This window comes from Trachypithecus francoisi, unplaced genomic scaffold, assembly GCF_009764315.1.
Source record: "Trachypithecus francoisi isolate TF-2019V2 unplaced genomic scaffold, Tfra_2.0 Lachesis_group1, whole genome shotgun sequence".
In the NCBI taxonomy this organism is placed as follows: Eukaryota; Metazoa; Chordata; class Mammalia; order Primates; family Cercopithecidae; genus Trachypithecus; species Trachypithecus francoisi.
The window spans coordinates 141,544,478-141,616,566 of NW_022681454.1; the positions used below are offsets into that span (position 1 = coordinate 141,544,478).

Here is a 72,089-nt window from a genome sequence, read left to right on the forward strand (position 1 = left end):
ACTTTAGAGTGTGTTGAGCATAAGCTAATGTTTTCTGAATGATTCAGAACCAACATTAAGAATACGAGCAGCCATGCCATAGGATCTATATTTGTCTGCTTTTCCTCACATCCAGGTTTCCCAACCTTGGCATTATTGATATTTTGGGTCAGATAATCCTTTATCATGGGAGTATGGCCTATACAATGTAGGATGTTTAGCAGCATCCCTGATTGTACCTACTAGGTGCCAGTAGCACCATCCCTTCAGCTGTGACAACCAATAACATTTTAAGGGTGAGAATGTATACCATCACATGTTCTGAACATTGTACTGGAGGCCCTAGTCAGTGCAATAAGAAAAAAAAAAGGGGGGGGGGAAGTATAAGCATTGAAAAATAGGGAAAAAATTATCTTTATTTGCAAATAACATGACTATATACATGGAAAATTCAAAATAATCTCCAAACTGTTGGAATTAATAAAAGTGAATTTAGAGGATAATCAGTAACAAAATTGACATACAAAAACAAATTCTGTTTGGGAGGATGAGGCAGGGAGATCACCTGAGGTCAGGAGTTTGAGACCACCCTGCCCAACAGGGTGAAACCCCATCACTACTAAAAATACAAAAATTAGCCAGGCATGGTGGTGCACACCTGTAGTCCCAGCTATTGTGGAGGCTGTGATGGCAGAGGATTGATTGAAACTGGGAGGTGGAGGTTGCAGTGAGCCAAGATCGCACCACTGCACTCCAGCCTAGGCAACAGAGTGAGACCCTATGTCTTTAAAAAAATAATAAATTGTGTTTCTATGACTTTAAAAATATTGGAAAATAAAAATTTTTAAAAAACTACAATCTCATCAAGAAAATCAAGTAATTAGAAATGAATCTAATGAAAGATGCATATGAGCAAAAACTACAAAATATCAAAGAGAAATTACCTAAATAAATCAAGAGACACAACACATACTCAAGATTACTAAGGTTTCTTGCCAGCAGTGGTGGTTCACACTTATAATCCCAGCCCGTTGGGAGGCCAAGGTGGAAGAATTACTTGAGGCCAGAAGTTTGAGACCAGCCTGGGTAACACAGTGAGACACCATCTCTACTGAGTGTGGTGGTGCATGTCTGCAGTCCCAGCTGGTTGAGAGGCTAAGGCAGAAGGAAAAAAAAAGAAAAAAAAAATATTTCAATTATCTCAAAATTTATCTGTAGATTCAATGAAATCCAAAACCAAATCCCAGCAAAGATTTTTTTAATTAAAACATAAATCTAAAATGTATATGAAAATTAAAAGGACTTCAAAAGACAATCTTGGCCAAGCATAGTGGCTCACGCCTATAATCCCAGCACTTTGGGAGTCCGAGGTGGGCAGATCACCTGAGGTCAGGAGTTTGAGACCAGCCTGGCCAACATAGTGAAACCCCGTCTCTATTAAAAATGCAAAACTTAGCTGGGCATGGTGGCGCACATCTGTAATTCCAGCTACTTGGGACACTGAGACAGGAGAATCACCTAAACCCAGGAGGTGGAGGTTGCAGTGAGCCAAGATTGCACCACTGCACTCCAACCTGGGTAACAGAGTGAGGCTGTCTCAAAAGAAAAAAAAAAACTTGAAGTACAATAAATTTGTAGGAATAATACTGTGAGTTTGCAAGACCTATTATAAAGCTACAGTAATTAAGACAGTGTGATGCTGGACAAATGGAATAGAAAAATAGTATTTTTTTTTAACTTTTAGATTCAGCGGTACATGTGCAGGTTTGTTATATGGGTAAATTGCATGTCACAGGGGTTTGGTGTACAGATGATTTCATCACCCAGGTGATAAGCATAGTACCTGACAGGTAGTTTTGCGATCCTCACCCTCCTCTCACTCTCCACCCTCAAGTAGGCTTTGATGCCTATTGTTTCCTTCTTTGTGTCCATGTGTACTCAATGTTTAGCTCCTACTTATACGTAAGAATATGTGGTATTTGGTTTTCTGTTCCTGTGTTAGTTTGCTTATGGTAATGGCTTCCAGCTCCATCCATACTGCTGCAAAAGACATAATCTCATTCTTTTTATGGTTGCATAGTATTCCATGGTGTATATGTACAACATGTTCTTTATCTAGTCTACCATTGATGGGCATTTAGGCTGATTTCATGTCTTTGCTATTGTGAATAGTGCTACAATGAACATACACATACATGTGTCTTTATGGCAGAACAATTTATATTCCTTTTAGTATATATCCAATAATGAAATTGCTGAATTGAATAGTTCTTTTTTAAGTTCTTTGAGAAATCACCAGACTGCTTTCCACCATGACTGAAATAATTTACATCCCCACCAGCAGTGCGTAAGCATTCCCTTTTTCTCACAATCTCACCACTATCTGTTATTTTTTGACTTTTTAATGATAGTCATTCTGATTGCTGTAAGATGGTATCTCATTGTGGTTCTGATTTGTATTTCTCTAATGATTAGTGATGTTGAACATTTCTTCATATGCTTGTTGGCTGCATGGATGTCTTCTTTTGAAAAGTGTTTGTTTATGTCCTTTGTCCACCTTTTAATGGGTTGTTTGTTTTCTGTTGGTTAATTTGTTCTTTATAAAATTCTTTATAGATTCTGAATATTAAACCTTTGTCAGATGAGTATCATATTTAGATGCATTCTTACATTGTCAAATGATTGAAAGAAAAGTTGCTACTAAAATTCTGTGGGGAGAAAAGATCATTTTAGTAAATGATGCTGTAACAATTAGATTTCTATATGGAAAAAAATGAATCTTGATGCCTACATCATCCTATACATAAAAATCTAATTTGAGCTTATCATACACATAAATATAAATGGTAAAACCATAAAAAATCTTTTGAAAAAGTATAGAATATCTTCATGACTAATGTGAAAAGTACTAAATGTAAATTTTTAAATGTTAAATTGATTTAATTAATCTTAAGAATTTCTCTTCATCACCATGAGATACATAAAGAGAGTCAAAAAAGAGGCCACAGAGTGGGAGAAGATACCGGCAACATAATATTCAGCAAAGGAATATATACAGAATATATTTTTAAAAAACAATTTTTAAGTTGGATAAAAGACATGCACAGAATTATTATAAAAGAAGATATAAATGAGAAGGAATAAATAAATAAATAAGAAGGAATGCAAAATCATTACTCCTCAGGGATAGCAAATTTAAACCACAGATATCATCACACACCCAAAAGAATGGCTAACATGGAAATGGTTGGCAATATCAAGTGTTAACAAGAATGTGGAGCAACAGGATTGCTGGTGAAAGTACAAATTGGTACAACCTGTTTGGAAAACTATTTGGCAGTACCTCATAAAGCTAAATATCTACCCACGTCATTGCCCAGCAACTACACTTCTAAGTACATATTTAAGAGAAATAAATACATATCTACTTTAAAAAGACATAAGAACATGAACAAGAATGATCACACACCAGTTCTATTCATGATAACAAAAGACTCGAAATAACTACATCAAAAAGATTGTGAATAAATAACAGTGGAAAATTTATAGTGTATTGCTGTGTGGGGAATACTCACACAGTTACATAAAAATTCATCAAGCTGTAAAGACAAAATTAGTGTGCTGTGTATGCTTCACTGTATATATGTAATATGTGATTTTTTAAATTTTCAAGTAGGATAATGTTGAGTAAATGTAGCTAATTAAGCACAGATTGTTTTGGTTCATTTTGAAATCTGATTAAAGGAACAGAACTTTTTTAAAGCAAAGACCCATCAGAATGGGGCAAATAGGAGAGGAGACCACAAAATATTTGAAGCTAGAGAAACACTGGACAAGAGAAAATTACTAGTCTGAGAAAACTAAATCCTAAGCTACCATTGGAGAGGGCCAATACCAACATAGTTTACACCACAGATTCTACAAGAAATTCACAAATCAATGCAGAAGTTATCATTAAAAACAAAAACAGGGGAATGGTGCTAAAACAAGGAAGTTTGGTTGACAGCTTCCAGATGTGAAAAAAACAAGTCAAATATTACAATTCAGTAATTAGAATGCCCTCCTAGTTTTCATAAGCAACACTGGAATCTAGAAGACAGTAGAGAAATATTTTTTCAAAATTATTAAGAAGATTTACAACCTGGACATATATATCCAAAGAAGTTATCAATCAAGTGTGAAAATAGAATAAAGAAAATTTTAGACATGCAAGAACTCATAAATTTTTCTCTCACAAATCCTTTCTCTGGAAGTTATTAGAAATTATATTCTACCAAACTGAAAGAGGAAACTCAGATGGAGGATTCTGGCAACAGGAAATCCAGAGTCAAAGGGAATCCTAAACCGATGGTAGCAGTGATCCTAGAATGATCTCTCTTAATAGTAATAGGGAGTAACCTGCCCATATGAGAAACTGTAAAAGGCTTAGAGAAATTTCTTCACAAGGATGAAATTGATCGAGTACCTAATATGTCTGAACATCTGAAGATGTTCAGTTAGCAATGTTTGAAGCCGGTCATGTTATTCCTAGAAAGTCAAGCAAATGACACCCTCTGCCCCTTCCCCACCCAAAAGAAAGATATTAACTTCAGGGAACATGAATATTTGTCATAGGTTGCTTCATAGCATTCTTAAAAATTACAATAACAAAAGCAATAAATAACTATAAAACTATGCTGAGAAATTATATTGAGAATAGAAAGTGTGTGCATATGCATTTGGCATAGGAAGAGAAAAGTTAATCAAACCCTCATCCTCCATGAAGGAAGTTGAATAGATAATGCCTAAACTGAGAATCGAGAAGTAGCAATACAGCATGCTATTCAGATATATAAAAACTGAATGAAAGAAGTAGCTAAAAAAATTAGTTTTTTGTGAATAGTAGAAATGTGAGACTGGAGGCAGGATCCAGCTATTATTTTCCTATAACAAGCTTTGGAGAATCATTTGATTCTTTATACTACATAAATGTATAATTTTGATATACATGGTTTTTAAAAAGTAGAAAAGTTTGAAAAAGTAATGCTCAGATGAAGACTATAAGAGGCAGATATTGGCAGGGTGCAGTGGCTCATGCCTGTAATCCCAGCATTTTGGGACGCCGAGGCAGGCGAATCACCTGAGGTCAGGAATTCAAGACCAGTCTGGCCAACATGGTCAATCCCCATCTCCACAAAAAGACAAAAATTAGTCAGGCATGATGGCAGGTGCCTGTAATCCCAGCTACTCCGGAGGCTGAGGCAGGAGAATTGCTTGAACCCGGGAGGCAGAGGTTGCAGTAAGCTGAGATCGTGCCGTTGCACTCCAGCCTGGGTGACAGAGCGAGACTCCATCTCAAAAAAATAATAATAAAATAAAATTAAAAAGAGGCAGATGTTTAAAAATTAGAGATCTTGGAAATTAAATATATAATTATTGACATTTTGAAAAACTCTATAAATGCCCACGCATAGACAATTGGTTTTCAACAAACATATAAAGGTGATTGAAAGGACAAAAGACAGTTTTTCTGACAAATCATGGTGGGCCAAGTCAATGTTCATATTTACAAAAAATGAATTTTTGATCTATACCTTTCACCATATGCAAAAATTAAGTCAGTCACAATGGATCACAGATCTAAAGGAAAAACCTAAAAGAAAGACAGTCTACATGACTTTGGATCAAGTAAATATTTTGTATATATGACACCTCATGCACGATTCATAAATAAATTGATAAATTGGGCCGGGCGCGGTGGCTCAAGCCTGTAATCCCAGCACTTTGGGAGGCCGAGACGGGCGGATCACGAGGTCAGGAGATCGAGACCATCCTGGCTAACACGGTGAAACCCCGTCTCTACTAAAAAAATACAAAAAAATTAGCCGGGCGAGATGGTGGGCGCCTGTAGTCCCAGCTACTCGGGAGGCTGAGGCGAGAGAATGGCGTAAACCCGGGAGGCGGAGCTTGCAGTGAGCTGAGAACTGGCCACTGCACTCCAGCCTGGGCGACAGAGCGAGACTCCGTCTCAAAAAAAAAAAAAAAAAAAAAAAAAAAAAAAAAAAAAAAAAATTGATAAATTGGGTTTCATCATAATTTAAAATTTCTACTCTCTGAACAATACTGTGAAGAGTATAAAAAAAACAAGCCAGAGTCTGGAAGAAAATATTTACAAAACATAGGGCTAAGAATGTACTTGAATCCAGAATAGATAAAGAACTCCCAAAACTCAGTTATAGGAAAACAAATGACACAACAACAAAAAAGGGGTAAAATATTTGAACAAACAACCCAAGAAATACAGGTGATAAATAAGTACATTTTAAAATGCTCAATATCTCTAGTCATCAGGGAAATGTAAATTTAAACTACAATAGCATCTCCCTATATGCTTATTTAAAGGGTTAAAATGTAAAAGATTGACCCCACCAAGTGTTGGCAAGGATGTGGAGAAACAGGAAATCTCATAAACTACTGGAGAAAATGTAAAATAGTACAACCACTTTAGAAAACAGTTTAGCAGTTTTCTTAAATATTTAAATACGTATCTATCAGATGATCTAAACATTCCACTTCTATGTATTTATTTAAGAGAAAGGAAAGTATATGTCCATAGAAAGACTTGTGCAGGAATGTCCGTGGCAACTTATTTATTTATTGAGACAGAGTCTCGCTCTGTTGCCCAGGCTGGAGTGCAATGGTGTGATCTTGGCTCACTGCAATCTCTGCCTCCTGGGCTCAGGTGATCACCCTGCTTCAGCCCCCCGAGTAGCTGGGACTACAGGTGCAAGCCACCATGCCTGACTAATTTTTGTACTTTTTGTAGAGATGGGGTTTTGCCATGTTGCCCAGGCTGGTCTCGAACTCTCGGGCTCAAGCAATCTGCCTCCTTTCGCCCCCCGAAGTGCTGGGACTACAGGTGTGAACTGAGTTGAGGCTCAGCCTCAACTTTAATTTTAATGACCAAACACTAGGACCAACCCCAATGTCCATTAACAGATGAATATATATTCACAAACTAATGATGTATCTGTACAAAAAAAAAAAATTCAGCAATAAAAAGGAATGAAATATTGATACAAACTGCAACATGAATGAACCTCAATATAATTATGCTGAGAGAAAGAAGCTAGACAAAAAGAAGCACTTGCTGTATAATTCCACTTCCATAAATTTCTAGAAAATTAAAGCAAATATAAAATGACAACCAGCATGGTGGCTCATGTCTATAATCCCAGCTACTCAGGGGGCTGAGGCAGATGGGTCACTTGAGGCCAGGAGGTCAAGACAAGCCTGGGCAACATAGTGAGACTTCAGCTCTAAAAGAAATAAAAAATAAAATCATAATCATTTTTTAAATTGACAAAAAGCTGATCAGTGGTTGCCAGGGGATATGAGGTGGAGAGAACAACAGGAAGAAATTCCAAAAAGCACAAGAAACCTTTGAAGAGAAATAGATATGTTCATTATCTTGACTGTAGTGATAGTTTCACAGATGCATATACATTTGCCAAAACGTATCAAATTATCCATTTTAAATACGTACAACATTAAATTATTGTATGTTAATTATACTCCAGCAATGCTATTTTTAAAATATCAAGGCCATAAGAGACAAGGAAAGATTGAAGAATGGTCATAGTTTGGAGGACAATAAGGAGACATGACAACTAAACGGAATGTGAGATCTTGGACCAAATAAAGTCTGTATTTTAGAGTAATTGGGTTGTACCAGTGCTAATTTCCTAGTTTGTAATTGTATTATATTTTGTACCAGTGCTAATTTCTTGGTTTATAATTGTACTGTATTATGTAAGATGTTAACATTAAGAAAAGTTAGTGAAAGTGTGTGGGAACCATTTTCAAAACACTACACATCTTTAATGATTTCAAAATAAAATATATTTTCTAAAAAATCTATAGAAGGGATAACTCCCAATAGGACAAAGTTAAAGAACAATCAAATTAGAAAGTATAACTGAAGAATTCTAGCACATGGAAAAATAAATATTTTTTAATAAAAAAAATTTGAATGACGTGGAGAATAGATGCAGAAGTGCTAACATTAGTAGTACATTCAAAAGTCTATAGAAACTGTCGGAGAAGCAAGAACTTAAGTAACAACAGAAAAAAAAAAAAAAAAATTCCCAGAACTTAAGGTTAGCATGAGTCTTCAAATAGAACAAGCCATCATATTGCCAAGCAGGAAAAGATGCTTTTAAAAGCTATATTTCAAGTCCTGGCACCAAAATTTTAGAACATCAAAAATAAATAGTAAATCTTAAAAGCTACCAGAAAGACAGATGACCTGGAATGGAAGGAGAATCAGAATCAAATTTATGTCAGATATCCCAAAAGTAATATTGGTAACTATACAACAAATGGAGTGATATCTTTAAAGGTCTAAGTGGAAATTTATGTTTCAAATCTAACTTGAAACATAAAGTTATCTATCCAGACAAACTATCATTCAACGTAAGAAAAATATAAAAATATAATCAGATATATAAAAATCCTAATGTATACCAGCTCCAATGTTGCACAACTCCAAGTACATGTACATAGTTCGCCCTAGAGTTGTGCAGCGCACAGCCTAGTGTAGTGTGTGCAGTAAACCAAATTCATAGATCCTTCTTGAAAGAATTAAATTCAAGGGCAATCACTAGAATAATAGGATATATTTCAAACAAATATAATAAAAGTATGGAACCAAGAAAATTTTAATGCTGAAAAAGAAGAGAAGAAAAAACATGTACGAATAAAAAGTATGGTAATAGAAAACAAAAATATCATAAAAAGGCTATGAGAATTACCCTCCCACTGTAAATAATCACAAAACTGAACAAAATATGAAACGCTTCTAAGATATTCAACAATAGGCTCGTGACACTTGAGAAGCAGGAAGCGCACAAGATGAAACCTATGATTTTCCTGGCTTTCTGCCAGGTGGTAGTTTCACACAGCTCAAGAGGGGGATTATACATTCTCTTTATTTTCTCCTGAGGTGAGAAGAGATTGGAATTGAGGGAGGTCAAAATGACTAGAATTTATGGAGCAGAATTCCAAAGATGGGGAAACTGTAAAACAACAGCTCTACATTCTGCAAAGGAATCTTCTGGAGTGTTTGGAAGAGTATACTAACCTACACATCCATGAAATAAAACTCCTTGAGACTGACAGCAGGAAATCAGTAGGCTGAACTATTCCCAGAATGAGTCTAGGAATAGTTGACAAATCAGAGTACAGAAACTCCATAATATGCAGAACATTTGGAAGAAACCTCGGAAAGGTTAGACATCAGTAGTGGGACTAACCTAGGACTAAAGACTGCTCTAAATCCACTTGAGCAAAATTTAAAAGAACCGAAAGGGCTTAGCAAAACAAACTATAACACTCTTTAAAGGAGTAAAATGAAATCAGGTACTCAACAATATAAAATTTACTGTTCTAATTTAAAAATGACCAAGGGTGCAAAGAAGCTGTTATGAACTGAAAGTTTATTCCTCCCCCAAATTCACATGTTGAAACCCACTTATGTGATAGTATTAGGAGGTGGGACCTTTGGGAGGTAATTAGGTTTAGAAGAGGTCATGAGAGTAGAGTCTTCATGATGAGATTAGTGTCCTTGCAAGAAGAGAAACAGACCAGTGCTCACTCAGTCTCTCCACCATGTGAAGATGCAGCAAGAAGGCAGCCATCTGTAAACCAAAAAGACACCATGCACCCTAATCTTGAACTTTACAGCCCCCAGAACTGTAAGAAATAAATGTTTATTATTTAGGCTACCCAGTCTATGAGGTATTTTGTTATAGCAACCTGAGCAGACTACAAAACAAACATAAAAATGTTATAGATAAGCAAAAGAAAAATCAATAGATAGAAAAACAAATGATACAGATGATGAAATTATTGAAGACTTTAAATCAAAATGTATTAATATTATACTGAAAAATTTGAAGAAAAATATCAACATAATGAGAATGAAAGACAAAAATGATACAAGTGGAACTTTCAGAGATGAAAAAAATACACAGAATAGGATTAACAGAAGAAAAGATTAGTGAACACAAAGCTATAGCAAGAGAAACTATCCAAAATAATACACAAAAGAGATAATTTTTAAAACATTGAATAAGGCCCTAGTGACCTGTGGGGCATTATCAAGCACACCAACATACACATAATCATACTGTCAGTAGGAGGGAATGTAAGGGGATGGAAATACAGAAAAAATATTTGAATAACTACTGGATGAAAACTTTCCAAATTTGATCCAAATTATAAACACAAAAGTCCAAGAAGCTTAACAAACCTAAAGCAAAATAACACAAAGATTATTCCTACCAAAGCACATTATAACAATGTTCGAAAACAGTGATAAAGAAAATCTTAAGGCCATAAAAAGAGACATATTACACACAAAAGTACAATGATAGAGGTTGTATCATTTCTGATAAGGCACTTTTTGTCAGAAACTATACAAACTAGAAAACTGAAAAAAAATCCATCTAAAATTCTATACCCAGTAAAATATGTTACAAAATGAAGGCAAAATCAAAACTTTTCAGGCAAACAATGGCTTAGGAAATATATCACCAGCAGAACTGCACTGGAAGAAAAGATGTTCTTCAAACAGAAAGAAAGTGATACCTGATATAAATTTGGAACTACCCAATGGAGTAATCAGCATCAGAAATGGTAAATATGTAGGTAAATATGAAAGAAATTTTTGCTGAGTTTTAATTAAAAGATCATTGGCTCCAACCAGGCACAGTGGCTCACTGGGGGAGACCGAGGCGGGTGGATTGCTTGAGGTCAGGAGTTCAAAACCAACCTGACCAACATGGTAAAACCCGGTCTCCACTAAAAATACAAAATTTGCCAGGAGTGGTGCTGCATTCCTGTAATCCCAGTTACTTGGGAAGCTGAGGCAGGAGAATCGCTTGAACCCAGGAGGCAGAGGTTGCAGTGAACTAAGATTACACCATTGCACTCCAGCCTGGGCAACAAGAGTGAAACTTCATCTCAAAAAAAAAAAAAAAAACCATTGACTTCTTACAGCAAAATAATAACATGTACTAGACACTACTATCTCCACCTTATAGATGAGAAACTGAAGCACACCTTGGTTAAGTAACTTTCCCAAGGCCACACAAAGTGATAGAGCTTCTATTTGAACCTAGATGGTCTGAACATTTGGCCCCTACATTATAACATTACACAATTAAAAAAAATTATTTTTTCTCTATAGACAGGGTCTCTCTGTCACCTAGACTGGAGTACAGTAGTATGATCTTAGCTCACTGCAACCTTGAACTCTTGGGCTCAAGCAATCCTCCTGCATCAGTCTCCCAAGTAGCAGGGACTACAGGTGCACACCACCATACCTGGCTAATTTTTTTTTTAGTTTTTATAGAGACAGGGTCTTGCTGTGTTTCCCAGCTGGTCTTGAACTCAGAGATCTTCCCACCTCAGCCTCCCAAAGTGTTAGGCTTATAGGTGTGAGCCACCATGCCTGGCAAAACATCAAATATTTATAAAATAAAATATTATAGACCCAATTAAATAAGTATGAACTTTATGTATTAAAATAGATGGGTCTCAAAATACTGTTAGGCAAAATTAGCAAGTTGCAGAAAGATACATATTATATGAAACCATTTATGATAAAAACAAAGGCAAACATAAAAACATTGTGAATTTCACAAGGGCATATATATCTATGAAAAATATTTTTCAAAATATGAAAATATTCATGCCAAATACAATAATAGTCATTAGTTAGGAGAAGGAAAAGGACCTGAATTTGAGAGTGTTGATCAAAGAAAACTTTAGTTTTATCTGCAATGTCTTAATTTTTGAAAAGTAGAATATATTCATATAATACAGTTATCAAGCTAGAAGTTTGTTATTGATTCTACTGGACCAGTAATATCAATATGATTAATAATAATCAGTGTCAGTAGTATCAATGACAATATCAGCAGTATCAATGACAGTATCAGCAGTATCAATAACAAACTCTTAGCTTGATAGCCCCAAAAGTGGATGATTTAGTCTATTTTAAGTACACAAAGTCATATGCAAATAATGAGAGTTTTATGCATGTTTCTTGGAAGAGCATTTTAAAAGAGACCACTATTTTTATGAATAAACCTAAAACACAGAAGAGGTTATTGTAACTAGCATTTATATAATCACTTCAGAGATAATTATCAATTTGTGAATATATTCTATCATTTTTCCAGATTTATTGATATAACTGACAAATAAAAATTGTATCTATTATAATGTAAATTGATGTTTTGATATACGTATGCACTGTGAAATGATTAGCACAGCCAAGCTAATATATTCATCAACTCACAGCTATCATGTGTGTGTGAAGAACATTTAAGATCTACTCTCTTAGCAATTTTCAAGTATACAATACATTATTAATAACTATACTTATCATGCTATATAATAGATCTCCAGAGTTTATCCTATAAAACTGAAACTTTTAACCTTTAAACCATATCTCCCTATCCCCCCTCCCACCCAGCCCCTGATAACCACCATTCTACTCTCTGCTTCTATGAGTTTGACCTTTTTAGATTCCACATATAAATGAGATAATGTGTCATTTGTTCCTTCATGCCTGGCTTACTTCACTTAGCCTAATGTCCTCCAGGTTCATTTGTGTTGCTGCAAATGACAGAATTTCCTTCTTTTTTGAGACTGAATAGCATTTCATTTTGTATATATACCAGCTTTTCTTTATCAATTAATCTGTTGATTCTATATCATGGCTATTGCTGCAAGGAACACGAAAGTGTGGTCATCTCTTCAACATACTGATTTTATTTCCTCTGGATACACACCCAGAAGATTGCTGGATTTTATGATAGCCCTATTTTAAATTTTTTGAGGAATCTCCATACTGTTTTCCATCATGGCTCCAATAATTTATATTCCTACCCTCAGTGCACACAGATTCCCTTTTCTCTACATTACCACAAACACTTGTTGTCTCTTGTCTTTTTGATAGTAGCCATCCTAACATGTGTGAGGTGATATCTCGTCGTGGTTTCAATTTGCATTTCCCTGCTGATGAGCTTTTTTTATATATATCTGTTGTCCATTTGTATGCCTTCTTTTGAGAAATGTCTATTCAGGTTCTATGACCATTTTAAATTGGGTTATTTGCTTTCTTGCTATTGCATTCTTTAAGACCCTTATATATTTTTAATATTTATCCCTTTTCAGATGTGTGGTTTTGAAATATTTTCTTTCATTTTGTAGATTGTAGCTTCACTCTTGTTTGATGTGTGTGTGCACATGTGTATGTCTATTTGTCTCTTTATTTTGCTGTGCAAAACTTTTTTAGTATGACGGAATTCCATTCTTCTATTTTTGTTTTGTGTCCTGTGCTTTGGGGGTCATATTCAGAAAGCTATTGCTCAGATCAGTTTCAAGAAGCTTTTTCCACAAAACTGTTAAAAAATAACTATGACTACAGAAGTTCTTTCCAAGATGGCCGAATAGGAACAGCTCCAGTCTGCACCTCCCAGTGTGATTGATGCAGAAGACGGTGATTTCTGCATTTCCAACTGAGGTATCCCCGTTCATCTCATTGCAACTGGTTGGACAGTGGGTGCAGCCCATGGAGGGCGAGCTGAAGAAGGGCAGGGCATAGCCTCACCCAGAATGTGCAAGGGGTCAGGGGATTTCCCTTTCCCAGCCAAGGGAAGCCGTCACAGACTGTACCTGGAAAATCAGGACACTCCCACCCAAATACTGCGCTTTTCCAATGGTCTTACCAAATGGTACACCAGGAGATTATATCCCACGCCTGGCTCAGCGGGTCGCATGCCCACGGAGCCTTCGTAACTGCTAATGCAGCAGTCTGAGATCGACCTGCGAGACAGCAGCCTGGCAGAGGGAAGGGCATCCACCATTGCTGAGGTTTAAGTAGGTAAACAAAGCAGCCGGGAAGCTCGAACTGGGCAGAACCCGCTGCATCTCTGCAAGACCTGCTACCTCTGTAAACCCCACCTCTGGGGGCAGGGCATAGCTGAAGAGAAGGCAGCAGAAACTTCTGCAGACTTAAACATCCCTGTCTGACAGCTCTAAAGAGAGCAGTGGTTCTCCCAGCATGGTGTTTGAGCTCTGAGAACGAAAAGACTGCCTCCTCAAGTGGGTCCCTGGCTCCCATGTAACCTAACTGGGATACACCACCCAGTAGGGACTGACTGAGACCTCATACAGGTGGGTACCCCTATGGGACAAAGCTTCCAGGGGAAGGACCAGGCAGCAATATTTGCTGTTCTGCAATATTTGCTGTTCTGCAGCCTCTACCATGATACCCAGGCAAACAGGATCTGGAGTGGACCCCTAGCAAACTCCAAAGGACCCACAGCTAAGGGACCTGGCTCTTAGAAGGAAAACTAACAAACAGAAAGGAATAGCATCAACATCAACAAAAAGGACATCCACACCAAAACACCATCAGTAGGTTACCAACATCAAAGACCAAAGGTAGATAAAACCATAAAGATGGGGAGAAACCAGAGCAGAAAACTGAAAATTCTAGAAACCAGAGTGCCTTTTCTCCTCCAAAGGATCACAGCTCCTTGTCAGCAATGGAACAAAGATGAACAGAGAATGACTTTGACAAGCTGACAGAAGTAGGCTTCAGAAGGTCAGTAATAACAAATTTCTCCAAGCTAAAGAAGGATGTTTGAATCCATCGCAAGGAAGCTAAAAACCTTGAAAAAAGATTAGATGAATGACTAACTAGAATAAACAGCGTAGAGAAGACCTTACATGACCTGTTGGAGCTGAAAACCATGGTACGAGAACTTCATGATGCATGCACAAGCTTCAATAGCTGATTAGACCATGTGGAAAAAAGAGTATCAGTGATTGAAGATCAAATTAATGAAATAAAGCAAGAAAACAAGATTAGAGACAAAAGAGTAAAAAGAAATAAACAAAGCCTCCAAGAAATATGGGACTATGTGAAAAGACGAAATCTATGTTTGATTGGTATACTTGAAAGTGATGAGAAGAATGGAACCAAGTTGGAAAACACTCTTCAGGATATTATCCAGGAGAATTTCCCCAACCTAGCAAGACAGGCCAACATTCAAATCAGGACATACGGAGAACACCACAAAGATACTCCTCAAGAAGAGCAACCCCAAGACACATAACTGTCAGATTCTCCAAGGCTGAAATGAGGAAAAAATGTTAAGGACAGTCAGAGAGAAAGGTTGGGTTACCCACAAAGGGAAGCCCATTAGATTAACAGCAGATCTCTTGGCAGAAACTCTACAGGCCAGAAGAAAGTGAGGGCCAATATTCAACATTCGTAAAGAAAAGAATTTTCAACCCAGAATTTCATATCCAGCCAAACTAAACTTCATAAGTGAAGGAGAAATAAAATCCTTTACAGACAAGCCAATGCTGAGAGATTTTGTCACCACCAGGCCTGTCTTATAAGAGCTCCTGAAGGAAGCACTAAACATAGAAAGGAAAACTGGTACCAGCCACTGCAAAAACATGCCAAATAGTAAAGACCACTGATGCTAGGAAGAAATTCCATCAAAGAACGGGCAAAATAACCACCTAACATCATAATAACAGGACCAAACTCACACATAACAATATTAACCTTAAATGTAAATGGACTGAATGCCCCAATTAAAAGACACAGACTGGCAAATTGGATCAAGAGTCAAGACCCATCAGTGTCTGTATTCAGGAGACCCAGCTCACATGCAGAGACACATATAGGCTCAAAATAAAGGGATGGAGGAAGATCTACCAAGCAAATGGAAAGCAAAAAAAAAAAAAAAAAAAAAAACAGGGGTTGCAATCCTAGTCTCTGATAAAACAGACTTTAACCCAACAAAGATCAAGAGATATAGAGAAGGCTATTATATAATGTGAAAGGGATCAATTCAACAAGAAGAGCTAACTATCCTAAATATATATGCACCCAATACAGGAGCACCCAGATTCATAAAGCAAGTCCTTAGAGACCTACAAAGAGACTTAGACTCCCACACAATAATAATGGGAGACTTTAACACCCCAATGTCAATATTAGACAGATCAATGAGACAGAAGGTTAACAAGCATATCCAGGACTTGAACTCAGCTCTGCATCAAGCTGACCTAATAGATATCTACAGAACTCTCCACCCCAAACCAACAGAATATACATTCTTCTCAGCACCACACACACTTATTCCAAAACTGACTACATAGTTGGAAGTAAAGTACTCCTCAGCAAATGTAAAATAACAGACACCACAACAAACTGTCTCTCAGACCACAGTGCAATCAAGTTAGAACTCAGGATTAAGACACTCACTCAAAACCACACAATCACATGGAAACTGAACAACCTGCTTCTGAATGACTACTGGGTAAATAACGAAATGAAGGTGCAAATAAAGATGTTCATTGAAACCAATGAGAACAAAGACACAATATACCAGAATCTCCGGGACACATTTAAAGCAATGTGTAGAGAGAAATTTAGAGCACTAAATGCCCACAAGAGAAAGCAGGAAAGATCTAAAATGGACATCCTAATATCACAATTAAAAGAACTAGAGAAGCAAGAGCAAACAAATTCAAAATCTAGCAAAAGACAAGAAATAACCAAGATCAGAGCACAACCGAAGGAGATAGAGACCCAAAAAAACCCTTCAAAAAATCAATGAATCCAGGGGCTGGTTTTTTGAAAAGATCACCCAAACTGATAGACCGCTAGCAAGACTAATAAAGAAGAAAAGAGACAAGAATCAAATAGATGCAACAAAAAATGATAAAGGGGATGATATCACCACTGATCCCACAGAAATACAAACTACAAAAAGACAATACTATAAACACCTCTATGCAAATAAACTAGAAAATCTAGAAGAAAGGGATAAATTCCTGGACACATGCATCTTTCCAAGACAAAAGCAGGAAGAAGGTGAATCTCTGAATAGACCAATAACAGGCTCTGAAATTGAGGCAATAATTAATAGCCTACTAACCAAAAAAAGTCCAGGACCAGACAGATTCACAGCTGAATTCTACCAGAGGTACAAAGCGGAGCTGGTAGCATTCCTTCTGAAACTATTCCCATCAATAGAAAAAGAGGGAATCCTCCCTAACTCATTTTATGAGGCCAGCATCATCCTGATACCAAAGCCTGGCAGAGACACAACAAAAAAGAAAACTTTAGACCAATATTCCTGACGAACATCGATGCAAAAATCCTCAATGAAATACTGGCAAACTGAGTCCAGAAGCACATCAAAAAGCTTATCCACCACAATCAAGTCAGCTTCATCCCTGGGAGGCAAGACTGAGTCAACATACACAAATCAATAAACAGAATCTATCTGGTAAACAGAACCAACGACAAAAACCACATGATTATCTCAATAGATGCAGAAAAGGCTGACAAAATTCAACAGCCCTTCATGCTAAAAACTCTCAATAAACTACATATTGATGGAACATATCTCAAAATAATAAGAGCTATTTATGACAAACTGACAGCCAATATCACACTGAATGGGCAAAAACTGGAAACATTCCCTTTGAAAACTGGTACAAGACAGGTTGCCCTCTCTCACCACTCCTATTCAACATATTGTTGAAAGTTCTGGCCAGGGCAATCAGGCAAGAGAAAGAAATAAAGGGTGTTCAATTAGGAAAAGAGGAAGTCCAACTGTCCCTGTTTGCAGATGACATGATTATATATTTAGAAAACCCCATCATCTCAGCCCAAAATCTCCTTAAGCTGATAAGCAACTACAACAAAGCCTCAGGATACAAAATCAATGTGCAAAAATCACAAGCATTCTTATACACCAATAACGGACAGAGAGCCAAATCATGAGTCAATTCCCATTCACAATTTCAACAAAGAGATAAAATACCTAGGAATTGAACTTACAAGGGATGTGAAGGACCTCTTCAATAAGAACTACAAACCAGTGCTCAACCAAATAAGGGGACATAAACAAATGGAAGAACATTCCATGCTCATGGATAGGAAGAACCAATATAATGAAAATGGCCATATGGTCCAAGGTAATTTATAGATTCAATGCCATTCCCATCAAGCTACCAATGACTTTCTTCACAGTATTGGAAAAAACTACTTTAAAGTTCATATGGAACCAAAAAAGAGCCTGAATTACCAAGACAATCCTAAGCAAAAAGAACAAAGCTGGAGGCATCACGCTACCTGAATTCAAACTATACTACAAGGTGACAGTAGCCAAAACAGCATGGTACTGGTACTAAAACAGAGATATAGACCAATAGAACAGAAAAGAGGCCTTGGAAATAACACCACACATCTACAATCATTTGACCTTTGACAAACCTGACAAAAACAAGAAATGGGGAAAGGATTCCCTATTTAATAAATGCTGCTGGGAAAACTGGCTAGCCATATGTAGAAAGCTGAAACTGGATCCCTTCCTTACACCTTATGCAAAAATGAATTCAAAATGGAATAAAGACTTAAATGTTAGACCTAAAACCTAGGTCTAACATTTTATGCAATGTTAGACATAAAATTCCTAGGAGAAAACCTAGGCAACACGTTTCAGGACATAGGCATGGGCAAAGACTTCATGACTAAAACACAAAAAGCAATGGCAACAAAAGCCAAAATTGACAAATGGGATCTAATTAAACTGAGGAGCTTCTGCACAGCAAAAGAAACTACCATCAGAGTGAATAGGCAACCTACAGAATGGGAGAAAATTTTTGCAATCTACTCATCTGACAAAGGGCTAATATCAAGAATCTACAAAGAACTTAAACAAATTTACAAGAAAATAAACAAACAACCCCATCAAAAAGTGGGCAAAGGATATGAACAGACACTTCTCAAAAGAAGACATTAATGCAGCCAACAGACACATGAAAAAATGCTCTTCATCACTGGTCATCAGAGAAATGCAAATCAAAACCACAATGAGATACCATTTCATACCAGTTTGAATGGCGATCATTAAAAAGTCAGGAAACAACATGTGCTGGAGAGGATGTGGAGAAATAGGAACACTTTTACACTGTAGGTGGGAGTGTACACTAGTTCAACCATTTTGGAAGACTGTATGGTGATTCCTCCAGGATCTGGAACCAGAAATACCATTTGACCCAGCCATCCCACTACTGGGTATACACCCAAAGGATTACAAATCATGCTACTGTAAAGACACATGCACACATATGTTTATTCCGGCACTATTCACAATAGCAAAGACTTGGAACCAATCCAAATGTCCATCAATGATAGACTGCAGTAAGAAAATGTGGCACATATACACCATGGAATACAATGCAGCCATAAAAAATGATGAGTTCATGTCCTTTGCAGGGACATGGATGAAGCCGGAAACCATCATTCTGAGCAAACTATCACAAGGACAGAAAACTAAACACCACATGTTCTCACTCATGGGTGGAAATTGAACAATGAGAACACTTGCACAGGGTAGGTAACATCACACATGGGGGCCTGTCATGTGGTGGGGAGCAGGGGGATGGGTACATTTGGAAAAATATCTAATGTAAATGATGACTTAATGGGTGCAGCAAACCAACAAGGCACATGTATACCTATGTAATAAACCTGCACGTTGTGCACATGTACCCTAGAACTTAAAGTAAAATTAAAAAATAAATAACTATAGCTACAATCATTTGTTAAGAGATACAGTTTACAAAAGGATGTAAATTATGACATCAGATACATTAAGTATAAGTGGGGGAAGTAAAAATGTAGAGTTTTTGTAGGCAAAGTTAACCGGTTATCAGCTTAAAATCATCTGTTATAACTATAAGATGTTTCATGCAAGTCCAGCGGTAACTACAAAGCAAAAACCTACAGTAGATACACAAAATATAAAGATGAATATTCAAAACACACCACCATAGAAACTCACCACCATCAAACCATGAAGAAAAACAGCAAGAAAGGAAAAAAATGAACAAAAGATCTATAAAGCAACCAAAAAAAGAGTAACAAAATGGCAGTAGTATATCATTACCTATAAATAATTACTTTAAATGTAAATGGATTATATTCTTCAATCAGAAGCTGTAGAGTGGCTGAATAGATTTTTTAGAGACCAGGGCACAACTACATGCTGCCTACAAGAAACTCACTCCACCTTCATGGACACAAATAGACTGAAAGTGAAGAGATGGAAAAGGATATTCTACTAAATGGAAACCAAAAGAGATCAGGAGTAGCTATACTTAGACAAAATATTATTTAAGTCAAAAACTATAATAAGAGGCAAAGAAGGTTATTATGTAATGATAAAGGGGTCAGTTCATCAAAAGGACATAAGAATTATAATATATACACCCAGTATCAGCACACCTACATATATAAAGCAAATATTAAATGATCTGAGGGGAGAGAGAGACTACAATACAATAATAGTAGGGTACATCAATACTTTACTTTCACTATAGACAGATCATTCAGACAGTAATCAATAAGAAAACTATGGACTTGAACTACACTTTAAACCAAATAAACCTAACAGACATATGTAGAACATTCCATCTGAAAGCAACATAATACACATTCTTCTCACATGCACATAAAACATTCTTCAGGATAATTTGTTAGGTCATAAAACAAATCTTAACAAATGTAATAAGATTCAAATTGTAGGAAGTATCTTTTTTCACCACAATGGTATAAAACTAGAGATCAATAAATAGCATAAACAATCTCAAAAATGTATAAATATGTAGAAATTTAAAAACATGATCATGAATAACCAATAGGTCAAAGGAGAAATTAAAAGGTAAATTTTAAAATATCCTCATACAAACAAAAATAAAAACACAACATCCCAAAACTTCTGGGATGCAGCCAAAACAGTTTAAAAGGTAAGTTTATAGCAAAAAACACCTACATCAAAAAAGAAGAAAGATCTCAAATAAACAACCTCACATTATACATCATGGAACTAGGGAAAAAAACACTAAGTGCAAAGTCAGCAGAAGAAAGGAAATAATAAAAGTCAGAACAGAAATAAATGACATAAAGACTAAAAAAGAATCAATAAAACTACAAAAATTTTTTTTAAAACTTTGTTACACTAAAAGAAAGAAAGAAAGAAAGACTCAAATAAATAAAATCAGAAATGAAAGAGGCAACACTACAACTCATACCACAGAAATACAAAGGATCATAAGAAACTATTATGAATAATTCTGTGTCAACACATTAACTAACCTAGAAGAAATGGATAAATTCCTAGAAATATATAATCTACCAAGACTGAACCATAAAGAAACAGAAGATCTGAATAGACCAATAACAAGTAGAAAGCTTGAATCACTAACAAAAAAGCCCAGAACCAGATAGCCTCATGGCAAATTCTTTCAAACATTTAAAGAAAAACTAATAAAGTTTCTTCTTAAACTCCCTTTAAAACTTGAAAAGGTGGGAACACTTCCAAATACATTTTATGAGACCAGTTTCACCCTGATGCCAAAGCCAGAAAAGGGCATTGCAAGAAAAGAAAATTACAGACCAAATATCCCTGATAAACACAGATGCAAAAATCCTCAAAAGAATACTAGCAAACCAAGTTCAATAGCACATTTAAAAAATAATATTTCACGATCAAGTAGGATTTATCCCCATCCTAACAAGGATGATTGAACATACTCAAGTCAATAAATGTGATACACTGCATTAACAGAATAAAACACAAAAATTATATGATTATCTCAGCACATGCAGAGAAAGCATTTGACAAAAATTCATAATCCTTTTATGTTAAAAACTGTCAGTAAGTTATGTGTAGAAGGAAGGTACCTCAATATAATAAAAGACATATAGGACAAGCCCACAGCTAACATCACCCTCAATGGTGAAAAGCTGAAAGCTTTTCCAGTAAGATCAGAAAAAGACAAAGTTGCCAACTTTCAGCACTTCTATTCAATATTTTATCATTTAAACTGTTTATGAAAGAATGCTATTAATTCAATGTTCAGCAAACTGTAGTAAGTCCTAACCAAGGTGTAAGGCACTATTATAATAAATAAGAATACAGTAATAATAAGAAATACATGCCGCTCCAGCCTTTATAAAACATGTAGTTCAAAGTAGAAGAAAGGACTTTTAATTAGTTATTAGGCAAATAGGACAATGAAACAAAAGACATAGCTCAGAAACAAATATATACTTCCCTCACTGACCGCCGACCACCTGCCTCACCAAACGCACCGCCTTGTTGCCGCCCAGCAGAAATGCTTCGTTTACCTACAGTCTTTCGCCAGATGAGACCAGTGTCCAGGGTACTGGCTCCTCATCTCACTTGGGCTTATGCCAAAGATAATTTTGGTGCAGATGCCTGAGTCTTAATGCTTCAAGGTATAGACCTTTTAGCCAATGCTGTAGCTGTTACAATGGGGCCAAAGGGAAGAACAGTGATTATTGAGCAGAGCTGGGGAAGTCTTAAAGTAACAAAAGATGGTGTGACTGCTGCAAAGCAGTCACAAAAGATAGTGTGCCTTAAAGGATAAATATAAAAATACTGGAGCTAAACTTGTTCAAGATGTTGCCAATAGCACAAATAAAGAAGCTGTGGATGGCACTACCACTGTTACTGCACTGGCACACTCTATTGCCAAGGAAGGCTTAGAGAAGATTAGCAAAGGTGCTAATCCAGTGGAAATCAGGAGAGGTGTGATGTTAGCTGTTGATGCTATAAGAGCTGAACTTAAAAACCAGTCTAAACCTGCACGGATTGCTACAGTTTCTACGAATGGAGACAAAGAAATTGGCAATATCATCTCTGATGCAATGAAAAAGGTTGGAAGAAAGGGTATCATCACAGTAAAGAATGGAAAAACGCTGAATGATGAATTAGAAATTATTGCAGGCATGAAGGTTGATCGAGGATATATTTCTCCATACTTAACTAATACATCAAAAGATCAGAAATGTGAATTCCAGGATGCCTATATTCTGCTGAGTGAAAAGAAAATTTCTAGTGTCCAGTCCATTGTACCTGCTCTTGAAATTGCCAATGCTCACTGTAAGTCTTTGGTCATAATCACTGAAGACGTTAATGGAGAAGCTCTAAGTACACTCGTCTTGAATAGGTTAAAAGTTGGTCTTCAGGTTGTGGTAGTCATGGCTCTAGGGTTTGGTGACAATAGAAACAAGCAGCTTAAAGATACGGCTATTGCTACTGGTGGTGCAGTGTTTGGAGAAGAGGTGTTGACCCTAAATCTTGAAGACGTTCAGCCTCATGAGTTAGGAAAAGTTGGAGAGGTCATTGTGACCAAAGACGATGTCATGCTCTTAAAAGGAAAAGGTGACAAGACTCAAACTCAAAAATGTGTTCAAAAAATCATTGAGCAGTTAGATGTCACAACTAGTGAATATGAAAAAGAAAACCTGAATGAACCGCTGGCAAAACTTTCAGATGGAGTAGCTGTGCTGAAGGTTGGTGAGACAAGTGATGCTGAAGTGAATGAAAAGAAAGATGGAGTTACAGATGCCCTTAATGCTACAAGAGCAGTCGTTGAAGAAGGCATTGTTTTGGGAGGGGGTTGTGCCCTGCTTTGGTGCAATTCAGCCTTGGACTCACTGACTCCAGCTAATGAAGATCAAAATATTGGTATAGAAATTATCAAAAGAACACTGAAAATTCTAGCAATGACCATTGTTAAGAAAGCAGGTGTTGAAGTATCTTTGATAGTTGAGAAAATTATGCAAAGTTCCTCAGAAGTTGGTTATGATGCTATGGTCGGAGATTTTGTGAATATGCTGGAAAAAGGAATTACTGACCCAACAAAGGTTGTGAGAATTGCTTTATTGGATGCTTCTGGTGTCGCCTCTCTGTTAATTACAGCAGAAGTTGTAGTCACAGAAATTCCTAAAGAAGAGAAGGATTCTGGAATGCGTGCAATGGATGGAATGGGAGGTGGTATGGGAGGTAGCATGTCCTAACTCCTAGAGCAGTGCTTTATCTTTATTAATAAACTGTGACAGGAAGCCCAAGGAAGTGTTCCTCACCAATAACTTCAGAGAAGACAGTTGGAGAAAATGAAGAAAAGGCTGGCTGATGTTAAAGAAATCACAAAAACCATCAGCTACGGGTTTCAGTTGACAAAATATATAATGGTTTACTGCTGTCATTGTCCATGCCCACAGATAATTTAGTTTGTATTTTTGAATAAAAAGACATTTATACATTCCTGATACTGGGTAAAAGAGCCATGTACTAATGTACTGCTTTCAACTTAAATCACTGAGGCATTTTTACTACTGTTCTGTTAAAAATGAGGATTTTAGTGCTTGCCACTTCCAGATGAGAAGTTAAGCAGCCATTCTGTGGAGAGTGAGAATAATTGTGTACAAAGTAGAGAAATATCCAATTATGTGACTATCTTTGTGTAACAAAAATTTGTTTAAAGTTAAAAAAAAGAAACAAATATATACCTGATTTATGATAAAATTAACACATGGTAAGGATGGTCTTTTCAATAAACTGGATATTAAAGATACATATCTTGATGTACTCATTTTATAACATACACAAAAATCACTTTTACATGAATAGTATAAAACAGTAAGCTTCTAGGAAAAAAAACAAGAGAATAAAGTCATGATTTGGGGGTAGATAACAATTTCTTAAATAAGACAGAAAATCCACAAAGAAAAATCTTGACAAATTATACCTTATTAAAATTGAGAACTTCTGTTCTTCAGAAGGTTCTGTCAAAGGTAAGCCAAAGACTAGGAGATGGTATTTGCAATGCACACATATTCAACAACAGACAAATATACAAAATATATTACAAAAAGAATATAAAACAAACCTCTAACATATCAATGGAGTGTGGTGGGGGAGGCAGCCCAATAACAAAGTGAGCAAAGACTTGAACAGGAATTTTACAAAAGAAGATATATAAATGGCTGATATATAAATAGCCAATAAAAAGATATTCATCCTCATTAGTCACCATTATGGAGATGCAATTTATAAAAACACAATGAAGATACTACTATACACACATCAGAATGAATAAATAAAATATTGGAAATACCAAATGTTGACAAGAATGCAAAGTCATTAAAATTTTCATACACTCATGGTGGGAGTTTATTTTTTATTTATTTAATTTTTAATTTTTAATTTCTGTAGACACATAGTGGGTATATATATTCATGGTGCTGGTGGGAGTTTAAATTACTAGAACCCATTTAGGAAACTGCCTGACAGTGTCTACTAACACTGAACATATGCCTACCCATGACCCTGCAAATTTACTCCCAGAAATACACCTAATAGAAATACATAAATCTTTCAGAAATAAAAGCAGATACAAGCATAAAAGAATGTTCATTACAGCAGCAGCAGTCATGATAGCCAGAAATTATAAATGACATGAACATTAGAATGGATTAAACACATCGTGGTATACTCATTCAAAGAAACAGGAAAGAAAGACCACTGCCATTCACACCATGAATTTTACAAACATAATATTGAGTCAAAGAAGATCCCAAGAAATACAGACTGTATGGTTTCATTTAAGTGAAGTTCAACAAAATACAAACTAATCTGTGGCGCTAGAAGTCAAGATATTGGTTACCTTGAAGGAGCTTATTACTGGAAGAGGGAACAAAGGGGTTTTTGGAGTGCTGGTAATATTATATTTTTTTATCTGCATAGGTGATAACATGTGTGTGCCCATTTTGTGAAAATTCATCTTTTTATTTATATATATATATATATATATATATATATACACACTCATGATTTGTTCATATTTTTGTGTGATGCTGTACTTCAATTAAAAGTTTATTTAAATGAAAAGAAAATTAGAAGTTTGATGAGAGCTTTGGAAATTAACAGGATGATATGCAAGTATATCACAGAAGACAGATAAAGTCAGAAGAGGCATCCTAAAGAACATACTATTTAAATTGAACTATGGGAATTAGCCAGGAAAAAGTAGGTGTGGTGTCAGCGGCAAGGAACAGGTGGAGTAGAGATGGAGAAGACTCTTTTAGGAAAGAAAGGATTTGAGCAGGAACCTGGACACATGGAAAGGGCATAGCTCATTCAAGATATGGAAGGAAGTCTGATGCAAGCAAAAAGATCTAGGGTAGGAGTGGCAAGAAATGAGGCTGATGACATAGGCAAGGTCTAGGCCAGACAGGGCCTTACATGCCATATCAAGGGTTTCGAATTCTACCTTAAATGCAATGGAAAGTTCTAGATAGACTTTTAGTACAGGCCTGACATGACCTGGTTTTATTGTTAGAAGATGGCTACAGCATGGAGAATTGATTAGAGGGAAGAAAGACTGGAATTGGAGAGACTGTTTAAGAGACTGTTACAGTACCCCAGGTAGGAGATGATGATGGATTCCATTAGCCTGGACAGAGGGAATAGAGAGAAAGAAATGTAGGATGTAAATTGATGATGGGATATAAGCTATAAAGAAAAGGTACAAGTCAGGGAGGTTTCCCAGAGGTCTTTCCAGACAATTGGGTGGATGATAATACCAGCTATTGAGATAAGGAATCCTGGAGAATGGTTAGATCAAGGCAAAAGGATGTGTTCCATTTTAGACATATTGACCTTGAGATCTCTGCAGGACATCCAAGAGGAGGTCTTAAGTAAGCATTTGACACATAAGTCGCAAATTCAGGACAGAGGCCTGAATTGAAGGCATAAGTCATTAGTGATTCTACTTCTTGTTGGCAATAGAATGTGTGACAGAATTATTTTTCAATATTAACATATGCTTTGTTTTTGTCCAAGAATTCTTTTACCCCATAACCTACCCCCATTCAGGCAACAAGACTTTACCATATTAATTGTATCAAAAAAAGGGGCCAAATTCTAGATTTCTAAGTCAAAGCTCTGAAGGACTTGAGGCCCAAATTTTGCATCATAAACAACAGATTCAAAATAATACATAATCAGTTAGAATGAGTTTTCCTGCCCCCAAAAAAGATAAAGGGTTTAAGGGCTGGGACAGAAAAGAGTTGAAGAAGTGACAAAAATCTACACTTAGGTGGTTTCTCTGATAAGAGGCCTTATTTATTACCCTCTACCCATAACTGCCCTGGGCTGACTCTTAGGAAAGGGAGAGAAAACAGTGGACACCTCAGATACGCAATCAGCTTAAATATGGAGGAAGCTATGTCTCAGTTCTCATGTGAATCCCAGGGAGCTGATAGAGTCTTCAGAGAGCGGGGTAACTAACTTATAACAGACTGGTCCCAGACAGCCTGAGTGTTCCATGCTCCAGTGAGGCATGTGAAAATAACAGAAGTTGCTGAGAGAGAGAAGTGAGCGCTAAAGACCTATTGGTCAATATGAGAAAAACATAACAGCCAATTCAGTGGATTGATGAGCAAAAAGAAGATGGAACAAAGATGTATCAAACAATATAAAAGTCTTATTAAAATACTATTACCTTGCCCCAAATCTACACATGTTAGATGCTAGCTCTTGCTAGAAAAATGCTGCATTAACAAACTATCCCAAACTCAGTGTCCTAAAATAATAGCTATTTAGCAAATGTGTCTGCAGGTTTGCTGGGAGTTAGCTGATCTAGGTTGATGTGATGGGGGGTAAATTCTGCTGGACATGTCTCTCACCCATTTTCTAGGACTGGTGGACTAGTTGAGGCTTGTTTCTCTTATGGTGCCAGTGAAGGTACAAAGGTCGGCATATCCAAATCTGCATAGGTTTCAAACCTCTAATCACAATTACACCTGCTAATATCCCATTGACATATATGCTTGCTAATATCCCACTAAGTCCCGTGGCTGAATCTGGAGTCAAGAGCTCAGAATAGCCTTGTCCAAAGTTATTCAGTAAAGAGAAAGGTGAAGAATTGGGGCTATTGATTCTGTGTCTACCACATCCATACTTAGATGAAATCCCTGGAAGTGGAGGAAGGAAATATCTATGATTTAACCACAAAAGATACAAATTAGTGACAGAAAAACAAAATCACATTGCTTGCACACCCAGGATTTTGAATTGGGATTTCATAGGAATATTACAATAGGGGCATAAACAAAATGCAAAAAGAACCCAAAGGAAAAATCCCATTCTGACATCAGAATGACATCACAAATAAGGTGACATTTGATGAATGTCCTATGAAAGATGATTAGAATTTTGAACAACTGAGGTTAAGCAAAAGCACAGAATCATGAAAATTATTCTTTGAAATGGCAAAGATTTCTGTGGCTGGATCATGGGATTTATTGAGTGGAGCGATTTCTCCTCAGGAGACCAGACACATGTGAGCTACGCGAATCCACAGAAGTGTTGTTATCTTTCTATTTTTTCCTCGCTTATATGAAGGACTATAGGTCAGGAACTGTGCAAGAGGAGGAATGTGCATATGTTGGGGTGGGGATAGATAGGGGAGGTCTGGAAGGGATAATTCATTTCAAACTCAAAATAGCAGACTGAGAGAAGACATAGGGAGAACAGACAGAGAAACCAGTAAAGCTGGAAAAAGATAAGAGAAAACCACAAGAAGACCTGTTTAACCCTAATTTCTGTGGCTTTTCTGATGAAGATGTAGTATTAATTGTTTCAGAGTTCATCAGAGATCCACGTATCTTAAATCTGAGATATAAGCCAGTTGAAAACAAACATTCCACTTGAGTGGCATTTTAATGACACAAAGGCTAAAAGAGGGGGGGACATTTGCATAGCAATAACTATTATTGTTTTAAAACTGCATAGAATTTTCAGAGCCCGGAACAACCACCAAATCAGGAATTCAAACCGCACCCTGGGAAGACTGGACTTCCTTTTGTTAAAAAGAAAAACCAAAGATCTCTGAGGTTAGTTACCAGGGAGTAAAAATCAAAAGTCCAAACTCCCCTCTAACCACTGTAATATTTGCCATGTGGACCCACACCCACCTAGGACATTGCCAAAACCCCAAAAAAAATACCATGACTAAGATCCATGTCTTTCTCTGGGTACTATTTCCACAGAAAGCTTCTTATGTCTCTTCCCTGACATTTCACAAAATAGAGAAAAAGGAAAAGAAAAAAAATATCCCTGAGGAAAGGCCAAGTATAAAGAAGAATTTGATTTTGGCATTGCTTTGAAAGGTTCCACTTACTTCCTCAACCCATGGAATGTTTATTGTTGAACCAACACCATAAGAAGGACATGGCTTCAGCTTCAATAAGACTGCACTGTATGCAAAAATATTGAATAGATGGATAAATAATAATTATTGAACTCCTATTGTGTGCCAGAAATGGTAGTGAGAATTCTACATGTGACTCAAAGATCCTGACAAAGATTTTAGAAAGTAAATATTTTTATTATCCCCATTTTATAGATGAGAAAGCTGAGGCAGAAATAGATTGTGTATCTTTCCCAAGGTTGACATGATAAGAAAGTAGCCAAGTGAGGATTCAGTCCGCGCACTCTGATTCCAGGGCTCATCTGCTCGTGTACTATGTTCACTGACTCCTAGAGAAGAAATTAGAAATAACACCACCCTTACATTAAACTTTCCAAAGAATATAAAAAGAGAGAACACTTTCCAACTCATTTTATGAGACCAGGATATCCTTCACTAAAAGCTGACATGGATATAATAAAAAAGGAAAATTACAGACCAATCTGTCTTGGGAAGGTAGAAGCAAAAAAAAAAAAAAAAAAATGGTATACCAAAATACCAACAAATTGGTTTCAGAGAATTCATATAAACAAATAAGAAAACAATAACCCAAAGAAAAATGAGATTTCACAAAAGAAGATATCAAAATGGTTAAAAAAAAAAAAGAAAAAGCCACTTTTTTTTAAGTGCTCAATGTCATTAGTCATCAGGGAAATGCAAATTAATGACACGACATGTCCACCCAAATGATTACAAGTAAAAAGACTGACAAGACAAGGAGCTGGCAAGTATACAAAACAAGAGGAACTCTTGGTACAGTCACTTTGGAGAAAAGTCTAGAAGTATCTACCATAGGTGAACACATAAAATGCCCTATGAACCATAAATTCAATTCCTAGGTTTTTACTCAGCAGAAATTCACATATGTGCACCAAAAGACATGTATAAAAATGTGTTTGTGACACCTTTATTCATAAGAGCCCAAAAGTGGCAACAACCTAAATAACTATTAACAGTGTAATGGAAAAATTATGATATATTTATACTAGGGAGTACTATACAGCAATAAAAATGATCTACTGCTATACACAATAATTTGAATAAATCTCACAAATTACAATGTCGAGTAAGAAAAAAGCCAGGCATGAAAGTGGGCATACTTTAAAACAGTATGTAAATGGAAATAGAGGGTACAAACACTTCCCAGAGAATAAGTATTTTTCTGACTTCTGTCACCATAGATCAGTTGCTTATTCTCTGGGAAGTGTTTGTAGCTTTTGGTAAGAGAAGAAGGATGCTGGGAATGCTTTATTTGTTGATCAGGGCATTGCTTACATGGTTGTGTCCACTTAATGTTTCAAGTATAGTTCCAGAAGTAACACCTTGGTGACAGAGAAGGTAATCCAAATTCATGGTATGTGTATCTTAAGTGAAAGTGGTTCAACCAGGTAGAAGAACATTAAGCAGATTAAATTTCAAAATCAGCTAAATATCCACAGCATCATTTATTGAGTATCTAAAATATGCATGAAACAAATGTTAAGTCCTGAGAATAAAAAGATGAAAAGACCAACTTGCTATCAGGAAATAGTTCACAATCAAGCTTTTTTGAAAAGGAGGTATAAAAATAATCTATTTCAAAACAAAGTCTGCTCTCTTGGAATTAGGCAAATAGTGTTGAGAGTTTAGAGGAATGGGGGAAGGCCCTCCAGAAGTGGCAACACTTAAATCTTGTAAGTTTTGCAGGGGAAAGGGCTTCATCAGCCCTTCATCAGCCCATCCATCAGGTGGGAGAGGGAGGGGGTCTGGGCAAAGGTATTTGAAACAGTTGACTGCATTTGCAGAAGAGGACACTAAGAGAAAGCATTGTGAATTACAGGAACATTAGGTAGGTAGGTATAACTAGAGCTGAAAATGCAAGACAGAAATAGAGGTGAGAGTGGGCAAGTAAGGGTCTCTTATTCCATTTTGGATGTTTATCCTGTGGGACATTGGAGCTACTGGAGCTATTGAAGAATTTGTATTTAATCTAATGTGAAGGGTAGATGGGAGGAAGGTAAGACTGGGAAGATGAGGTATGAAGTTTTATAAAATTTCAAGAATATAGTCAGGTTTTATTAAACAATTCAAAATCTTAGTGGTTTACAACAGCAAACATTTGCTTCTTACTGACAGGTCTGTGGGTCAGTCATGGTTGGTTTTAGCTTGGCTGTGTTGGGCCAGGCTTGGCTTGGCTCGACACTACATAGGCAGACTCCTGTGTGCTCCATGGGTTTTCCATTTCAAAATTCATGATGAAGGAGCAGTGTCTTCTCTCCTGGTGGATGGCAGGAGTGCAGGGAGGTAGTGGAGTGGGAAGAAACAGGCAATATCTCCTAAAGCCTCTACTCAGAGCTAGCATAGTATCCCTTCTATCCACCTGCCACCAGCCAGTCTCATGGCCAAGCTCAGTGTCTATAGGACACAGTAGGATTCTCTACCCATAGGGTGAGGAAAGAGAGAATGAACACTTGTTGAACATATTAGCTCAAACTACCACATCAGGCAAAAGATTATGAACCCCTAAACTAAGGCAGACAGAGTAGGAATAAACAAGAGAGGATTAAGAAACCGAGACTAACCAGTTTCTGGTATCCTAGGTATTCTGGCTGAACAGAGATGAACTGTCTCGTGAAGAAACTAGGAAATTAAACCAGAAGTTTTAACTCAAGGAAGTGCCTGATTAGAGTTGGGTAGTCAATCTAAATCAGTTAACGAATTTGAAAACATTAGCCCAAGATGAGAAATTCAAGGGCAAAGCCTCTCAAAGGGTGATAATAAGAGAGAAGAATTTAAATTAGTAGGAGGTGGGGTCAGTAACAATCTTGAGCTTATTCCAGTCCTTGAGGTAATGAGCATTCTGGGAGCTCTCAAAAAGCAGCCCCAGAACAGAGAAAGAATGACAGAATAGAAGTAGTAGGAATGGGAGAGTTTAGGATGACTCCTAACTGGGCAGGCTAACAAATTAGGTAAATATTAGGGTCCTGCTGAATTATGTGTTTGGATGAATGGAGGCAAGATGGTGCACTTCCGGGTTCTTCCTCACCAACTTTTCCCGCGTGCGTGAAAATGCAGCCAGCGACCTGGGAAGGTGCAGACCAACTAGGCATGCGCCAGGTGACGTCAATCCGAAGAGACCAAGATTTACCTGGTCGCACCTGCGGAACGCCCCCTGACACGCCCGTGCCCCGCCTATTGCCCTCCCACTCCTAGAAAAGCCGCTCCGGAGGGATGCCATGCGTGGCCTTCTCACAGCCCCACTCCTGTCGGGATGTTGGGACTGTGGGAACTCCGTCCGAGAGCCCCACCGGGGGACTCTGTCGGCCTTCTTTGCCGGAGGCCGACAGACCTCTTCCCCACACCTTAGGTGACCAAAATAAACTTGCAGTTTTGCTCCTACACTTGCCTAGTCGCTGGTTCTTTTGTGCCCGCTCTGGTGGTCTTAGAAAAACAAATCAGTTGGTGCCGAACCCAGGAGGAGACCCCTCCTCAGGGCCCCCAGGGTCTGGGGAGCCTCCTCCTCCTCCTCGTTCCACGCCGCAGACGGACCAGGACCTGAGACCCGCTTCCCTCACTCTCACGGCCTCTCTGGGGTAAGTGCCCTTGTCTCCTCTTTACCTCCCTGGGCCAAAATCCTGTGCAGGTCCGAGGTCCATTTGGAGCCACCACGTGGCTCGGGAGACCTGTTCAGGACAGAGACGTCCGCCTGAAGGTAATCTCCACTTTGGCTTCAAGAGCCTCCAGTCTGTCTCTGCTTGTTCCAAAGGACGCTTTGAAGCCAGGCAGGGATCCACTTCCATTTCCATTGTGTCCATTGTGTAAGTAAAGAGGAAACAAATGGGAAACCCCCAGTCCAAATTTCCAAAGAGCACTGGCCTCTCTGGGGTAAGTGCCCTTGTCTCCTCTTTACCTCCCTCGGCCAGAAATCCTGCACAGGTCCGAGGTCCATTTGGAGCCACCATGTGGCTCGGGAGACCCGTTCAGGACGGAGACGTACGCCTGAAGGTAATCTCCACTTTGGCTCCATGAGCCTCCAGTCTGTCTCTGCTGGTTCCAAAGGACGCTTTGAAACCAGGCAGAGATCCACTTCCATTTCCATTGTGTCCATTGTGTAAGTAAAGAGGAAACAAACGGGAAACCCCCCAGTCCAAATTTCCAAAGAGCACCCCCTTAGGGTGCCTCCTAGCCAATTTAAAAACCTTACAGCTCAAACAAGACCTTAGGAGGAAGCGGTTAATTTTCCTTTCCACTGTGGCGTGATCGACCTCAGCAATTTCTGCCAGTGGCTAGGCAAGTGGTCTTAAATTAATTACGTACAAGGCTTTTGGGCCTTAAGCTCTCGTCCCTATACTCCTCCTTCTCTTCCCACTCTCTCCAACCCCTCCCTTTCTGCCCAGACTCCTCCTCCTTCCTCTTCCTTACCTACTAGTAATCCACTCGGTCCCATGCCTCCTTCGGGGCCCCCAACTGGCTGTCTTGAGTCCCCTATCTCTGCCCACACCCTCCTACAGTGTTAGCACCTTTGCGAGAGGTGGCTGGGGCGGAGGGGGTAGTCAGAGTACATGTCCCTTTTTCATTGGCCGATCTTTCCAAAATTGAGAAGCGTTTAGGTGATTTCTCAGCTAATCCTACCATCTACATAAAGGAATTTAGACACCTTTGTCAGGCCTATGACTTAACTTGGCATAACCTCCAGGTTATCTTAACCTCTACCCTAAACTGACTGAGGTTCTAACCCAATATACCTGGTTAGATCCGGCCTCCCCCACAGGGGCCACCATTTTGGCGTCTTATTTCATTTCTCAATCAGCTCCTGACATGCGTAAAAAACTTCAAAAGGTAGAGGATGGTCCTCAGACACCAATACAAGACCTGGTTAAATTAGCCTTTAAGGTCTATAACTCCAGAGAGGAGACGGCAGGCTCGCCTCAAACAGAAGTTACAGCTCCTAGCAGCGGCTTTACAGCCCAGTCGTAACTCCAGGCCAGAGAGTACACACTCCGCAGACTCCAAGGCTACGAAAGGAGCCTGCTATAAGTGCGGCAAGGCAGGACACTATGCCAACAGGTGTCCACAAGGTCCCCGAGCCCCAACGCAGCCTTGCTATAAGTGCAAGGCATCAGGACATTGGGCCAGTAAATGTCCTAACCCTCGTCCACCAGCAACCCCCTGCCCTGCTTGCTAGCAGGGAGGACACTGGAAGTCTGATTGCCCCACCCTGAGAACAGGTGCTGCGTCTCCACGTGACCCCCTTTCCCAGGATCCTGGGAGCTCCTTCCAGCTCCTACATCTGGACGACGATGACAACTGAAGGTGCCGAGACTCGGGGACCCCCATCACCCTCGCCGAACCGCGGGTAACTCTCCTGGTAGCGGGTAAGACAATTTCTTAATCAACAGCGAGTCTACCTATTCTGTTTTGCCGTCCTTCTCTGGACCTAGCCTTCCATCCAATATCTCTGTAGTAGGAGTAAGCGGAAAGCCATCCACTCCACAAAAACTCCACTCCTTAATTGCTGCCTGGCCAACAACTACTCTGCGCACTCGTTCCTCATTCCCAGCTAAAAAGGGCCCCCACTGGGAGCAATCAGTGGAAATCAGTTTGGCTTTCCCCCACTCGCCTCAAACTTACTAAATTTTCTTAACTATCTCATACTCCTCAACCTTGCTGGGACCTTCCTTCTGGGTTTTGCCCCTATTCCAACAAATGCTTCCATTCCTCATTCCTATACTAATACTGTGCCTTATTTTATTCTTCATCCGTACGTCCAAATGCCAACCATGGGCCCCGACCTTTACGACGCCCCTTAACAGCAGGAAGTAGCCAGACAGACCACGGCGCCCCTTATCACTATTACCAATAAAAGGTTGGAATGTTTGGACGAACGGAGGCAAGATGGTGCACTTCCAGGTTCTTCCTCACCAACTTTTCCCGCGTGCACGAAAATGCAGCCAGCGACCCGGGAAGGTACAGACCAACTAGGCATGCGCCAGGTGACGTCAATCCAAAGAGACCAAGATTTACCTGGTCGCACCTGCGGAACGCCCCCTGACACGCCCGTGCCCCGCCTATTGCCCTCCCACTCCTAGAAAAGCCGCTCCGGAGGGACGCCACGTGCGGCCTTCTCACAGCCCCACTCCTGTCGGGATGTCAGGACTGTGGGAACTCCGTCCGAGAGCCCCACCGGGGGACTCTGTCGGCCTTCTTTGCCGGAGGCCGACAGACCTCTTCCCCACACCTTAGGTGACCAAAATAAACTTGCAGTTTTGCTCCTACACTTGCCTAGTCGCTGGTTCTTTTGTGCCCGCTCTGGTGGTCTTAGAAAAACAAATCATTATGAAACATAGAAGAAGAGAGTTTCAGAAAAAAGCTAGTACGTTCAATTTGGCTTGATTTTGAAATCTGAGCCATCTAGGTGAGCATGCCTCCTACTGAGTTGACAATTAGGTCATAGAGTTCCTTCCTTTCATATTGTTTTCACATTCTAGAATTCCCTTTCTCTCCTCCGTCATCCATCCAAAGTCTAAAATTTTCATGATCATTTAAACTTCCAATGCTGTCTTCCTTCTCTGAGCTGCTTACATTTGAAATGAGCATACCTCATTTAACATGGGCCACTTGTGTTATATCTACACATGCACACATGTATACGCACATAACAATTTTGTACTCAAAAGTAAACTGTAAGTTACATAATGACAAGGCCTTATGTGACTTTGGTATCTCCTTCAGAACTTTAGCACAGTACTAGAAAAATGTTGAAACCTAACTAAAAAATGCGTTAGATAATTAACTATTTCATAATACTTTTATGACCTAGTTTGAACATTTGAGATAATTCTTATTCTTTAAACACTTGTCCTGGTGTGTATCTCCATGACTAGATCTTTGTGCAATAAAAAAATTGTTGAAGTTTTAACCTTGATTCATACTAAGTGGCAGACAAAAGCTAACCTGGTTTAAAAATTAGGCCATAATAATCAATAATCAAGAGTCTCAAGAGTTGACAGGGTTTTGTTCCAAGATGGTAGATTGGAGGCTTTTAGCACACCTAGGCTACTTGAAAAATAGCAAGATACTACACAAAGATCAACTTTGTGAGCTTTAATTCACAAAGAAAAACAAGAATCCATCAGAATTAATTATGAGGGACACCCCAGATCCCGGAGAGGAGAACACTGGCAAAGAGCCCCCATGATAGCATCGGACTGGTAAAAATGAGTGAATCCCCAGTAGGTAAGAGAGGCAGAGAGCCTTCCTCCTAGCCTTCCTCCTTTCCACTGGGGATCTGAGCAACCCAGGCCAAGGGAGAACACTTTGTTTCCCCTGGGCCCTGGAGCTAACTTGGGGAGAGGCTTGGAGACACTGTAAGGGAAAGATACCAGGAAAAGCTGCAGACATTTTCCTAGACTTGTAACTGAGAGCAGAATGCCATTTTTAATGTCATTGGTAGGAATATAAATTAGTTCAGCCACTTTGGAAGGTAATCTGGAGATTTTTCAAAAGAATTTAAAACAGAACTACGATTTGGCACAGCAATTCCATTACTGGATATATACCCAAAAGAAAACAAATCTTTCTACCAAAAAGATATACACACATGCATGTTCATCACAGCACTATTCACAATAGCAAAGACATGGAATCAACCTAGGTGGCCATCAGCAGTGGATTGGATTTTTAAAATCTAGTACATATACACCATAGAATACTACACAGCCATAAAAAAGAGCAAAATCATGTCCTTTGCAGCTACATGGATGCAGCTGGAATTCATTATCCTAAGTGAATTAACACAGGAACAGAAAGTCACATACTGCATGTTCTCACTTATAAGTGAGAGCTAAACATAGGGTACTGATGGACAAAAAGATGGCAACAACAAAAACTGGGGACTACTAGAATGGGGAGTGGGGAGTGGGGCAAGAGTTGAAAGACTAAGTATTGGGTACTATGCTCAGTACCTGGGTGACAGGATCAATTGTACCCAAACCTCAGCATCATGCAATATACTCAGGTAACAAACCTGCTCATGTACCCCCTGAATTTAAAATAAAAAATGGAAAAAAAAGAGTTGACAAGACTGAATGGTCAACTACTTGGTGGTTTCTTTCCAAGCAGATGCCAATCAAAAGAAATAATACATGTTACAAATGTAAAAGCATCCAGAAAAGCTAAGTATTTTCTCATAAGTGGTTTTGATTTTTTATATACTTTACATTTAAGTTACCATTCATTCTGTGAGAGAAGGAAGTATAGAGAGCAAATGATAAGCTCAAACTTTTACAAGTTTTTGTTTGGAGGCAGGAATAGAAGACAGGTCTCTAACTTTCAGACCAGAGCACTAAGATGAAGTGAGTGTAAACTCCTAACCAGCTGCTTGATCCCAGTAGGGCAGGAATAAAAGATACAATTGGGGCAGCTAAAATTAAAGAGAATGTTTTTAAATTTTTTAGTTCCTTTTTTAAAGGTAGGCTTTGAAAAACTTCATTTTGTGAGGTGTTCAATGGGGACCTGGAAAACCGCTTTTAGCATTTTAACATAAATTAAAAATCATTTAAGCAGACCTCTATTCAGCTCTTGCCAACTGCACATTTATTTTTCTGGTAAAGGAGGCTTTGCTGTTGCAAATGAAGGGGAAATGAAGGCATTAGAGTTTGGGCATATCAGTGAAAAAAAAAAAAGAGTTAATGTGGATGTTGGATTAAGTTGCTCTCATGGCTGCAATTCCATTTATCTGGGCAAGGAATTTGCCCCCCAACAAAATACTCTTTAAAACATTCTCTGAAAACTTAAGTCACTGTGTAGAATCTGGAGTTGCTGCAGGTGTTACTTAAAAGCTCATTAGCCCTCCAGAGAACTATGAAAATAAAATCACTCCAGACCTAACGAGAGTCAGAGAGCAAGGTGGTCAGGGAAGAGCTAAGTTAGGAGGGAGTTGTTTCAATTGCACCTGTATTGAGAGGTGGGTGACCTCCAAGAAGCCTGTAAGCTTAGTTCCATTTTGGGTAAGCAACTGAAAAAGTGGGGGATGGGAATGGGGAAATGAAGGATAAAACATTACTTGCTAATTCTAAACATATGTAGCCAGCCCATTGGTGAGTTGAGGTTGGCAAAGGGTAAAACAAAATCTTGCTGCACTGCTTTCCTCAGTGACAGCTATATTTGTTGATTTTTCCATTGGCACCGAGCTTTTTGAGTCTCCACTTTCTTAATTCCGAAACAACAGAGGGCAGTCATCTCTCACGGCTGAATACAACACTTGACATCTATGTTTTCATATAGAGAAGATCATCCTCTGTGGGCCTGCAAAACATCAGTCTCACTCAGGCCTACAGAGTAGAGAAATTTATATATCCACAGTCTGCTGGGTTCAGAGACCACAGACTACACCTCTTCCTTTCCTTCTTGGCTTCTTCCATTTCCTAAAGCATAACCAGTATCTGAATAGAATATGGCACATAAGGTTCTTCTCCACCCATTTTCTCCTATTAATAGAACATGGCAAAGGAAAAATCCCATGAATGTCAACAGCTAACTCAATTAAAGATAGCCCACCTGGAGTGAAAATTAATCAGTAGCCTCCTCTTTTAGAAGGTGAAAGAGAAGTCAGGAAGGGATGTCACAAGTTACCATATCATGGAATGTGAGAATAACATGAACCAAGAAGCTGCATGTTCTGCAGGGACTAAGAAGACAAGGCATATTCTATGGTAAGTAATGTAGCCAAAAAGCTTCTTTTTGACTGTGCTTAAGCTAGGACTGGCTGGGAAATAAAGCAGCTTTGTGAATATTTTATTAGTTCTTTCTTATGGGTGAAGTACTTCTTGTAGCAAATCCTTTATTAATTAAAAATGAGCTTTATAAGAATAAGTTTCCTTACTACTCCCTACATTTCTCCTGCCAAATCTTGTTCCAGTAGGCTGTGAGAGAACCCAACTCACTAACTGTGGTCCCATTTAAAGTATTATAAACTTTGTCCTCTTTGAAGGTACAGAGCTGAAATATTGTCCAATGTGAGCAGTCTGTAAGCTCCTTGAGAGTGAGTACCATCCATATTCATCTCAATATTTAGCACAACACCTACCATTGTCTGTGAATATATTTCAATTCATATCAACTAATATTTATAGAGAATACACATTGTCCAAAACATTTTATTAGCATGACATGAGATAAAAAGGTAATTAAGAAATTTATCCCTATTCCCAAGGTCTTTCTCCAATAGAAGAAGGTGATCAGAGACGTACAAATATTACAGTAATGTCAGGTGAAATAAGAGAAGTATGGTGAAAGAAGTACAAATCATGAAAGAATTTTAAAGGAGAGAAAAAGCCTCTCTTTCTGGTGGTATCTGATATGGTTTGGTTCTGTGTTCCCACCCAAATCTCATATCGAACTGTAATCCCCAGTGTTGGAGGAGGGGCCTGGTGGGAGGTGATTGAATCATGGGGGTTGTTTCTAATGGTTTAGCACAATCCTCCTAGTGCTGTCTTGTGATAGAGTTCCCAAAAGATCTGATTGTTTGAAAGTGTGTAGCACTTTCTGCTTTGTTCTCTCTCCTGCCAGTCATGTGAAGATGTACCTGCTTCCCCTTTGCCTTCTGCCATAATTGTTAGCTCCCTGAGGCCTCCCTGGAAGCAGAAGCCTGCACACCCTGCAGAATCATTAGCTGCTTAAACCTCTTTTCTTTACAAATTACCCAGTCTCAGTTATGTCTTTATAGCACGGTGAGAACAGACTAATACAGTATCCATGAAAGCTAACTAAAGCCAATGATTTTTGAGATAACCCTGACAGATAAACAGGATTTAAATAGGCAGAGCTAAAAAAAAAAGAAAACTGCTTAGTGTGATATGCATACAGAGAAGAATGATTCTGTTTGGCCAAGGAAAAGGACACATAAAGAAAAGTGAATGCTAAGGCTGGAAAGGTGGATTCAGTCTAGCAGTGTTTTCTCAAGTTGCAGGTTATGAATGGATAAATACAACTTGAGTTGTATTTGTTGGTATTTGGTATCTATTCATGGCTCTTTCTATTCTATATTCTGGTCCCATATGTCAAGCTCTAGAAAGCTCAATATTACATGTGCAAGACTCTTTTGCAGCTTAGGTTTTATATATTATTTAGAATCTGACAATGAGATGTATTCCTATAGAGTTTGGAAGGTAAAAAGGAGATGTGAGCCAGTGGTGTGCAGCAGTGTCAGCTAACAAGATTGAAAATTTGGAAGACATTTCAGAGAGCGTTCCAGGAGTCTAGTTTTCTGAGGTTATGCCGGGAAAGCTCCAAAGTTGAAAGATAAGACACTGTGCCTTGAACACCCTACAACTATGAAAAAGGCAGTATTTGGTAGTGTCTTTCCATTCAGAAGGCAATGTGTATGAATGTGACATCTGAGTGTGCTCCTCCTATCCATCTACCAATTGTATCAGTTATCTATCACCTTAATAATGCTATAAAACAAACCACTTCAAAATATAGTGGCTTCAAATGAAAGTCATTTATTATTTTTACATCAGTCAACTAGGGACTTACTATCCTGGGATAGTCCCAGCTGGGAAAACTCAGCTCTTTCACACATGGTGTCATATCTTCCAGCAACCTAATACTGTACAGGATTTGGAAAAAGATACAAACACACAGCACCTTTTTCAGCTTCTTCTTCAGTCAAGTTATCTGTTACCCCATTGACCAATGCAAGCCTCATTGCTAAGCCCAACAACAGATAGAAAGGGACTATAAAGTTACAAGTCAAAGTGTATGATACATGGCAGCCATTAAGTGGGGCCATTAATGCAATCATCTACCAAACTGAGTACATGTTAAAGCTGCCAGTTTTGAGTAGGGCCCAGAATAAGAGAAGGCTCTGCAGCCAGTCGAGGCTGCAGTTCAAGAAGCTCTGGCTTTATGACCCAGTATATCTAATGATTTTTACATTGTTACAGATGCAGATACACAGGCACTCCAGCAAGTGTTGCTAGGAAAATCCTAAAATTATCAGAGCAAGCTATTTCCCTCTTGGGAAATACGTATTTAACAAATACTCTTGCTACATTGCAAACTCGCCACACACTAATACACATGGCCTTATGAGGAGTTCCCTATAACTAGTCAATTGAAGAAGAAGAAAAAATGTCGGCCTGGTTTGTAACTGACACCAGCCAAAATTGAACTGCTGCATATTAAAGCCCCAACTGTAAGTAACCCAATACGAGGACAATATGTTCAATGAGCAAAAATTTATGCATTTTTTTTTGTGTTTTTTTTTTTCTTAAGAGCCAATTTTAGTTGAAAGAAAAAGCAGAGGAAGGATTAAAGGTCACTTGAGCTGGTAGAAACAGATATAAACCTCAGAGAATATCCGCACGGGAGCCCACACCTTTGCTGCCGCACAAAGGCAGAGAACCACGGTGCATGAATAACAGGAAATGTATGTTTAAGAAGTCACGTGGCATGCAACGTGAAAACAAGGAAGCAGACTTGCCCTCTAGGTGGAAGGTCCAGCAGCGGCTTTCCACTACGAAAGTATCCAAGTCATGACACCAAATATGTTAGCGGTGGAAGGGATCGGAGTTACACCAAGTTACCAGTGGCCTATCTACGGGTCCATAGCAACTTCAATTCTTGCCTCCTCAGAAGACCGAATTCGACTGAGTGGCATAAGGCAGCATTAGAGACTGAGGCAAGCTTCAAAGCAGGAGTGAACATTTATTAAAAAGCTTTAGAAGAGTAAGGAAAGCCAGGGAAAGAGAGAGAAGAAGGAAAGTACCGCTTAGAAGAGGGCCAAGCAGGCAACTTGAGAAACCAAGTGCGCCCAATGAGCAAACTTAAATAGTGCATCTGGCTCTACACTTTCCCTGAAAGGAGAGAGAGAAGGCTTTCAATCTACAGTCCATGGGAAAGAGTTAATGGCTTGGCCAGACAGTCATGGATAAGAAAGAAAAAAGATTAGAGAATTCATTATGCAAAAGTCTGGAAAAAAGACCTATTGCTGGACTCCTCAGAATGGCAGAGTAGGAGAATATTTGTGTTCCACTGAATTCTCACACAGGGCTGGCTTCTCCACTGAGGAGAATCCTACCTAGTGAGGAGAAGAAAACCTGTCCTGTGGATTTCATTTAGCCTTTTTCACTGGCTACCCTACGGCTTGGTCAATAAGCATAGAAACTTACTGGCATGATAGCAGAGATGGAAGTGATACGTGACTCAGCAATATGAACTTTCTGTCACCAAAGAAGATGCAGAAAATGATACTAATGAATATCTGCTACATCAAGGAAACAGAAAACACAAACGCGACGTGCACACACACACACACACGCACACAGATGTGAGAATATTGTATCCATAAAATAGAACAGGTATGGCATTGAAAAAGGTAAAATTATTTTAGAAATAATTAGAAGTTTAAAATATAACTCTTGATTTAAATAATTAAATATATAGACTAGATAGAAGAATGGAAAAATATAAATATCAAATAACTTAGCTTGAAAATTGAGATAAAAAAATTATCTCAAAACACAGTAGTAACACAGTACAAAGACATGTAAGTAGAAAATTGGAGACATAAAATATGGATGTAAGAGTTCTAATATTCAAAAAAGAGTCCAAATAACCAAAACAATCCTAAGCGAAAAGAACACAGCTGGAGGCATCACACTACCCGACTTTAAACTGCACTACAAGGCTATAGGAGCTTAAACATCATGGTACTTGTACGAAAACAGAGGCACAGACAAATGGAACAGGTTAGAGAATCCAGAAATAATGAGAGTACACTTACAACTATCTGATCTTTGACAAACCTGACAAAAACAAGCAATAGGGAAAGGACACCCTATTCAGTAAATGCTACTGGGATAACTGGCTAGCTATATGCAGAAGATTGAAACTGGATCTATTCCTTATACCATATATAAAAATCAACTCAAGATGGATTAAAGATTTGAATGTAAAACCCAAAACTCTAAAAATCCTAGAAGATAATCTAGGAAATACCATTTTGGACATAGGACGTGTCAAAGATTTCATGACAGAAATGCCATAAGCAATTGCAACAAAAACAAAAATTGACAAATGGTATCTAATTAAACTAAAGAACTGCTGCACAGCAAAAGAAACTGTCAACAGTATAAACAGACAACCTACAGAAAGGAAGAAAATATTTACAAACTATGCATCTGACAAAGGTCTAATATCCAGAATCTATAAGGAACTTAAACAAATTAACAAGCAAAAAAACACCACCATTAAAAAGTGAGCAAAGGACATAAACAGACACTTTTCAAAAGAAGACACATATGGAGCCAACAAGCATATGAAAAAATGCTCAACATTGCTAATTATTACAGAAATGCAAATCAAAACCACAATGAGATACCATCTCCCACCAGTCAGAATGGCTATCACTGAAAAGTAAAAAACAACAGATGTTGGTAAGGTTGCAGAGAAAAGGGAACCCTTATACACTGCTGATGGGAATGTGAATTAGTTCAGCCATTTTGGAAAGCAATTTGTTAATTTCTCAAAGAACCTAAAACAGAATTGCCATTCTGCCAAACAATCCCATTATTGTGTATGTACCCAATGAAATATAAATTATTCTACCTTAAAGATACATGCACATGTATGTTCATCATGGCACTATTCACAATAACAAAGACATGGGATCAAACCTAAATGCCCATCAGTGATAAACTGGATAAAGAAAATGTGGCACATGCACACCGCGGAATATATGCAGCCATAAAAAAGAATGAAATCATCTCATATGCAGTAACATGGATGAAACTGGAGGGCATTATCGTCAGCAAACTAATGTAGAAACAGAAAAGCAAATACCACATGTTCTCATTTATAAGTGGGAGCTAACCATTCAGTACACATAGACACAAAGAAGGGAACAACAGACACTGGGGCCTTCGTTACAGTGGAGGGAGGGAGGAAGGTGAGGATCCAAAAACTACCTATTGGTACTGTGCTTTTTACCTAGGTGACAAAATAATCTGTATGTCAAACCCCTATGACACGCAATTTACCAACATAACAAACCTACACATGTACCCCTGAACCTAAAATAAATAAATAAATAAAATGATGTGGGAAAAAGGTTTAATCATAAGAACTCAAATACAAGTTTATGCCAAACAAATCTGAAAATTAGTTGAAATAGATAATGTAGTAGAAAAAACTGAGTAAGCAAAGTTGACTCAAAAATGAGCTGACACCCTGAGAAACCCAGTACCTATAAAAGAAATTAAGAAGAAATCAAAACTCTAGAAAGGACACAATTCCCAGACAATCTTCTGGGCACATTGTATTAAACCTACAAAGAACAGATAATTCCTGTTTTATTCACACTGTTACAGAACATAGAAAAAAATGGAATGTTTTCAGCTCATTCTACAAATTTAACATCACACTGAACCATAAGCAGATAAAAATAGAAAGAAAGAAACCCACAAAAAAATTAAAAAACCCAAAGACAAATAGAGGCAAAAATTTCCCCAAAAATATTGGAATTTTTTATATTATACTTTAAGTTTTGGGATACATGCACAGAAGGTGCAGGTTTGTTACATAGGTATACACGTGCTATGGTGGTTTGCTGCACCCATCAACCCATCATCTACATTAAGTATTTCTCCTAATGCTATTCCTCCCCTAGCCTTCCAACCCCCAACAGGCCCCAGTGGGTGATGTTCCCCTCCCTGTGTCCATATATTCTCATTGTTCAACTCCCACTTATGAGTGAAAACATGTGGCGTTTGGTTTTCTGTTCCTGTGTTAGTTTGCTGAGAATGATGATTTCCAGGTTCATACATGTTCCTGCAAAAGACATTAACTCATCCTTTCTTATGGCTGCATAGTGTATACGTGCCATTGTGTATATGTGCCACATTTTCTTTATCCAGTCTAACGTGATGGGCATTTGGGTTGGTTCCAAGTCTTTGCTATTGAGAATAGTGCTGTAATAAACATACGTGTGCATGTGTCTTCCTAGTAGAATGATTTATAATCCTTTGGGTATATACCCAGTAATGGGATTGCTGGGTCAAATGATATTTCTGGTTCTAGATCCTTGAGGAATCGCCACACTGTCTTTCACAATGGTTGAACTAATTTACACTCCCACCAACAGTGTAACAGCATTCCTGTTTCTCCACATCCTCTCCAGCATCTGTTGTTTCATGACTTTTTAATGATTGCCATTCTAACTAGCATGAGATGATATCTCATTGTGGTTTTGATTTGCATTTCTCTAATGACCAGTGACAGTGAGCTCTTTTACATATGTTTGTTGGCTGCATAAATGTCTTCTTTTGAGAAGTGTCTGTTCATATCCTTTGCCCACTTTTTGATGGGGTTGTGTGTTTTTTTTCTTGTACATTTGTTTAAGTTCCTTGTAGAATCTGGATATTAGCCCTTTGTCAGATGGCTAAACTGCAAAAATTTTCTCCCATTCTGTAGGTCGCCTGTTCACTCTGATGATAGTTTCTTTTGCTGTGCAGAAGCTTTTCAGTTTAATTAGATCCCATTTGTCGATTTTGGCTTTTATTGCCATTGCTTTTGGTGTTTCAGTCAAGAAGTCTTTGCCCATGCCTATGTCCTGAATGGTATTGCCTAGGTTTTCTTCTAGGTTTTTATGGTTTTATGTCTTACATTTAAGGCTTTAATCCCTCTTGAGTTAATTTTTGTATAATGTTTACACATTGAAGGGGTGCAGTTTCAGTTTACTGCATAGTCTAGTCAGTTTTCCCAACACCGTTTATTAAATAGAATCCTTTCCCCGTTGTTGTTTGTGCCAGGTTTGTCAAAGATCAGATGGCTGTAGATGTATGGCATTATTTCTGAGGCCTCTGTTCTGTTCCATTGGTCTATATATCTGCTTTGGTGCAAGTACCAGGCTGCTTTTGTTACTGTAGCCTTGTAGTATAGTTGAAAGTCAGGTAGCATGACGCCTCCAGCTCTGTTCTTTTTGCTTAGGATTGTCTTGGTCATACAGGCTCTTTTTTGGTTCCATATGAAATTTAAAGTAGTTTTTTCGAATTCTAAGAAGAAAGTCAATGGTAGTTTGATGGAGATAGCATTGAGTCTATAAATTACTTTGGGTAGTATAGCCATTTTCATAACATTGATTCTTCCTATCCATGAGCATGGAATGTTTTTCCATTTGTTTCTGTCCTCTCTTATTTCCTTGAGCAGTGGTTTGTAGTTTTCCTTGAAGAGGTCCTTCACATCTCTTGTAAGTTGTATCCCTAGGTATTTTATTCCCTTTCTAGGATATAAACTATCGCATAAACAGAACCAATGACAAAAAGCACATAATTATCTCAACAGATGCAGAAAAGGCCTTCAATAAAATTCAACAGCCCTTCATGCTAAAAACTCTCAATAAACAGTATTGATGGAATGTATCTCAAAATAATAAGAGCTATTTATGACAAACCCACAGCCAGTATCATATTGAATGGGCAAAAGCTGGAAGCATTCCCTTTGAAAATCAGCACAAGACAAGGATGCCCTCTCTCACTGCTCCTATTCAGCATAGTATTGGACATTCTGGCCAGGGCAATCAAGCAAGAGAAAGAAATAAAGCGTATTCAAATAGGAAGAAAGGAAGTCAAATTGTCTCTGTTTGCAGATGACATGATTGTATATTTAGAAAATCCCATCATCTCAGCCCAAAACCTCCTTAAGCTAATAAGCAACTTCAGCAAAGTCTCAGGATACAAAATCAATGTGCAAAACCAACAAGCATGCCTATACACCAATAATAGACAATCAGAGAGCCAAATATTGACATTTTCACTCAGTAATGCTTTAAGAGAATTATAGCATGAACTTGCAGTCTTTTTCGCAGAAATGCTAGGATAGATTAACATTAGTCTGTCATTTAGTATAATTCACTACACCAAGAGCTTAAAAAAGAAAAATTACATTATTACCTAAATACACACGAAAAGGCACTTACTAAAGCTTAATGATCACTCTTGATAAGAAAAGATTTTCTTCAGCAAACTGACAGAAGCTACCACCAGAAACCTATGTGATACTTCTGATGAATTATAAAGACCATTTCCATTGAAGTTTAAAATAAGTGGAAGGTTGTGTTACTCCCTCAGTGGGAACAAACTCCAAAAAAGCAAGGTAGTAAATCAAGAAACAGAAAGATATGGGATCCAGGAAGCAGGAGATACAACACAGAAGAGAGGCAAAGGAAATCCCCAGGATTACTGTGAAAGAAAATCCAGAGTGATAAATGTGCAGAACATCTAGAAAGTAAGGTACAGAAGGTTGAATGATTACTGGAAGGATAATTCAAAAAAAATTTTTTTAATTAAATTGACAGGACAGTGTTAAAATTCATTGCGACAATATGTAGACTTTGGGCAGAGAGTTTGCATAGAAATTAGTAATCCATTTACAAAAACTAAGCAAAGGAAAAATGAATTAATGATTAATCCTGGACAGGGAGACTTAAGAAAAATAAATACAGTATTCTATGTGACTCAGCTAAAAATACTATTTATAATCATTGGGCTGGGAACAGTGGCTTATGCCTGTAATCCCAGCACTTTGGGAGGCCGTGGCAGGTGGATCACTTAAAGTGAGGAGTTCGAGACCAGCCTGGCCAGCATGGTGAAACCCCATCTCTACAAAAATATAAAAATTACCCCCACATGGTGGTGGGTGCCTGTAATCCCAGCTACTCAGGAGGCTGGGACAGGAGAATCACTTGAACCCAGCAGGCAGAGGTTACAGCAAGCCGAGATCATGCCACTGCACTCCAGCGTGGGTGACAAGAGTGAGACTCCATCTAAAATAAAAAACAAAATAAAAAATATAGCCACAATAACATATAATATGTAAACTGAATACTGATTTAACCAAAACTGTGATGTAAATCATTTGGGAATATGGGGGAGGGCATATATTAGAGAGCTCTAATCTTCCATAATAATAAGTCAATGAATAATATTTAAAATTGAAAAAATTTAAAAGTATTAATATAAGCATGATATTTAGAAATATAAGTATAAAAAAAAAAACCAGAAGAAATAGCTATGAGAATTGAAAGTGGTTGCCACTGAGGAATGACAGAGGTGGAGAAGAATGAAGCAAGGACTGTCAGTTTCTATGTCGTGTAAAACTAATTTACTTACCTAAAATACCTTCATATATTCCTTTAATAAAAATTAAAACTAAATTCAGATTTTAAAAAAGACTGACAGTATCCAGTGAGGATGTAGAGAAACATATGTAATCTTAGACCTGATAGCTAAGAGAATAACTTAGTACAGGCTTTCTAGAGAGCATGTTGGCAGTAATATCAAAATTTCAAATATCCTTATTATCTAATCCAACAATTCCTCCTCTGGCAAATTATTTTAAGAAACAACAGGGCAGATGTAAAGATTTACCTAAAAGAGTGTTCACAGGATCATACTTTAAAATACTGGAACATTCTGACTATTCATGTATATTGATAAGGACTGATTTAGTACATTATATACTTCCATACAGGGGAATACCTGCAGACTTTCACAATATTGACATAAAGTAGTGGTTTCAAATCATGTTTATGGAAGTCTATATTCATTTCTCTAGGGCTGCCATAACAAAGTACCAAAATCTAGGTGGCTTAGAAAAACAGAAATCTATTGTCTTATGGTTGTTGGCTAGAACTCTTAGATCAAGGTGTCAGCAGTGCTGGTTCCATCTGAGGGCTGTGAGGGAGAATTTCTTTCATGCTTCTCTCCTACTTCTTGCATTTGCTGGCAATCTTTGGGGTTCCTTGGCTTGTGGATGCACCACTCTGATCTCTGCCTTTATCTTCACATGGCAATCTTCCTAGGCATGTACCTGTGTCTGTGTCCAGATTTCCCTTTTTTGTAGGGACACCAATCATGTTGCATTAGGGTCCACCCTGGTAACCTCATCTTAACTTGATCATCTGTAAATACCCTGTAAGCATTTGGTCACATTCAAAGGAACTTGGGGGGTAGGACTTCAACATCTTTTTACAGAATACATTCAACCCATAACAGAATTGTGGGGTCTCTGAGGGATGCCTCAAAAACTATTGCAATTAACTGTAGGTCCTGAGCCAGTGAGCTCTAGACTTCCCTTGTCCACTTTAACTAGAGAAGTTCCTATTTTTATAAATTAATATTCTGAAAGTTCATATGAAGAAAAGCTTCCACAATTTAAAATGTTTAAAAGCAACCAATATAAAACTATATTTATATACATCCCAAATATATTGCTAATTAACAAAAGCAGTTTGCAAGCATGTGAATATGTTCCCAGTTCTATATAAGTTTTAAAAAGTCACCATCTATAGCTACAGTGCTTATATTTAGATCAATACCATTTTTGGTACAACATATCCACAAAATATTTACAGTATTAACATGGCTACAATTTTTCAAGTTCCCTTTATATGTGTCTTCATATTTTTCTATATTGTCTAGTTTTTTGCAGTGCTATATTTTGTAATTTAAAAAGACTATATTATCAAAGATATAAAAAGGTGGCCAGGTGTGATGGCTCATGCCTGTAATCCTAGGATTTCGGGAGGCTAAGGCAGGCAGATGGTTTGAGCCCAGCAGTTCACAATCAGCTCAGGCAACATGGCAAAACCCCATCTCTACAAAAATAAAAATAGAAAAAGACATGATATTCAGTAAATACATGTTGGTAAATTGATCAATATAATTTTATTAGTCTGGCTTGGCTTCTAAGAATTCCAGACTGAGAGAATTTACGTAATTATTCAAGTTCTACTTTTCAGAACATCAATCCTTGCCATTCAAATCCTACTGATGCTCTCTGATAAAAGTGAGTCTGAAAACCCAAGTCTATTCACGAATGAACAAACAAAATGTGGTACAAACATACAATGCAATATTATTCAGCCTTTAAAAACAAGAAAATTCTGACACATAGTACAACATGGGTGAACCTTGAAGACATTATGTTAAGTGAAATAAGATAGTCACAAAAGGACAAATGCTGTGCAATTCCACTTACATGAGGTATTTAGAGTAGTCTAATTCACAGACACCAAAAGTAAAATGGTAGTTACTAGGAACTGGGGGCAGGGGTAAATGAGGATTTATTGAATGAGTATGAAGTTTCAGTTTTGCAAGAACAAAAATTGTTCTGGAGATGGGTGGTGGTGATGGTTGCACAACAATGTGAGTGTGCTGAATACCACTGAACTGTACACTTAAAAATGGTTAAAATGGGCCGGCTGAGGTGGCTCATGTCTGGAGGCTGAGGTGAGTGGATCACCTGAGGTTTGGAATTCGAGACCAGCCTGGCCAACATGGTGAAACCCTGCCTCTACTAATAATAACAAAAAACTTAGCCGAGTTTGGTGGTGCACACTTGTAATCCCAGCTACTCGGGAGGCTGAGGCAGGAGAATCGCTTGAACCCAGAAGGCGGAGACTGCAGTGAGCCGAGGTTGCAGTGAGCTGAGACCATGCCATTGCACTCCAGCGAAAGAAACTCCATCTCAAAAAAAAAGTTAAAATGATGACTCTTGTACATAGTTTACCACAATTAAAAAATAAACAATAAAAAAAAGATTTTGATCTTAAAACACTTCAAGGTAATGTGTACCTAGCTGACATTCATTTTTAATATCATAAGCTCATTTACTTACTATTTTTCATTAATGAATCATTATAACATAATCACCATTTTCATCATCCCTATCAGCATCAAAGTACTGCAAAAACCAGCTGTATCCTTTATTCTAAAGATCACTTTTCATTTTCTTTATACAGGCAGCATAAATACTTTTTGGAGAAAAACACTATGAGGAATATTGAGAAAGTCCTTATTTGGAATACTTAGCTGGACTTACCTAAACCGAACTTTCCCTTCCTTGACCCAGGGCAAGCCCACCACCCTCCAGCTCCCACGCCATGAAAGATCGAAGAAGATAATCAGAAAAGCCACCCAAGAAAAGGAAAAGGGAGAATCAGTTACATATCCAGCAAGCCAGAAAACAAGAAAACCCAAATCTGTTCCAGTTCTCTAGTTTCACCTTAAAGGCAAAGAACTGTAGATGCTTGTGAGGAGCTCTTCAAAGCCTAAATTCATAGCCTCTCTACGCGGGAGGTTACCAGCATCTGAAGAAAAACAACCACTACCAGAAAAGCTCTTCTTTGTTTTCATTCTTTGGAGTCTTTCAGGAAACTCTTGATAATGTGAAATGTTATTACTGCAAATGTTGGCTCAGGCAAATTTACTCTAGAGTCTGACTATCACTGACTTGTTCGCAAAATAAAATCATTTTTAAAGCCTACGAGGAAAGCCAAGAGCAAACCACAAATCAGAAAACCACCAAGGCGGGCTGGCCTCATTGCCAGAGTTTAATGTGATCTAATGGGAGGACAACGAGATGTGAGAATTTGATTTTACGATGCTCCATGTAACATTTGGCAATACGGAGGGGTTGGGCCCAACTTCCCCATCCTTAAGCAAACATTTGAAGTAATGTTTCACTTTCTCATCAGTTTAATTCTGTCAACGAGAGGGTAGAGATTCAGCCTGCCCTGCTGATTTTAAAAGTTCTGTCTGCTTCGGATGCTCATAGATTTGCTTAATATCCATTTGTATAAGATGAAGATGGGCAGGTGGGGAAGGGGCCAGGAAAATAGGATGAAACTATTTAGTGGCAGTGTACCAACTGGACTGCCACTCTCTTCTGCACTGGTGATTTATTCCATGGGTGGGAAGGCAGGAATAGGGCTAACTTAAGCAACATTCTTTCGCAAGCAAAAACTAACCCCAATGAGAAAGAGTCAGATCTGGGCTGAATCACATTGCCCAGTCTCACAGCAAATGGGACTGGAACTCAGGTGGAGCTCTACTTCCCATCACTCATTCTTTAAAAAAGAAATAAAATGGTAGCAACACAGAAAGGCTTTGCATACGTCAAATTAACAGCGGAGGACCCTATGGAATAAAGTCAGTCAGGAAATCCCATAAAAGGGCACATGAGCAATGAAAAATACATTAAAGTTACATATTTCATGTAGCTTTTATTTCTGTTGCCAGGACAATGGAATGAGAATCAGATCTCTTTTTTTCCTTCTTACAGAAGAATGCAACCCTACCAATGCCAAACTCCTACTTACACTGTCATTTTATAGCAATTACAAAGTTGGCCCAGTGAAGAAATGTAAAACTCATAGAGTCAAGTTTCTTGAAGCAATAGTTTGCTAAAGGAAGTGTAACAAATCCAAGGGTCTAGGAAAAATTTACGAGAACTTCTATTTCTATTGACTTTTAAGCTAAACACTAAGAAGGAAAGAAAGCCTCACTAAGAGTTAAAATCTGGATGACACCAGGTGTCCACACCAGGTGACAGACAGTCACCTCTCACCTGCCACCTGTGGACTGTGAGTCTTCCTGAAAGAAGGTTGAGGGCTCAAAGTGCTGAGGGTATGATAGGGGTAGCATCAGTTCAGGCAGGGTGGGCTGCAGTAACATACAGACCAAGCAGGTAATGGCTCAATGCAATAGAAAGTTAGTTTTTGCTTAGGTAGCCATCCTGGTGATGAGATCAGCAGGACAGCTCAAGCCATGCCATCACTCAGATGAGGCTCTGCCAACTTCCACTTATGGTTAGCATAGCCATCTGCATTGCTTCCTGCAGGAAGAAGGAAGAACCATGGAGAATCACTTCTAGGAGACTTTTTATGGGACCAGACTGGAAGTGGTACATATTATTGAAGTTCATCCTCCATTGGCCATGACTTAGTCTCAGAGCCACACCTAACTACAAGGGAAGCCAGGAAATGTAGCCTGGTTATGTGCTCAAGAAGAAGAACCAAATTATGGCTAACAGTCAGCAGTTTCTACCATAGGTGTCCTCATCCATTCAGTGGATTGCAATGTATTGCAATCAACATGTTCCCCTCACACAGATTTAACCATTTTAATAAAATTTAACCTCATGAAATGAACAGGTAGCTGAAAAATATTCCTACTACAAAGTTAAAAATTGAAGATAATATTAATAATATGAACACAAGCCAATCACAAGAAAAGAACAGAGCTAAAGCCTCATATTTTAAACTCCTTGTCAACAATAATGTGAGGTTTTTTTAGAAAAGACTATTAACTTACTTCTGGAAAGAAGTCAAACCAAATATTTTTAAAAATTTTAAGTTTATTTGAAATACAGATTTATATCCACTTTTATAATAATGAACCTTATATACCATATATACCTGAAACATGACTAATAAGAATGTGAACATATCAAAATTAGCAAAAAATTTAAGTAGTCATAAAATAAACATGAAGAAAAGCTTCTGCAATTTTGTGTGCAGTTTAAAGTCATGTTATACGTAATCTATTATTTTGAAAAATTTTACTAAGCTTGATGAGAGATGTTTAGAAGTCTCCTTTGAGATTTCTCATTAAATAATAAAGTACAAAAAGAAACATACCATTGGGTTCTCATTTTTTCTTCACCCCTTAATTTAAAATTGCAAAATAACATATGTAAAACAATCTGGCAGTAGGCTGGGCATGGTGGCTCACGCCTGTAATCCCAGCACTTTGGGAGGCCAAGGCGAGCAGATCACTTGATGCCAGGAGTTCGAGACCAGTCTGTGAAACGTAGCAAACCCCGTCTCTACTAAAAATTAGCTGGACATGGTGGCATACACCTATAATCCCAGCTACTCAGGTGGCTGAGGCACAAGAATCACTTGAACCTTGGAAGCGGAGGTTGCAGTGAGCTGAGATTGCACCACTGCACTCCAGCCTGGGCAACAGAGTGAGACTCTGTCTCAGAAAAAAAAAAAAAAATCTGGCAACAAAATTGTATTCCTCTGTTAATATAAAAAAAAAAAAAAGCTGAAGTTTTAAGAAATAATTAAAATATGTTTTGTAGTGTTGGGAGGTTGATTTACAGATCAATGAAAGTACAGGTTTCTAATGTATCTCAGCTTATGGTATTTTCTAGATCCTGTTTCAATGGTTAAATATATAACTATTTGTGTATGTGTGTGTGCACGCATATACCTGTGCATATACCACAGAAAGATATGTACTAAAGAATGTGCCTTCTCAAAAATCACTCAACTAATATTTATAGCGCACCTGCTCCTTATCCTGATGCAGTTTTCATTACGGTAGCAATACTCAATCTAGCAAAAAAACAATATTTAAAAAGAAAATTGTGTAAGTGTATCAGTGATGGAGCAACTACTTCGATGAAATGTTTTAAAAGGTTTTGGGAATAAGTTTACTGAGGCAGCATAAATGAAATCTTTTTGCTTCATCATTCATAGGCAAGCTATTGTAACAAAATGCTACAAAATGTCACTCATAAGTTTAATTTTAGAAAAACTAGAACCTTCAAATAAAGGGAAGTCAAATACCTAACACCCATTAGGATGACTACTATCAAAAAACGAAACAGAAAATAGCGAGCATTGGCAAGGATCTGGAGTTAGTATATTCTTGTGCACTATTGGTGGGAATATAAAATGGTATCGTTGTTACGGGAAACAAAATGGTAGTTCCTCAAAAAATTAAAAATTGAATTACTATATGACGCATACATTCTACTTCTGGGTATATACCCAAAAGAATTGAAAGCTGGGTCCTGAAGAGATATTTGTACACCCATGTTCATAGCACCATCATTCACAAAAGCCAAAAGGTGGAAGCAACCCAGTGTCCATCAACAGAAGAACAGATAAGCAAAATGTGATACAGATATGCATACAATGAAATAGTGTTCAGCCTTTAAAAAGAAGGAAATTCTCACAAATGCCATAATATGGATGAGCCTCAAGGACATTATGCTAAATGAAATAAGCCAATAACAAAAACTAGTGTATAATGTCACTTATATGAGTACCTATAGTAGTGAAATGCATAGAGACAGAAAGCGAAAGGGTAGTTATCAGAGACTAGGGAGAAGGAGAGATGGACAGTTGCTTAATAGGTATAGAGTATCAGTTTTGCAAGATCCATATAATTCTGGAGATTGGTTATCCAACAATGTGAATGTACTTAACATTAATGAACTATACATTTAAAAAATGCTAAAATGGTAAATATGAATTGTAAGTATTTTACTATAATTAATTGTTTTAATGTAGAGGAGTCTACAGTTGGATATTGAGATATGGAGCAATGATGAAAATATTTTCTATAACTCAGAGTTTGCTGACAGTTAAAAAACAAGAAACACACACACCATCTACTTTCAAGGTAAAGATGATATTTTCACAATGAATTTAAAGTAACTGTTCTTTGAAAGAAATTCAAGTTATACTGAGAACATTTTGAAAACATATTTAAAGTATTTCCATCACTATGTGTGTTGTTGCTGATAATTATACAAATGCAGCCCTATAAAAATGTTCATAACCGAACACTTACACTTAGAAATGGAACATTTAAGCTATTTAATAATTTATCAAAGAGTTTTAATGGTTTTGAATTCAGTTGGTAAACTAGTAACAAGCAACTCCCAATTATTTGTAAGAACAAGTGGTTAACATCAGAGAAGATAAAAAATTTTATCCAAATTTCAACAGAAGTTTCTGCATAATTGAAATACAGACTAGAGAAATGACCATCATGATTTAGTAAGCCTAGTCAATGATGGGTTCCTTCCATTCCTTCATTCCTTCCATTTGTAGATTCCATTCAGATCTAAAAATACTTCCTAGGGATCTTTTTAAGATAAGGCAATCAAAATTCAAAAATTGTCAGATTGTGAATTCGTTAAAATCGAGTTTTAAACTAGGATTTTAAAAACATATTGAAGCATATTAAATCATACAACTCTCACTAATGAGAGCAAAAAGAGCTAGGTATCTTAAGCAAAAATAAGTAAAATAATTTTTAGAGTATTCTTTCTTTCATCTATTTTAAGCCTATGTTATTTTCTATCTTACATATGTCTTATAAAGTGCATAATATATTGGTACATAGCATATGCATATAACTCACAAATTAATTTTGTTCATACATAAAAATGTTTATTAATATGGATATAAAATATAGAGACTATTGGTCTAAAATGTCTTGGAAGCCAGTTAGGGAGAAATCTATAAACTTTGGTTTAAAAAGCAAATGGTCTAAATCTGCAATATAGAAGACCAAGGTTACATATGGGAAAGGCTTTTCTTTATAGTAGAAGCAAGAAGCCACAAGAGTAATTCTCACCCATTGAAATTATGTAGGTATAGTTCTTCCTTAGAGTAATGAGATCAATTCATTTTATTCATAGGAATATTATGTAGCTCTATTGTCCTTAAGTGCCATCCAGGAGATAATTCTAAGTAAATATCTACAGTCAAGAATAACATTTTGATAGTGAAGTAACACTGTACACACAGATTTTCTCTTAGAATATTTAAAGTACTTATGCTTTCATCACTAAGTTTTCTTGAATCTGTTTTGGAATGTGATGGGACACATTTAAGTAAACAAACAATCACATACATAAACACTGTATTAATCTTTTAATCATTTGATCCCTCCCTTCATGTAAAACCTCTGCAGAAGGAAAAAATTTTTTATCACAAAATAGCTACATCATTCCCATTATTTAGAATGTCTTTCCTTTCTTCTTTCATTTTATCTGAGTTTTCTCTGTAATTTGGGGTTCACTTCCAAAAATATGTATTCAACAACTATTTGAGTATACTACATGCTTCTATGGTAGATTAATTGCAAAAATGGCCCTGTTTTCTATATCGACATGCTCTTTGCAATGTGGCTTTGCAGTTCCTCTTATTAGAAAGTGAGTATATTTTCCCATCTCTTGAATATGGACTAACTTTGGCACTTTTTTTTGGCCAACAAAACATGGCAGAGGTGGTAATGTGTCAGTTCCAGTCTAGGTCTACTTCCACCATATGTCTTTGAAAACTCACTAACCCACAGAATAAGTCCAGGATGGGTATGAGACTACATGCAAGAGAGCTGAGGTGTTCTAGATGATTACTAACGAATGTCCCAGGCCGGGCACGGTGGCTCATGTCTGTAATCCCAGCACTTTGGGAGGCTGAGCAGGTGGCCTTGAGGTCAGGAGTTCACTTGAGGTCAGGAGTTCAAGACCAGCCTGGCCAACATGGAGTAACCCCATCTCTACTAAAAATACAAAAATTAGCCAGGTGTGATGGTACATGCCTGTAGTCCCAGCTACTTGGGAGGCTGAGGCAGGAGAATTGCTTGAACCCAGGAGGTGGAGGTTGCAGTGAGCTGAGATCGTACCATTGCACTCTGACCTGGGCAAGAAGAGTGAAATCCCGTCCCAACCCTACCCCTCCCCCCAAAAAATGTCCTGAACAGAGTTGCCTAATCTGCATGTGGCTAACAGCAGATGCATGTAGAGGTCCAGCCAAGGGCAGAAGAGCCACCCAACTGAGCCCAGACCAGATTAGCAGCTCATAGAATTTTGAGCTAAATGAATGGTTACAATTCTAAGCAGCTAAGTTTTGGGCTGGTTTGTTAAGCAGTATTATTGTGATAACTGTTAACAATCCTTACTAGGCATACTAAAAAGGTGGAAACAATGTGGTCCTTTCTGCCCTTGAAGGACTCATCTTCTGTATAAGGTCTTTTAATCTGGGGCTCACAGATGGACTTTAAAGAGATCTTAAGTTATTTTAAATTATATGTGAGATTTAACATGTCTTCTCAAGTGTTTTTCCTCTGGGGAAGTGGAGTTTTTAGTTTTTATCAGATTCTTAAATAAGTTGATCTCTCACCAAAAGGTTAATACAGCACAGTCATGAAGACACTGATGTAGTTATACAAAGTATAATATATCAAATCCAGTAATAGAGGTATGTGACAAGTAGTATGGCAATACAGAGAAGAAAACTTTTAAATCTCCTGAGGAGTTCTAAGGCTTTCTCAAAGAAATTATTCTTCCCAAGTGTCTCCACAGACACAAAGAACCTTTCATGCAATGGGATAGCAGGTACAATAACATGGAAAAGTAAAACTGCCTGGTTTATTTATGGAAAAGAAATTGTACATGTAGCAAGAGACATAGTTAAGGTATGGAAGATAAAACTGAAGAAGGCTGAGGTCAAGATGTAGTCCATGCCAGGGAATTTGTTTTTTAAAACTGTAACAATCTGCCACTAAAAGTTTTTAAGCAAAGAAAAAACATTGTGAAAACTCACATTTTAGAAGTCCTAGTGGCAGAGAATAGAACAGCTTGCTTGGAGAAATGACTGGTGCAAGCTGGCAATAGTATAGGCAAGAAATGATGGAAGTCTGAATTCAGGGAGTGGTACAGGGTGTAGAGGACGAGGTGAGGTTTGAAAGTAGAATCATCAGGAGCTATTGACTGATTAGGTATAAAAGTGAGAAAGCAATCTGGGATTAGTATTTCTTGATTGCAAAAATGGAGATGGTGATAAAAATCACTGAGGAGAGAATGCCAAAGGAGCATCAAGGAGAGAGAAATTTTTTAAATCCCATTTTGAACATGTTAAATTACAGATTGTGCAGCAGGCCTAGAACTCAAACAAATAGTGAAGGATGAAGATTTAGAAGTTACTGACTATAAATTCCGAGGAATTTGAGGAGTCAAGGAAAATGCAGCACGTAAGAAAAAATTGAGGGGAATACCTATGTTCTAAACATGAAAATATGCATGCCTTGGTCAAAGGCACTTAAAGAATTGCCAGCCCAGTGCAAAAATGACTCTTCTGTGACTGGCTCTTGAAAAGAAAAAAAAAAGACAGAGAGAGAACAAAAACAGAGAGAGAAAATACCAACCTTTCCTCAGTACGTGGAGGAGCAGGTCAAGTCCTGTGAGCTAAGGCTGGGGTTGAAGTCAGTGCTCTACCCTTGAACTGCAAATGCACGCAAGTCTCCAGTCTGTACTGTCTATACCCTGCATACACTTCTTGCAGATCAGCTCCACACATTTGTCACTTGAACCAACACTTCCTAAGAGCAGGAAGTTATAACAGCACAGAGAGTGAGAGATATTTCCAAAAGCTTTGGATAAATTAGCATCAAATTCAGATTTTATAAAGTTTTTATGTACAAACACTGACTTATCCCAAAACAAAAACAAAGCAAAATAAAAACCTCCAGAAAATGTTTAAGAGGATACCTAATATATGCAGAGCCCATGACAAAGTACTGTGGGAATGAAAATATGAATAGAGCATAAAATCTGATCTTAAAGGAAAAATCAGCTACCATCCATGGTGACTGTGAGATACGTAATTTGCAAGTTATAGGTATAAAGCCCATGATAATGGATAAGGCCAACCAGAAGGTGGGGGAAATGCAGAACTCACAAATGGTAGCCTGTTTTTCTGAGTTTTGTTTGGCCTATACAGTGTTTTTTAAAACGATGTTATCTGCCAATATTTAAAAATTGGGAGATTTCACCCCAAAAAATCAAATTCAACTTCTCTTGGAAAATTAATTAAAAGAAATTGCAACACTGGGCTCATGTTGCCACTCAGCAATAACTGGAGCTGAAAAGCAGTGGCTACCTTTAGAATGACCATGTGTCCTTCAATTAGCCACCTTTCTCATTGTCTTCACTAATTGTATTTACCTGCCTGCTCCTTGTAGGCATCTGAATTTGTGACCGTCTGTGTAGAATCAGAAAAGAATTCTAAGAAAGGAAAACTGAATCATGTGCATCCAGCTATGGCTGTTTATAAGCCAGTATCTCTTCCGCACTAAAAATTAGCTGTTTAAGATCAGACTTGATGCTCCATTCATCTTTTCATTCCATTACTCTTCCAAGGGCTCTGCACATACGAGGTATCCTTCAAGCATTTTCTGCAAGTTTTTGTTTTGTTTTGTTTGTTTTTGGTTTGGGATAAGTCAGCATTTATATATATAAATTTAAATGTATAAAACCTGAATTTGATGCTAATTTACCCAAAGGCATATTCATTATTCATTTCCCCTATTCACTGTTATTACCCTAAACATCTGCTCTGATCAAATAAGGGTCTTATTGAAGCTTTATGACCTTCTGTGGTCAGTAGCTAGAGTTGCACATCCAGAGTTAAGTAATAGTTCTGTGTCATACAAAGGATATAATAAGAATATAATAAAACCTCAAGAAATACGAAAAAATTATTTTCAGTTTATTGGGCTACTTTTTAATTTTCTGTGCCATTCTTCATTTAGAAAGATCAAAGAGAAGGACTTGAGATCATCATTTGATGACTGGAACACTAAGGGAAGGAGAAAGGAGAGAAGTTTACATTCTTAAAAAGAAGAAAAATATCAATGTGCTAGTTAGAATTGTATCAGAATCCAACAAAGTTTCACAGGCTTGTGGCAATAAGTTCCTACTGCCAATTAGGAATATAAAAGAATTAACTATATTATCAAGATCAAAGAAATATTAGAGCCACTTATCTGCATACCCTCAATCCAAAGGTTTTGCTCTATTTTAATTTTCTCACCTTTTTCCTGCTAAGTAAAGAAAGTGAGATATTAGCTCATATTAAAAAAAAAAAAAAGATATAGCAACTATGACATGAAAGTTAGATCAATGTAGCTGTGGGGACCCGGAGCACACAGACCTTGCTGGCTTCACTCTTACCTCGGTGTCTGCTGCACCCTCCGCTTCCTCTCCTAGGCCACGAGACCCAGTGGCTAGAAATTCACCATGTCTATTCTCAAGGCCCATGCCAGGGAGATCTTTGACTCTCGTGGGAATCCCACTGTTGAGGTTGATCTCTTCACCTCATAAGGTCTCTTCAGAGCGGTTGTGCCCAGTGGTGCTTCAACTGGTATCTATGAGGCCCTAGAGCTCCGGGACAATGATAAGACTAGCTATACAAGGAAGGGTATCTCAAAGGCTGTTGAGCACATCATTAAAACTATTGCGCCTGCCCTGGTTAGCAAGAAACTGAACGTTACAGAACAAGAGAAGATTGACAAACTGATGATCGAGATGGATGGAACAGAAAATAAATCTAAGTTTGGTGCAAAGGCCATTCTGGGGGTATCCTTCACCGTCTGCAAAGCTGGTGCGGTTGAGAAGGGGGGTCCCCCTGTACCGCCACATCGCTGACTTGGCTGGCAACTCTGAAGTCATCCTGCCAACCCCGGCTTTCAATGTCATCAATGGCGGTTCTTATGCCGGCAACAAGCTGGCCATGCAGGAGTTCATGATCCTCCGAGTTGGTGCAGCAAACTTCAGGGAAGCCAGGTGCATTGGAGCCGAGGTTTACCACAACCTGAAGAATGTCATCAGGAAGAAATACGGGAAAGATGCCACCAATGTGGGGGATGAACACGAAGTATCTGAAAGATGTCACTCTACAGAAACAGTGTGTACCATTCCGACGTTACAATGGTGGAGTTGGCAGGTGTGCCCAGGCCAAGCAGTGGGGCTGGACACAAGATCCGTGGCCCAAAAACAGTGCTGAATTTTTGCTGCACATGCCTAAAAATGCAGAGAGTAATGCTGAACTTAAGGGTTTAGATGTAGATTCTCTGGTCATTGAGCATATCCAAGTGAACAAAGCACCTAAGATGCGTCGACGGACCTACAGAGCTCATGGTCGGATTAACCCATACAAGAGCTCTCCCTGCCACATTGAGATGATTCTTACTGAAAAGGAACAGATTGTTCCTAAACCAGAAGAGGAGGTTGCCCAGAAGAAAAAGATATCCCAGAAAAAACTGAAGAAACAAAACTTTATGGCACGGGAGTAAATTCAGCATTAAAATAAATGTAATTAAAAGAAAAAAAAAGTTAGATCAATGATGAAGATTTACAGTCTAAGGTTTACTCTCATTTTCAATAGTTCCCCCAAACTAAAGGTGATAAAAATACATTTTATGTAATCACATTAGCTCATTAATCACCTAAAGGCCTGGCTGTTGACCCTTCACCTTTCCCAATGGGACTGAGGAAGTCAATCAACTGATAAAATAAAGTCTCCATCAGACTTTAAAAAGAAAAAACCCTTTTTAATGATTATGAATAATATATATGTGAGATTCAGGTTAACTTCCCAAAATTTACATCGAGAAAAGAATCAAGAACATTAACTATACCAAAAAAAAAAAAAAAAATGGGATTTTTGCAATCTCTTTTTAAAAGTGAAAGAGAGAGAGAGAATAGATTTTAATGAGCTTCCCTGTTCACCTTGATTAAATCAGAACTTTAGAGAAAGTAACCTAGCAGAACTTCAGAAATGTGAAGTTCAAGTTCAACTAATGAAGGAACAAAGACTTTAATTTTAGCTGAATGATCTTCCCATGTCTGTGTCAGTTTCACACTCTATTAGATCCTCTGGAACAAAAGGCCCAGACCCTCCCACTGGGCATCTTTCTCTGGAGCCCTAGGCACTATTGTTGATTTTATCTTAAAGGGCTTGGGAACACATTTTATAAACATGAAAACAGAGAGCAAGTAAGTGTGAGAAACATCCAGTGAAAGAAGGGCAATGCTGTCAAAGCCCCACTGAATTTCTTTTAAAATGATGTAGGTAGATGCATTTCTGGTTGGTGTGTTTAGTCAGACAGAGGTTTGAAAATGATATTCATTTGTCCCTTTTCTTACATGTGAAAATAATCGCAATTTCTCAGGGAAGAATCTCCTGCTGGGTTACCAACTGCTGGGCTCATCTTCTCATACAACCAAATAACTTATTTTCAGTCTGAGACTTGGGGATGCTTTCTTTGGACAAATCAACATTGGCTTCATATATGGAAATTCTCCTTCCTAAGGTTACCCATTGCAAGTGAAACCATGGAATTCCATGACACCTGTAAACCATTTCTCCTCTTCTGACTGGATTTGGCACAGCTAAGCATGGAATCAGAACCAGAAAGCCAGAGACCTACCTGCCAAATGAACGCTATTTCAGGATGTCTTCAATGTTGTTGTTTTCCTTTTAAATAAAAATGAAATAAAATCACATAATAACACCACAATAAATTCTGCACATGCTAAAATATAAAAGAGAGGACATTATTTTTTGACCTTTCAATATATGTGAAACACATTTTGTACTGAAACAAACAACTTGAAAATGTATTATATGCACAAATGGCATGTGAATGGAACAGTTGCTTATGAGACTGGGAAAGAAGAGAAACTCTATTCATTGACAGAGGGCTGCCAAAATTAGATATTAAAAACCCCAAACCTTTCTCAGTTTAAGGAATAAAATTAGTCTCTTAGAGATCTTACTCCTAAATCAAAAGATGAAAATTACCAAGCTTTAGTACACAACCACATGAATAATTTAGCCTATGAAAGCCACTATTATGCAGCATGGAATAGCTAATATGCAATAGAAAGTTTTCTCAGAATCTCAGAGGAGTTCCAAGATTGAATTTCTCATGACAAATAGTGGTTCTGACAAATGAAAATTCTACCATGAAATATAAAGTCGACATTAAACTGACAATCTATTTAGTTAGCAATCGTTCAGTAACTATGAACCAGCTGGAAAAGACACACCAATACAAATCTATATCTGTTCTGTCATCTATTCAGGACATATTTATTGAGGACCTACCACATGCTCAGCACCATGCTGGGAGCTGGGGTGTCAGCAAGATAGACATAGTGTTTTTCCCATGGATAGAAATAAAGAGTCCCACTTTCTACTACTGGGCATGCCAAACTACAGGTGATAGCGACAACTCAGATTGAAAAGGTACTATTATTGGTGGCAGAGTGATAAAACTCTTAGATCCAATTCTCTCAAGGCCAAAAAATTGATGTGGTTACATATAGTTAGATATAGATATTTAAATCACTTTTATTAGTTAAAAAATTTACATAAAGTCTATGTGAATTGTTTTTGTTTTGTTTTTTTGTTGTTGTTATTCTTCTATCTTCTCTCCTTGTAGATCAAATTATGGGTGGATTGAAGTAGGATTAATGTTACCAGCACAGAACACTGACTCTCATTTAGAGCCTTTGGCAGTGAACTGATCCAGAGAGATATCACCAGCATCAACATCATCATCATTATCATCAAGAGGCTTGCAAGGCCTACTTTATCAATCTTATTTATTATATCCATGGAACATGTGTTATCACCAAAATGACACCAGGGACTTACAGAACATGTCTCAATTCGTATCTCCGTTTACTGAATAGCAAATGGATTAAGTATTTTAGAAATTGCAAATAGGCTGGCAAATGCAGACGGGCTGGGATTATAAGAAAATGTAATAAACTTCTAATAAAACATTTGAGCAAACTCACACATCTGTGGACAGATGGGAGGCATTATGTAATCAAGTCATTGCTACAGCAAGCTCTTAACTGCACCCCCACCCTTCAACCCCACCAACCCATCCCTACCCCCGGCCCCACCCCGCTGCTGCTGTTGGGCCAAGGTTGAGGGTAAAGGGCCTCTGTGAGTTTTCCTTCTCTGTCAGCATCCAGAGAAAGTATTTTTAATCTTTCTAAGATGAACTATTAAAATAGACAGACTTTGACCCACACCCACAAAAACACACACAAAAAAACTCAAATCCTTGACCCAGGAAGCAAGGTTTCACTGCTTGTATTTGTTTGTTTTTGAAAACATAATATTTCCATGAATACACTTAGCTACTTGCCAGAAGTTTTTGTATCTGAAAATTCCACTACATGGTAATGTTTGAGGTGGGCTCCTTAATGTAGCTTTGGGGAGTAATTTCCGCAGTGATCAATCAGCTGTACAAACCACAAAACAGAATGAGAGATAGATTGGGAGTTTTTTAAAGGCTATATTCACCAGACTAAGTGAATAATATGAAATTAACACTTAGAAGTTCTCCTTTTGAAGATAATGTAAACATGTGTGGGTGTGTATAAATTTTACTGAATTCCAGAGTAACATTAGAATTTTCTCTTTACAACAATTGACTAACCTTCAACTTGATATTCTGGAATGAGTTTCCTCCCTTGATCAAAAGTATATCTCCTGGGGTATCAAACACTTGAGGTGCAAAAATCTGGGGTGAGGCACAGGGGAAAAAAGGAAAAGAAGAAAACACTTCTACAGCATCTGAGAGAGAAGTTATCACAGAGAACTGAAGCAAGTATGTTTTAGAGATGAAACGTTGACACAAACTTTGGAGTCAGCTAAAACAGGATTCAGCCTTACCACTTTTTTGGCCCTGTGACCTTATAGTACATTTTTCTAATTGGTAAAATGGAGACAAAAATACTGTTGCAGTAGGTAGCTAGTCAGGCATGAGCAGGACAGGAGTAGGCTCCCCCATTCTCCAAACACATAACAGAAGTGTCAGGCTACCATCAGGTGATGGTCAGGTGGTTGTCAGCTGTCTCGCTAAAATAATAATTGGTCACAGCCGGCACCAGAGAAGGCTGTCTCCTAATAGATAGAAAACACCTGAAACTGGTGATCAGCAGCTTCCCAATAAGATCTTAGGAGTTGGGCAAGTGGGCTCAAGCATGTGCACTAAGAGGCAAAATGGTAGGGTTTAACTACCGTTTTGGTAAGTGGCAAAATGGTAGGATATATTACTTTCCTCTGGGAATGCTAGACTGGTAAGGGAAGAATGCCTGAAGTGAGCATGCATGCAATTCCAGTAAACACACTGCATATGCAGCCCCTCCCAAGTGCTGACCGGCCACTGTGCATAGCCCACCCCAAGGGAAGAATCAAAGAAGTAAAGCAAGACCCCAGAAGCATGCCAACATATAAAACCCCAAGTCATGCATTTGATCTCTCAAATCACTCACTTGGCCCTCTTCCAAGTGTACTTTACTTTCTTTCATTCCAGTTCGAAAGCTTTTTAATAAACTTCCACTCCTACTCTAAAAACTTGCCTGTCTTCTCCTTCTGCCTTATACCTCCTCCATCAAATTCTTTCTTCTGAGGAGGCAAGAATTGAGGTTGCCGCAGACCCCCTATGTATATGGATTTGCCCCATTGACAATAGTACCTAAAATAGAGATAAAACTAGTGTTTAAAGTTACTGTAAGGTTTAAATGAAGTATGTATATAAGGCACTTAGAACAATGCCCAGCACATAGTAAGTACTCAATAAATATTAGTAACAAATATTGTATTTCAGACCAAAGTGCTAAAAAAAAATCAACTAAAAAACATATTGTTCAACTATTGGGATCCTGGGTTTTAGCAGTAAGGACAGTAGAAATCAAAGAACTCAAACTGTTTAGTAAATGTATAATAAGTTCTTCATATTTTCATTAGAAGCTAGATCATTATCATACACTTATGGCTAACTCTCTTAGATTCTTCTGGTCCATCAATGCCAACAAACTGTTAAAATGAAGATCATCACTCAAGAAAAAAAGTGTGTGACTGTCTTCCAGCATGGGAGCCTAAGAACAACAGATGTAAAGTAGAACTTGACTATCAAATTCTTAGGTTTGAGAAACGATATTTGGATTTCATAGATGAATATTGGAATTTCATATGTCAACTCATAGAATATTTTATTATAAAAACTTTAAAGTATATAAATGTGTAGAGAATATCATAATAAACACTGGTATCCCTAGCTTTAAAAATTAAAGCATTATGAGGACACTCAGAGCTGCCATGCTGAACAAAGGCACTGTTCTTTGAGTAGAAAGTGAATGATCTCCATGGAGGATAAAACACTGTATTCTATGTAGTTGGAACCCCACCCCCTACCCCAGGATGGAGCTATGTAGCTTTCCACCTAGACACAACCAAAGAGCTCCAGTAAAAACTTCCTGATATCATTCAGACTCCACAATCCTGAATCTGATTACTATTTCTAGTCCCATTTCTATACTTTTATTATAGATGTATCTATTTGTATGGATTTTCTGTTTTGAACTTATATGAACAGTTATTCTTTATGAATCCCTCTGCAACTCGCTTTTTATGAACTTGATATTATACTTCTAAAATATATTCCTCTTGATGTCTATAACTTCAGTTCATTCACTTTAACTGCTGAATTTCATTATTTCAGTATTTCATTATTTCAATACTGTATTATTGAAATACTGAATTATTTCAATTCAGTTTTTCATTATATGAATAAATCGGTTTATTTATCCATTCTCCTTTTGATAAAGAATTGGAAGTTGTTCTTCTTTCCACATTTTTTGGATGAAAGCCTTGTAAGTATTCAATAAATGTTAGCAATAACTTTTTTGTTTGTTTGTTTTTGTTTTGAGACGGAGTCTTGCTCTGTCGCCCAGGCTAGAGTGCAGTGGCGCGATCTTGGCTCATTGTAACTTCTGCCTCCCAGTTTCAAGCAATTCTCCTGGCTCAGCCTCCCAAGTAGCTGGAATTACAGGCGCACGCCACCACACCTGGCTAATTTTTGTATTTTTAGTAGAGACAGGGTTTCACCATGTTTGCCAGGCTGGTCTCAAACTCCTGACCTCAAGATCCACCCGCCTCAGCATCCCAAAGTGCTGGGATTACGGGCGTGAGCCACCGTGCCCAGCCTGTTAGTCATAATATCATGTCTTATTTTGCACTCAGCTCCTTGATGAGCAGTATCTACACTCCTTATGTGACTTCTGTAAATTGGTATCTAAAAAGCTAAAAGTTGTATTTATCAAATTCCCTCACAGTAAGAGATCCACATATGATTTTGGTTTGGCCAAAGACAATCATGAAAGGTTTTCAGCCTGAAAATAAGATAGACACTGCACTCCTGCCATTTCTGCTGCTGCGGTTGACAAGCACGATCACAGAGGTATTGACATTGTTGGCAGTAGTCCTAATGTCCACTCACTCACAGGTTTGAGAGGCAAGGCATAGTGTATCCATTTTGTCATTGTGAATTGTTGCAGACCTGCTGTGGGTCTGGAACTGGCAGCAGCAGCAACAACTTTCCTAATGATGTGATGGTTTCCTAATTGTAGCAGCTTCCTGCTCATGGTAGTGGGTGGTTTAGGTCTACGGCTGGCAGCTTCCAGATCATAAAAAAGATGGCCTCAGGCCATGCACTGTGGCTCATGCCTATAATCCCAGCACTTTGGGAGGCCGAGGAGGGCGGGTCACTTGAGGCCAGATTCAAGACCAGCCTCGTCAATATGGTGAAATCCCATCTCTACTAAAAATACAAAAATTAGTTGGTGTGGTGCTGCGTACCAGCAGTCCCAGCTACTCGGAGGCTGAGGCTGGAGAATCGCTTGAACCCAGGAGGCGGAAGTTGCAGTGTGCCCTGTGATGGCACCACTGTACTGCATCCTGGGTGCCAGAGCAAGACTCCATCTCAAAAAAAAAAAAAAAAAAAAAAGATGGCCTCAGTAGTCCACTCTGTAGTGCAGCTTTAGAAGTCATACTTGAAAGCTGAACTGAATGTCTATTTTTCCATCCTCTAATGATTTCATTTAATACCCTATGATTAGAGATAGATTTACCATGAGGTTATTGAAGCTTAAGATTTCAGAGACCCTCATTGCACGGGCCAATGACTGCTTATGTATTTTTATAAAAATTGCAAAACATATTTTAATTGCTACAAATGAAGGCTATTGTCTCTTTCCGCTAGCACTTCCCCTCAATTATATTTTCCAATGTTGATGGAGTGGCCTCAGGCATTTTAAGGTTGGAGTTAAGGAAAAACTGAGTTGGGCATATAATTAGATTGGATTAGCAGATACATTTTTTGTGTTTGCAATCAATCACTCCTAGTGCTCACTGTGTAGAATCACCCAACTTCATGACATGAGGGGACAAATCGAGAGATCACATTACATCAAGAGAGTTAGTAGTGAAGAGGCAACAAAGTTTAAAATTGACAGAGCCAGAAGTTAATCTGTGGAAAACTTCTCCAAATCTTATGCTTTACATAAGAAAGAAATTTGACGCAGCTTTTCCAATTTTGGCAATAATTCCAAAAATTTACATGGCATTGTCAATAATGAGTTGTAAAGATGAAAGAAATTTTATAAACTGTTAATAATAACAAATTTCAGTCACCCACAAAAAAATGATACTACAAACTCATTTATCAAATAAAGTCAATCAAAGGATATATGATGCAATATATATAGAAAAATGCTGTAAAGGTTTATCCATTTGATTAATAAAATTATACATTATTGTTCTTGATTTGTGATGTTTGTGGTAAATAAAAGCTTTTTAAAAGTTGTAATTTGTTGTAATTTATTTTCTCATTAATAAGTTTAAATTCATACATAATTTTGCATTTGTAATGTAACATTCCTTTTCCTGAAGAAGGTCCCAAATTTTGTATTAAATTTGTGTCCCCAGACAATTAGATCTTTCTCTGCCAGTACTAAATCAATTCTTAAGCCAAAGTGGATTCTGCCCTCTGCCAATGGAATTCTAAATTAATAAATTATGTAATTAGTATCAAGTGTAGTTGCACGCAACAGAGTTTCAAGGAAACTGACCTCTGGAGTTGGTTATCTCTTTTAGGTGGGTTTCAAAATAGTGATAATCTTATTAGCAACAGATAATAACCTCTGCCTGGCTGGAATGAAGTACCTATGAAATGCAAGGCTTTGTCAGACCAGCTGGCTGATCTACACCCCTTATGGTGAAAATTAGAAATCAAAGAAATATGGGTTGACTTGGCTAATTCTAAATGCATTGGAAATTTTTTTAAAAGAAAACATGAAGCTCTACATTTTAAATTCTTAGCTCATTCCACAGGAGACCAGAGAATGTTAGAATTTTCCTAAAATAATGACTCTCAAACTTCAACTTGCATAAGAATCCCCTGAAAAAGGCTTGTTCATTTACAAACTACTGGGTCCCCAACCTCTAGAGTTTCTGAATCTAGTAGATCTAAGGTGAACCCTGAAATTTACATTTCCAATTAGTTTCAAGGTGATGCTAATGTTGTTGGTCCAGGGACACTTTGAGAACTACTGCCCTCAATGAATGTCTTCTTTTGTACCTTCAAGGTAGATATAACTATAATCAGATGCAACAGGTGACTGAAATACAACTTAAATTCACAGCCTCACTTGGTCTCTTACGTGAAAGTTTGCACACTAATTGAGAAAGCTTGGGATATTGTGAGTTGGAATGGGAACATTTGAGTGGATTTAGATGACTCTGAGTACCTGAACCTCCAAGCCCCACTGAGACCGAAAAAAGCAGATGTAGCCCCTCCCACTTCTGTCAGATAAATTTGTCATATTAAAAGATCCAGTGTGATTGCACCTGCAGTAATTACCTTGCAAAAAGATGCCAAGTCTCCTTATGCTCCAACCTACCACCTTTCATCCACTCCAAATATAAAGTCAGGTCCCAGCAGTCCCCAGGGATGTAAGTACATAGTCTGGCCGAGAAAAAGCTTTACACAACAAAATAGTCTTAAGATTTTGCTAAGTTGTGTTGGCAGGTTTGTGTGTTGAGTAACCATAGAGGTGCAGTGCGGTATATACATGGCTGACTGAGATTCACATGTGCAGAGGATGGAAGGCTAAAACAATACCTCTTTCACAGACAGTTTCTGGCAGTGATTTAGACTGTGCCAATCAGACAAATTCAACAAGATTTTGGAGACAGAAGTGAGACAGAGATTGCACTTCTGCTCTCTCTGTGCTCTCTACTGGCAAGAAGGATCATGGAGTCAGTGCCGGCTGAGTTGCAGTTTTGAGTCATGAGCTTTGTAGGTGTCGAGAGCCAGGGCAGGGTCTGTGTTGTTGGTGTGGATCATAGCAGGCATGGCACTGATCTGGATCCAGCAGCAGTAGCAACAGTTTTCTGATCCTGGCAGTTTCTGGACTATGACAGTAACTTGGTGTGACAATGTACTGCCCTTGGCAGTGGCAATGTGGTTCTGGAGCCAGTGGCTTCCTGCTCATACAGGAGGCAGCAGCTCCTTTATTGGCCCAGTTCTGTGATTGGAGTCATTCCTAAAATCACAACCTACAGTTTTCAGCCTTCCCAATAATGCTAAAGTCATTGAATAACTTATAGAAAATGCCACCCCACTTAACTAGCTAGAGTAGATTCTGTTCCTCACAAATGAACCCCAGCTGATACAGAGCACATGTGTAAAAGAGTCTCCAGGGTACATCCCCAGGAGTGAAATTGTTGAGCATAAGATTGGGCCACATTTTTCACTTGATTGGGTATTGCCAAATTGTCCTCCAAACTGTTGTGCCAATTTACACTGAAAAATAGGAGAAAATTCACCAAAATTTGTGATTATAACATTTTTAATTTTTGCTAAATTGATGGATGTGAAAAAAGATCTCATTTTAATTTGCAATTCCCTGATTACAGATTGTTTGTACATTGATTAGTTATTAAGTTTCCTTTTGCAGTAAATTGCCTGGTCATATAATTTGTTCATTTTATGTGGACTTGCTTATCTCTTTATTGATTTTTATGAGTTCTTTATTCTGGATACTAAATCTTTGCAATTGTGAATATCTTCTACTCTAGCTAACGGTATGCCTTTTCACTTTACTAATGTAATTTTTACAATATAAAACTGTTTCACATCAATGTAATTATCAATCATCTCCTTTGTTGTTCATGCTTTTTGTGTCTCATCTAAGAAATCTACACTTCTTATATGGCATAAGAGATAGTCTCCTATATATTTTAAAAGTTTTTAACTTTTTTTGTTTTGACCTCTGCAATAAATCTAGAATTTATTTTTGTAGATATATGTAATGTAATTTTATTTTTTTACATATGAATAACTAATTGTTTCGGCACTGTTTGTTAAGTATTTTACCCCACTGATTTTTAAAAATTCATTAATTTATTTTTTATTATACATACTTAAGGTGTACAATATGGTGTTTTAATATGCACAGTGAAATCATGACTATAGGCAAGCAAATTAACATATCCGTCACCTTCCATGGTCACCTCTTTGTGTGTGTGGTAAAAGCACCTAAAATCATTCTCTTAGCACATTTTAGATATATAATATAATACTATTAATTATAGTATTAATTAGTCC

General features: G+C 37.8%; 1 protein-coding gene, 1 long non-coding RNA gene and 1 pseudogene across 2 annotated transcripts; all 3 read left to right on the forward strand.

The window, feature by feature from the left end:
• The first annotated feature begins 22,251 nt into the window (after window positions 1–22,251).
• LOC117084815 lies at window positions 22,252–23,995 on the forward strand (annotated as a pseudogene).
• Window positions 23,996–28,188: 4,193 nt separating this feature from the next.
• LOC117084816 lies at window positions 28,189–53,654 on the forward strand. Its single transcript, XR_004437684.1, has 3 exons — window positions 28,189–28,290; window positions 38,773–38,891; window positions 50,984–53,654. It is a non-coding gene; the product is annotated as an uncharacterized LOC117084816 (long non-coding RNA).
• A 7,089-nt stretch (window positions 53,655–60,743) lies between these two features.
• LOC117085974 (60S ribosomal protein L17-like) lies at window positions 60,744–61,937 on the forward strand. Its single transcript, XM_033215376.1, has one exon. The coding sequence runs from the start codon at window positions 61,434–61,436 to the stop codon at window positions 61,905–61,907; it is 474 nt and encodes a 157-aa protein (XP_033071267.1). The 5' UTR covers window positions 60,744–61,433; the 3' UTR covers window positions 61,908–61,937.
• The last annotated feature ends 10,152 nt before the right edge of the window (window positions 61,938–72,089 follow it).

Excerpts from the sequence above, each read along its gene's own strand:
- LOC117085974 (XM_033215376.1), top strand. The coding sequence starts at position 61,434 with ATGTCATCAGGAAGAAATACGGGAAAGATGCCACCAATGTGGGGGATG.